We start from the raw sequence: 72089 nt of genomic DNA, 5'->3' as shown, positions 1-72089 counted from the left end.
TCAAAACATCAGGCCAACCACGTTGGGGATTTGAGGAAGTTCTTCTTAAGACTTCGCAGGTACAACCTCAAGCTTAACCCTGCCAAATGCGCATTTGGAGTTCCATCCGGAAAGTTGCTGGGATTCATAGTCAGTCGACGAGGCATCGAGCTAGATCCGTCAAAGATTAAAGCCATCCAAGAACTGCCACCTCCAAAAAACAAAACTGAAGTAATGAGTTTGTTGGGGAGGTTAAATTATATCAGCAGGTTTATTGCTCAGCTCACAACAACCTGTGAGCCAATTTTCAAATTGTTAAAAAAGGATGCTGCAGTCAAATGGACCGATGAGTGTCAGGAAGCGTTCGATAAAATAAAAGGGTACTTATCAAACCCACCCGTGTTGGTCCCGCCAGAGCCAGGAAGACCTTTGATTCTTTACTTGACGGTTTTGGAAAATTCATTTGGTTGTGTATTGGGGCAGCATGACCTCACTGGCAGAAAAGAACAGGCCATCTACTACCTTAGCAAGAAGTTCACAGCTTATGAGGTTAAGTATACTCATCTGGAAAAGACATGTTGCGCCCTAACATGGGTAGCTCAAAAATTGAAACACTATTTGTCATCCTACACTACTTACCTCATTTCTCGTTTGGATCCCTTGAAATACATTTTTCAAAAGCCTATGCCAACGGGAAGACTTGCAAAGTGGCAGATATTGCTCACGGAATTCGACATCATCTATGTGACTAGAACTGCAATGAAGGCTCAAGCACTGGCCGATCATTTAGCCGAAAACCCGGTCGATGAGGAATATGAGCCGTTGAAGACTTATTTTCCTGATGAAGAAACAATGCATATCGACGAGGTGGAACAAATTGAAAAACCTGGCTGGAAACTTTTCTTTGATGGAGCCGCCAACATGAAAGGAGTCGGAATAGGAGCTGTAATCATTTCTGAAACAGGGCATCACTATCCTGTTACGGCTCAATTGCGATTTTATTGCACCAATAATATGGCTGAATATGAAGCTTGCATTTTGGGGTTAAGGCTAGCTGCAGACATGGGTATCCGAGAAATCTTAGTCATGGGAGATTCAGATCTTTTGGTACATCAAATTCAAGGAGAATGGGAAACCCGAGACTTGAAGCTCATACCATACCGACAATGTCTACATGATCTTTGTCAGCGGTTTCAATCAGTGGAATTCCAACATATTCCAAGAATCCATAATGAGGTGGCCGATGCATTGGCTACCCTGGCATCAATGTTGCACCATCCGGACAAAGCTTATGTAGATCCGATACATATTCAAGTCCACGATCAGCACGCTTATTGCAATATGGTTGAAGAAGAATTTGATGGTGAACCATGGTTCCACGACATCAAGGAGTATATCAGAATGGGGATATATCCCGCACAAGCCACAGGAGATCAAAAGAGGACCATTAGGCGATTAGCAAATGGATTCTTCTTAAGCGGAGGAGTTTTGTATAAAAGAACACCAGATCTTGGATTATTAAGATGCATAGATGCCAGACAAGCTACAGCTGTCATGTCTGAAGTACATTCAGGAGTTTGCGGACCCCACATGAGTGGATATGTGTTGGCAAAGAAAATCCTCCGAGCTGGTTACTATTGGCTTACCATGGAGCGAGATTGTATCAGTTTTGTGCGCAAGTGTCATCAATGCCAAATACACGGAGATTTGATTCATTCTCCACCATCCGAGTTGCACACAATGTCGGCACCATGGCCCTTCGTTGCCTGGGGCATGGATGTGATTGGGCCAATTGAGCCGGCCGCATCCAATGGGCACAAGTTCATTCTGGTAGCTATTGATTATTTTACCAAATGGGTTGAGGCCAAAACATTCAAATCAGTGACCAAAAAAGCTGTGGTCGATTTTGTCCACTCAAATATCATATGTCGATTCGGAATCCCGAAGGTGATCATCACAGATAACGGTGCTAATCTTAACAGCAACTTAATGAAGGAAGTATGTCAACAGTTTAAGATTACACATCGCAACTCTACCCCATATCGTCCCAAGGCGAATGGAGCAGTAGAAGCAGCCAACAAAAACATAAAGAAGATACTTCGGAAAATGGTAGAAGGATCAAGACAATGGCATGAAAAACTACCATTTGCGTTATTAGGATATCGCACTACTGTTCGCACTTCAGTAGGAGCAACTCCTTATTTGTTGGTATATGGCACCGAAGCAGTAATTCCTGCAGAAGTTGAGATTCCTTCCCTTCGGATCATCGCCGAAGCAAAGATTGATGATGATGAATGGGTCAAAACCCGTCTAGAACAGTTAAACTTGATTGATGAAAAACGATTGACCGCAGTATGCCATGGTCAATTATATCAAAGAAGAATAGAAAGAGCATACAACAAAAAGGTACGTCCTCGGAAATTTGAAGTAGGACGGCATGTGCTGAAACGTATTCTTCCACATCAAGTTGAAGCAAAGGGCAAATTTGCCCCGAATTGGCAAGGACCATTCATTGTGACCAGAGTATTATCAAATGGTGCACTATGCTTAACAGACATTGAAGGCAAATGCATAGATATGGCAATCAATTCTGACGCAGTAAAGAGATATTATGCATAACTTTCTGAGTGTTTGTATTTAGCATTATTTCAAGATTGGAATGACAAAGGCAATTTATTCTGCTATCCAAACACTATACCATTTGCTTCCCCCTTTGAGCCATACTTGTTTCTTTCTTACCCTCTCTTGGAATCAATGAAAATCAAGTAATTTTTTTTAAAAAAATAAAAAAATCATCACTATTATTTGGTGAACTACGTTTGACCTGATTCCTCAAAGAAGGATACGTAGGCGCTTCACGGCTCGGTCATAGGGTGCACAATATACATAAAATGTGCACAAAAAGAAACATCAAGCGACCCCAATCAAGGAACTGGGGCAAGAATTGTATTGGGAATAAGAAAAGATTCCAAGAGTTGTAATTTTAAACACATACCAAAATTGTTTAAGTTTTTCCATTTCTAACCCCATACCAAAAAGACCTTTCGACCAATCTTAGAAAAAGGCTAAGTCAAGCAAATGAAGATGGTTCATAACATTCTGGTACAAACAAGAAAAGAAAGTAAAAACGAGAGAGTCTTATAGGTGAAAACCCAAACGGGCACCATAAGGCGACGGAAGTTGAGAGAAAAGTAAAAATGAGAGAGTCTTATTGGTGAAAACCTTTGTAGGCACCATAAGGTGAAAGGGAAGTGAGAAATGAACAAATGAGGAAGGTTTATCGGTGAAAACTCTTTGAGACGTTACAAGCCCAACAGGCCTGTGAAATGAAAAATGAAGTTGGATTATGGAAATTTTGGGGGAAAACGAAAATAAAACAATTGAGAGGAGATTGATTAAAAGACTGGGTTGATTAATCTGAAATGCATACCCTGATCATTGGTGCCAGTAACTCCAATCAGATAAGTTTTCATTCTTGCTCCAACAGTCATCCAAAATTGGATTTTTCTTTTTAATCTTACTTTTCTAAAAAGCTTTGAAATAAGTTTTATTCCAAACAAATAAGAAGGAATGTCAAGGTATACTACCAAGATTCAAGGTTACATGATGCAAAATACGGCCACAAAAAGTGGAAGATAAAGGATATGGGTGTAAGAAAGGTGAAATCAAAAGTGGATCAGCAAAGTCAGAAGGGACATATGATTACAGTTAAAAGGGTTCGAAGGAAAACATACAGAGGGGAATCCTATAGTCAAGGATCAATGACAAAGACAAAACAGTCTTTTCAACCATTCTAAGGCAATAAAGAGAAACGAAGAGAAGCATCACCATCGGCAAGAATACCCCAGTCAACCACCCTGCTTTAAACTAACGAAGTTTTCTTTGATTTAAAACAGGGGCAAATACAATATTTGTGTCAGGAAATACCTGATAAAGAAATTAAAGAAGTCAGGCGTCCACCTGGAGAATGAGGATGAGAAATTAAAGAAGTCAGGCGTCCACCTGGAGAATGAGGATGAATAATTAAAGAAGTCAGGCGTCCACCTGGAGAATGAGGATAAAGAAATTAAAGAAGTCAGGCGTCCACCTGGAGAATGAGGATGAATAATTAAAGAAGTCAGGCGTCCACCTGGAGAATGAGGATAAAGAAAGAAGAAGTCAGGCGTCCACCTGGAGAATAAGGATGAAGAAAAGAAGAAGTCAGGCGTCCACCTGGAGAATGAGGATGAAGAATTAAAGAAGTCAGGCGTCCACCTGGAGAATGAGGATAAAGAAATTGAAGAAATCAGGCGTCCACCTAGAGAATGAGGATAAAGAAATTAAAAAAGTCAGGCGTCCACCTGGAGAATGAGGATGAAAGAACTAAAGAAGTCAGGCATCCACCTGGAGAATGAGGATAAAGAATTAAAGAAGTCAGGCGTCCACCTGGAGAACGAGGACAAAGAAAAGAAGAAGTCAGGTGTCCACCTGGAGAACGAGGACAAAGAAGAGAAGAAGTCAGGCGTCCACCTGGAGAATGAGGATGAAAGAATTAAAGAAGTCAGGCGTCCACCTGGAGAATGAGGATAAAGAAAGAAGAAGTCAGGCGTCCACCTGGAGAATGAGGATGAAGAAAAGAAGAAGTCAGGCGTCCACCTGGAGAATGAGGATGAAGAATTAAAGAAGTCAGGCGTCCACCTGGAGAATGAGGATAAAGAAATTGAAGAAATCAGGCGTCCACCTGGAGAATGAGGATGAAAAATTGAAGAAGTCAGGCGTCCACCTGGAGAATGAGGATGAAGAAAGAAAAGAAACAGTCAAGGCACCCACCTGAAGAACGAGGGAATGAAATTGAAATGTTGAAATCAAAAGCCCGCTCATATGGAAAGGGAGAACACTTAGAATCAATAAAGCAGAGAAGTCCAACAGAAACCCCAGCAAGAAACAACAAGAGTTCCAAAAGGAATACGGAATACGCCAAATGCCCAAGATTCACCAAGATATCAAGACAACAAGAAACGCAAGGGCATGATCTAGATAAGATTTTTATAATTCCTGTACCATAATCTAGTTTAATTTTGTATTTTCTTTAAAGTAAGGTGTAATAAGGAGGTCAGCAAGCAGTAAAAACAGCACAAAGCAGCAGTAACATCACAGTCCCACGGTAGTCCCAGCTACCCAAAAATTCCCGAACTACACTGACCTGATTCCTTTATAGCCAAGGATATGTAGGAAACCTTTGAAGCAGAGGTTCAGTCAAGTCTTTCTAAAAATGCTTCCCACGGAGTATTCGAACGGGCAAAAATCGCTCGTATCCGCTCACTTTATCTTTGCACGAAAACTCTTCGAGTTTCCGCACAAAGAGGGGCAGCTGTGAGCACGTGATTTTTGCCTCACGAAAACTACTCCCAAATAAATCAAAATAAAACTAATTTCTTTTAGTGTGCAATTTTAGAATTTGTGTTGCGTTTATTAATTGTTTGTGTTTTGTCCGTAAAATATTTGCTTTGTTATAATTAAACAAAATTAAAATAAAAATACATGTTTCATGTATATCTAGGATTTAATTATGCATTTAATTAAGTTAATTTAAATAAAATCACAAAAATATGCATTTGTTCTATTTTTTTTTAATGTTCCACTGTGTGATTAATGTTGTCTATGTGTTAATAGTTGTTAAAAGGGTAATTAATATCTTTGTAAGGGTAATTTTGTTTTTATAATTTTAATTAAAATTTTATTAATTAATAATGAAATTAGAAAATAAAAATATAAATGTACAAGTTGTAAAGATTGGACCTGGATTAAAATCCAGGCCCAAATCAATTTACCCCCCCTGTCAGCCCAATCCAAACAGCCTGTCCGGTCCAATTCAAAGCCAGAACCAAACGACGTCGTTTGGTCACCTCTCATCAAGGGCCGTTGGATTAAATCCAACCAACGGCCAAGATCTCATCACCCTAACCCAAGACCCTTACCCGATCCATTGACCCGATTCAGTCCGACCCCAACTTTAAACCAAATGACGTCGTTTGGTTTAATGAATTAATCCTGGCCATCTATTCTCTTTGATCCAACGGTCAATATCCACCCAGCATTCCCCTATATAAACCCATAACCCTTACCCTGGCCCCCCTAACTAAACACCCCCCCTATCCGCTCCTGTTCATCATCGTTCCAAACAGACCCCTAACCCTAGCCGCCCCTATTCCCCTTCGCCTGAAACCCAGCGGCATCAACGCCGCCGGTCACCATCTTGACACCCCAGAACCCCCTGAACACCCTCTATCCGAATATGTTACCCGCTTGGTTCGAATCTCCCTGAAGGTTCTCGAATCTTCATTTGAAGATTCGAGCCAAGTTCAGATCTAAACCTAACAGTCCCAAATCGACACCATAGCTTCCCCTAGTCACCCTGAGTATGGATCTATCGTTTGTTTGGTTCGAATCAGTTCGGAACTTCTCGAATCTTCTTTTGAAGATTCGGACCAAACAAGAACAAACTCAGATCCGTTTCAAACTAACACCAAATGACCCCTAGGCTACCCTCACCCTTGTGTCATGTTTGGTTCTTCTCGAATATGACCAGAAAGGGTTAAATCCCAAATCGAATTTTTAAGAACCCTAAAAATACTAAACTTCCGGATTCTGTTCAGATTAAGTAAAGATTGAGGTTCAATCGACCTTAGTCGAAGTATTTTCAGTGGAAAATACTTCGACTAAGGTCTGTTTGATTTCAAACAAAAATCCAAATCCAAGCTGAGTTCGAGTCGGATTAAAAGATTCAAAGGTATTTTTTCTATTATTTTGTGTATTCTACGTGTGTTATTGTTTGTCTTAATAGCTTGTTAATTTTTCATGATTTTATTTGATTAATTTTGTCACCTTTGTCTCATGCCCGTCTATATGGTCAAATATGAAACTGTTTCAGTTGGTTGTGATTGTTCATAATGTAAGTAATCGACTCGATTAAGTTCGTCGATTAGTTATATTATGAATTCTCACTTATGATAATGCTAATAAAAAACAGTCTGCTTCTATTGTTTTAGACCAATTATGGACAATTGTTGTAGATAATCAGTTTAAATTAATACTCGTCAGTTAAATCACCCTTATTTACATTTATATGAATCTGTCAAAATAAGTGTTGTATATATGTTATTGTCTGAACATTAAAGTTTCAGGGCATTGTCAGCATTGACAATGATCCTGTGTTTGTTTGATTTATTGTTCAAAGTTAAAGCTCAGTTACTGAACTCAGTGTAATATGTTGCTATAATAATTGTTTCTGAATTCAGTATGATTCTATCAATGTTTGATTGAATGTAATTGTGTTAGGAGTTACCCTTTTTAATCAGAATTCAGTCCAAACTTTAGGATTGGTTATAGCTGCTTAAACAGATTGTAAAATCTGTACTGTGAAATTCTGAGTTTAAAGGCAGTAATAACAGAATTACAGTAGGATTTCTGGGGTATTTTTGGGATAAAACAGTGAGGGAAATATGATATAATAGTGGGCTGATAATGGAGTGTTAATGGCTATATTTAAGTAATAAAGGGGGAACAAGGGATAATGGGGCTGCTGAAAATCATGTTAGGATCACATAAAGTATTAAAAAGTAGTTTTAATGGAAACTTTCTAATTTTTAAAAGGGATAAAGGGTCCAGCCACCATGACAAAGGTGCAACCAGCCCTGTATAAATACAGGAGCTGGACAGCTTAAAAGGGGCAGACCTTAAGAGAGACTAGGAGAGGAGAGAATTTTTAAGAGAGTTTTTAAGGAGTTTTTTTTTTTAGAAAACTTGAATACAGTTTCAGACAGAAGGAGAGTTTTAATCAGTTTTCAGAGGGAGGGAAATCAGTTTTCAGAAGAAGATTAGTTTGAGAGAATTTAGGAGAGGAAGAAGAAACAGAAAAGGAACAAAAATAACAGTCATACACACACAGATATACAACAGCAGAAACAAAAAAAAATCAGAAAAATGGGAATTTGAAACTGAAAAGAAATTGAAATCTGAAATATTGTTTCTTCTGTTGAATCTGTTCAACCTTACTTGGTTCCACTGATTCAGTTAACATCTGAAGTGTCTTTTAAAAAAAAAATAACTATACTGTGCATCTGCTTTCTTCGGATCTTATTATTGTTTAAATCTGTGGGAATACTGGTATTTAGCTGAATTGGTTACTGCTGCTACTGCTGAAATTTATTCCTTCCACCTTCATTTTCAGGTACATGTCTTTTAAATTTTAAGTTGGAAAGAGATTCAACATGACTCATCAATGAAGTTTGAATTGAAATTCTGTTTTCTATTTGTCCAAGTTCATCAATTTAAATTTCATTTTTATTTTATGTTAGTTAATTAGTAGTGAATTCAATTTGATAGCTATGAGCTAATTGTCTTACTTTGAAAGTTCGTATAAAGATTTGTAATAATATTAGCTCATTATCTCATTAGTTTAATCATATTAAATTGTCGAAGTAGGGAATATGGCATGAATGTTGGTCATTATTTAAATTTTGTTGTTGGTTAAGTAAGAAGTGATGTAGAAGTGCCAAGAAAACTACAGTAGTGATATTTATTGTTAAATAAGGTTAAGATGGTGTTGTTGGTATATTTTTAATAAGATAATAGATGTGTGTATAAAAGTTGGCGAAAGGTGATATGATGTAGCTTATTACAATGTTAAAACGTCATGAATGTTTACGATATACAGTTAAGTTGCATGTAAGGTAATTTTATTGAATTAACTTGTATAATAATTCAGCCATTATAACTCGATGCCTATCTACCTTCATAAGACAAATTGATCAAATAATTAGGCCTATTAGATTAAAAGCGAGTATATGAGAATGAAAAGAGATGTACAAGCATAAATTGCCACGCTTTACATCAATGATAATTAGAAATAAATTTGCATTAAGTAAATAATGAAAATTCTCGGAAAATATTTCCTTCCTTTATGAATCATTTATTTTCAGTTTCATATGCAATTTATTCTTGGGCATATATATATATGTCATATTTGTTTAAAAATAGTATTAATCATATTTTTATTATGTTCTTTGAATTTGAATAGTTGGAATGAATATAACTTATATTCGGAAATCATAATCGACGAACAACCTTTAATAGATTGCGAATTCTTTTCAAAGAATTTATAGGCCTCTAAATAGGAGTTTCTCATGATTTTCACATAAAAGAAATACATGAATATAATAAACAAATTGTGGAAAATCCCTAAACTATTACGAATATTTTGTGCGATTAGGGATACGTTCGCGTACCCTGATTATATTTTTAGAAGTAAAAATTCGGATTATGCGTACGCGCAATTTCGAACGGATATTTAATAAAAAGGATTTTTTTCAAAGGCGTTAAATCAATTTCATAAAAACCCGAGATGTACGGTTCACTATTCAAGAAAAACAAATATTCTTGATTCGACACAATTTCGAAAAACGATTGTTTAAAAGTTATCGTGTACACGTACGCGTGACACAATTCCGCATTTGTAAAATTTAAAACACGAATATACGTACGCGTAATTCGATTCAAAGAAGGGTCCTCAATAAGCGGTAGTAAAAACATGTAACATCAATGTATTTAATAAAATCAAGATAATTAAGCCAATAATAAAAACAGTTAAGCGACCGTGCTAGAACCACGGAATTCGGAAATGCCTAACACCTTCTTCCGGATTAACAGAATTCCTTACTCAGGATTTCTGGTTCGTAGAATAATAAACAGAGTCATATTCTCCTCGATTCAGGGATTATAATTGGTGACTTGGGACGCCTTAAAATTCCCAGGTGGCGACTCTAAAACAGATAAACAAATCCCGTTTCGACTGTCCTTCAATTGGAGAAAACTCCTCGCGCACCCCGCGGGGCGCGGCTAAAAGGAGGTGCGACAGTCCTGTTGGTTCCATTTTTTGTATGTGTTTATATCTATTTATTTGTTTAGTTTAGTTCTATTGACTTTTCATTTCTTTTGTCGATTGATTCTATCCGTCTTCAATGACCCTTTATTTGGTCGATATTTTTCTGGTCATGGTTAATGAATGTGATAAAACTATATAATCGATTTGAATGAGTGTCGCCGATTAGTTAAGTTTTGTTATGAATCCCTGTTTTCTATCAATACGATTCGAATCACCTGTGTGCATGTTCGATTCTTATTTGCTATTATTGTATGTGTTGTAATTCGTGTAGTCGATTGAATAAGTGTCATCGATTAGTTTTACATACTTCAATTCTGATTAAATAACCTGATAACGATGTGATTCGTGCTACTTCAATTCTGATTGAATCATTGTTTGAATTTGATTGTGAATTGGTTATAGCTGTAGTACTTTAGTGATTAGTTAAAAATCAGTTGTTAGGTTTGTAACTTAGAAAACAGATCGATTGAAGTTTAGGGCATGGCAGTAATACACAGGGGTTAAGGGGGTATTTTGGGGATTGAAAAGTTCAGAAATTGGCTAGTTTAAGTGGGCTGACAGTAGGGTACTAAAATACCATTAAACTAATACAATTGTTTAGTGCTAATGGGGAACAAGACATAATGATGGGGGAAAGGTTTAAAGAAAATGGATTAAGAAATAGGTGCTCATACCTATTTGAATTTAAATAAAGAAAAGACAAGTGTAGTGGGGAACAAAACATATACTAGTGGAATTAAAAGGAGATGATGGGCAGAATCACTGGGAAAATTCTGCCCAAAGTGCTTTTGAAAGTTGAGGGGCAGGGTCAGTGTTTGGTTATAAATAGAGTCACTTAGGACAGATTTGGGAGTCTGAGTTTTTACACGGGATTAATTCTGAAAAGATCTGGAGAGAGACATTGAGAGGACTTTTTGGGCAGTAAGGGTTTAGAGTCAAAAACAAATAGAAAAGTCCAAAGATAGACACACACTTCCTGACCTTGAAAAAGATTGAGAAAACCTACTGTTGCATTAGTGCTCCTGAAGTCAGATTAGAATTCCAGTTGATGAGTTGCATGTTTCTAGCTTGATTCTTGATTGTGAGAGTTTCAAAGGTTTCCAGGTTGGCTATCTAGTGATTTTGGGTTTATTCAGGCTTGGTTTTGAGTCAGTTCTGGTAATTCTGTTTGGTTTTACACACTTCTGGATTTCTGGTTCATCACTTGGGTCTGTTCGTTGTTCTATATTACTGGGCATTGTACTGCTGCATTGTTGCTCGTATTACTGCTGCTGCTGATCTTTCTTCTACTTTATTTCTGTTCCAATTCCAGGTACATTTCCTTGATTTGCTTCCATGTAACTCCAAGTTGAAATTGAAATGAAAATTGCTACCAGATCTCTGCACTTTGGATGCTATCTGATATAGTTTAAGTTGTTTAAATTATTACTTGTTGCTAGTTGATTAAGAGGGTATTGACTTAAGCAATGGACTGGGTTGTAATAATGTGGACCGTTAAGTGGGATTGCCCTAGGTTAATCTGAATTATATGTTGCAACTGACTATCAGTCAGCGTAAGGATCTCATGTTTGTTAATTGGTTAGATTGATGAGTGTGGAATGAAATTAGCTGTAGCTAACTTAGTTTGTATGTTTAGAATAGGGTTCTCGAACTGTAGTAATGTGAGCTGAAATTATCCTTCAGTTTTGGCTAGTTTAATTTTGTTCCTGATAATTTGATTATTAAACTCAGAAGGCAGTTGAAATAGGAAATCACTTCGAGTCCTTGAATTCTCATGTGTACTGACAGTAAACTTGCATGAAACTCTAAATCATTTGAGCATTGATTTAACATTCTCAATATATGTTTTCTTCCACCTCAATAGTATCCAATAGCTCGTCAAAAGATAAATAGAAATAATATGAGCTTTAGGCTGAAATCAAAAAGGTTAGTTGTTTCATCAATCTGAATAGGTGAATCACGTTTTTCCTTTGTTGTAAATGGTGAAGTACGAGTAACTTGAAGCTGTCCATGAATACTTGAAATTCATTTTGAATGGGCGACCAAGGCTTAACAGCCTATCTCGGATGGACTGGGCTCTGATGCATTTCTGGCGGCCCAAGTTTAGTTTTAATTAAACACCCGCGTAAACCTAGGCTCAGGCCTAAGACTGGCTTGCTCTCGTGTGTGCCTGGATTTTGGTCCATTTAAACGGGCTATGCTTCAGGCTCAAGCTGGTTGACAGTTCAAGTAGCGTGAATCCATTGACCTCAAATATAGTCGTTATTAATTAGGATTTCTTTTCTTTATCGTTAGAGACAAAAAAAATTAATAGGAAAATGTATTCACTTTAGGATTGCCCTTTTAAAATAAACGAGATGAGTCTCGCTTAGTAAAACGCATAATGGCGGGGCCCTCTTTAAATGTATATATTAAATGCTTAGATTCCGGGACGGGCCGTTTAGCGAATTTCCTTGCCTCATCCAAAATAACAACGCGTTAGTCTCTTTAGGCGCGTACTTTTAATAATTTACTTTCTTAAACTCGGGTGCACATTTATGTGACCCAAATCCAAATCTCAACGAAGTTGAAATATGTCGATAATCACGGGTACATTGATTGTAACGTGGTTCGAGATGCATTTCCATGACGTTGCAATTCTTTTCTTAAATAATGAAATGAGACGAGCCTCAACAAACAAAATACATAAGCTGCGGGGCCCTCTATAAGTGTTTGTAAAAATTCCTTAGACTTTGGGATGGGCCGTTTAGCAAAAAGTTCACGGCCTTCCCCAAAATGATGATACGCTAGTCGCTTTAGGCGTGCCTTTAATAATTTACTTTCTTAAACTTGGGTGTACATTTATGTGACCCAAATCCAAATCTCAACGGAGTTGTGTGGATAATCACGGGTACATTGATGTGACGTGGTTCGAGATATGTTTTCACGACGTTGCAATTCTCTGATAAAATAATAATGATAATAATAAAAGCGGTTAAAAGTTAAAATTTGCACATAGGTTCATAATTGTATAAAAATCAGATAATTAAACTGAATATGACAGTTGAGCGACCGTGCTAGAACCACGGAACTCGGGAATGCCTAACACCTTCTCCCGGGTTAACAGAATTCCTTATCCGGATTTCTGGTGCGCAGACTGTTAAACAGAGTTAATCTTTTCCTCGATTCGGGATTCAACCGGTGACTTGGGACACCATAAATCTCCCAAGTGGCGACTCTAAATTAAATAATAAATCTCGTTTTGATTGTCCTTTAATTGGAAAAACACCCTTTACGTCCCCTCACGGGGGTGTAGGTGAAAAGGAGGTGTGACAATTCTTTATCTTTCAACCCCCCTTAGCATGCTTCCCCTCCCATTAATATCTGCTTAGCTTCTATCACTTGTTATTTCTGTTAGCATATTGTTTAGTTGCATAGGTTTATGTATGTGTCTTGTCCTATCCTCGTCACAACTTCACCAATGTTAGGCTCGGCACTTACTAGTACATAGGGTCGGTTGTACTGATACTGCACTCTGCACTTTCTATGCAGATTTCGGTACTGGACCGTATTGATCTGAATTGGGTTGCTGCCTTCAGTCCAACAGGTGACCCAAGGTAGATCTGTCGGCGTTCGCAGACCTTGGAGTCCCTTTCCAATTATTATAGTTTACTATTTTTTTTTAATTCAAAGACAGCTGTATTTCCTTTCAGCCAGTATTTGTAGTGACTCTTAGAAGTCTGTGAATTATGATACCAGTTTCTGGGTAGTCGTGTATAAGTACTTGGGCTATTATGAGATTTTGTACTCCTTTAATCTATTTGGGTTTAATTATTGTTGTTTACTGGATTGGTTAGCGGTTAGCATAGTAAATCTCTATCTTGGCCTGCTTAGCATCTGAAAAGTTAGGCGCCATCACAGCACTAGGTAGAAAATCTGGGTCGTGACAAGTTGGTATTAGAGCACTAGGTTGCCTAGGTCTCATAATTCACGGACAAGCTTACTAGAGTCTGATGGATCGGTACGGAGACGTCTGTACTTATTCCCCAAGAGCTATAGAGTTTTAGGAACAAATTCACTTCTACTCTTCTCTGTCATGCGATTTTATCTCTCAATGCTAATTGAACTCTCTACTCTTGTTCTTTCGTATATGGCGAGAAAACACACCACTTCTTTAGCCGAGTAGCAGCCAGAGCTCCTAGTGGCAGCTCTTATGAGGGGTAGAGGATGAGGCCGAGGTAGGGGAAGGGCTCATCCAAGAGCTCGGGCAGCAGCACCAGTGGCGGATCCTCAGGTAGAGTTTGATTATGAGGCTCCATCCTAGACCGTTCAAGCAAGGCCAGCCCAGGTTCCTGAGGGGTTCATCGCTACCCCGGTACTTCAGGATGCTCTAGTCCATCTAGTGGGCCTTATGGAGAGTGTTGCCCAGGTCAGCACGTTTCCTGTAGCACTAACCGTCTCTCAGGTTGGGGGAGCAGCCTAGACTCCTGCTACTCACACCTTGGAGCAGATGGCTCCCCGGTTTCAGACTCCAGGAGCTCAGCCTGTTGGGGTAGTTTCGCCGAGTGTTGCAGCACAGACTGGCGATCGATCAACTATGTCTTCTGAGGCTTTGTGGATATTGGATAGGTTTACTAAGCTTTTTACCCCCTCAGAATGGCGGTACATCTTCAGAGGATCCCCAGGACTATTTAGACAGTTGTCACGAGGTATTACAGAACATGGGGATAGTGGAGACCAATGGGGTCGACTTTGTTGCCTTTCGTTTGTCAGGTTCCACCAAGAAAGGGTAGAGGGATTTTTGTTTAGCTAGACCAGTCGGGTCGCCTGCTTTGACTTGGGACCAGTTCTCTCAGCTATTTCTCGAGAAGTTCCTTCATGTTACTGTGAAAGAGGACTATTGCAGGCAGTTCGAGTGTCTCCAGTAGGGTATTATGTCTGTTACTCAGTACGAGCCCCACTTTATTGATTTGACCCGTTATGCTCTTCTTATACTTCCTACCAGAAAAGAGAGGGTGAGAAGGTTTATTGAGGGACTTTCTCAACCTATCAGATTGTAGATAGTTAAGGAGACAAGGAGCGAGATTTCTTTCCAAGATGCAGCCAATGTGGCCAGACGAGTTGAGTTGGTTTTAGCCTAGGGTAGTGTTCAGGGGTCTGACAAGAGGCCTCGTCACTCTGGTGGATTCAGTGGGGCCTCATCTAGAGGTCGGGGTACTTTTGGCAGAGGCCATCCTCCCAAGACATTTCATTCAGCACTTCAGGTTTCTCACGGTGCTTTAGGTGGTCGTGGCTCTCATATGTAGTATTCCGATCAGCTATCCTACAATGCACCACCAGCTACTATCAGTGCACCCTCACTCCAAAGTTTTCAAGGTGGTTGTTCAGGCTGACAGAGTCAGTTTTAGGGTCAGTAGTCTCAGCAGCCGAGGTCTTGTTATACCTATAGCGATCTGAGGCACATTGCTAGGAATTGCCCTCGAGCATCGAGTAGTTCTCAGCATCAAGGTTTTCGTGCCATGGTCCCGGCACTGGGTGTTCCACCGCCCGCTCAGCCAGCTAGAAGTAGGGGTTAGACAGCTTGAGGTGGAGGTATTATAGGTGGAGGTCGGGCCGTTAGAGGTGGAGGCCAGCCAGACAGGGCCCGTTGTCGAGATGTAGTTCAGAGTGGTAGGCCCCAGCCTCGATTCTATGCTTTTGCAGTCAGGCTTGAGGATGAGTCATCTGGCGCATTTATCACATATTCAATCCGGGATCTACTTATTCATATGTATCATCCTATTTTTCTTTATATTTGGTTGTGCCACGTGATTCTTTGAGTGTCCATATATGTGTGTCTACACATGTGGGGGATTCTATTATTGTAGATCATGTCTATCATTCGTATGTGGTTATTATTGGGGGTCTTGAGACTCATGTAGATCTCCTACTTCTTGATATGGTTGATTTTGATGTCATCTTGGGGATGGATTGGTTGTCACCTTATCATGCTATATTGGACTGTCACGCCAAGACAGTGACCTTAGCCTTGCTGGGGTTTCCTCGATTAGAGGGGAGAGGAACTCCTGGTCATTCTACCAATAGGATTATCTCTTATATGAAGACTTGGTGTATGGTCGAGAAAGGGTTTTTGGCTTATTTGGCTTATGTTCGTGATTCTAGTACGGAGGTTCCTTCCATGGATTTTGTACCAGTTGTTCGGGAGTTTCCTGAGTTATTTCCTGCAAACCTATCGGGGATGCCACCCGATAGGGATATTGACTTCTGTATTAATCTGGTTCCGGGCACTCAGCCCATTTTTATTCCGCCATACCATATGACCCCTCTAGAGTTGAAAGAATTGAAGAAGCAATTGCAAGATTTGCTTCATAAGGGCTTTATTAGACTTAGTGTCTCACCTTGGGGTGCGCTGGTGTTGTCTGTAAAGAAGAAGGATGGGTCGATGAGGATGTGCATAAACTATCGGCAGTTGAACAAAGTCACTATCAAGAACAAGTATTCGTTGCCGAGGATTGATGACTTATTTGATCAGCTTCAGGGTGCCAAGGTGTTTTCAAAGATTGATTTGAGGTCTGCTACCATCAGTTAAGGATTAGGGCATCCGATGTCCCTAAGATAGCTTTTCAGAATCGGTATGGGCATTATGAGTTCCTAGTGATGTCATTTGGGCTAACAAATGCCCTGGCAGTATTTATGGATTTGATGAACCGGGTATTTAAGCCATACCTGGATTCCTTTGTGAATATGTTTATTGATGCTATCTTGATCTACTCCCACAGTCAAGAGGAGCACGAGCAGCATCTTTGGATTATTTTTAAGACTTTGAGAGACAGGTAGTTATATGCTAAGTTTTCGAAATGTGAGTTTTGGTTGAGTTCAGTTGTTTTCTTGGGTCACATTGTATCAGCAGAGGGTATTCAGGTGGATCCTAAGAAAATTGAGGCCGTTCAGAATTGGCCTAGACCTACTTCAGCCATAGAGATCTGTAGTTTCTTGGGTTTGGCGGGTTATTACCGTCGTTTTGTGAAGGGATTTTCATCTATAATAGCCTTGTTGACCTAGAAGGGTGCCCCCTTCAGATGGTTGGATGAGTATGAGGCAATCTTTCAGAAGCTCAAGATAGCTTTGACTATGGCGCCAGTGTTGGTATTGCCCACGATATCAAGGCTTTACACAATATATTGTGATGCATCTCGTTTTGGACTTGGTGCGGTATTAATGTAGGGTGGCAAGGTTATTGTATATGCTTCGCGGTAGCTGAAGATTCACGAGAAAAATTATCCAGTTCGTGACTTGGAGCTAGTAGCCATTGTTCATGCACTGAAGATCTGGAGGCATTATCTATATGGCGTGTCGTGTGAGGTGTTCACGGATCATAAGAGTTTACAGTAATTATTCAAGCAAAAGGAACTCAATTTGAGGTAGAGGAGGTGGCTGGAGCTATTGAAAGATTATGATATCACCATCTTGTATCATCCCGGGAAGGCCAATGTGGTGGCCAATGCTTTGAGTAGGAAGTCATCTAGTATGGGCAGTCTTGCGTACATTCCAGTTGGTGAGAGACCGCTTGCATTGGATGTTCAGGCATTGGCCAAATAGTTCATGAGGTTGGATCCGTGTTTTAGCTTGCATAGTCGCTCGGTCTTCCTTATTTGAGCGTGTCAGAGATTGGCAGTATGATGACCCTCATTTGCTTGTCCGTAGGGACACAGTGCGATACGGTGATGCCAAGCAAGTTACGGTTGGAGATGATGGGGTGTTGGGGATGCAGAGTCATGTTTGTGTGCCTAATGTGGATAGACTTCGTGAGTTGATTCTAGAGGAGGCCCACGGTTCCCGGCATTCTATTCATCCGGTGCCGCTAAGATGTATCAGGACTTGCGGCAGCATTATTGGTGGAGGAGGATGAAGAAGGATATTGTTGCATACGTAGCTCGGTGTTTAAATTGTCAGCAAGTAAAGTACGAGCATCAGAGACCTGGTGGTTTGCTTAAGAAGATAGAGATTCCTAAGTGGAAGTGGGATCATATCACTATAGATTTCGTTGTCGAACTCCCACGGACTCAGAGGAAGTTCGACGCAGTTTGGGTTATTGTGGATAAGCTGACTAAGTTGGCACATTTCATCCATGTGGCAGTTTCCTATTTTTGGGAGTGATTGGCAGAGATTTATATCCGTGAGATCGTCTATCTTCATGGTGTTCCCATGTCTATCATTTCTGATCGAGGTACGCAGTTCACCTTGCATTTTTGGAGGGTAGTTCAGCGTAAGTTGGGTACGAGGGTCGAGTTGAGCACCGCATTTCATCCTCAGACGGACGAATAGTCCGAGCGTACTATTCAGATCTTGAAGGATATGCTATGCGCTTGTGTTATTGACTTTGGAGGCTCTTAGGATCAGTTCTTGTCATTAGCGGAATTTGCCTACAACAACAGCTATCAGTCGAGCATCCAGATGGCTCCCTATGAGGCATTATATGGTAGACAGTGTCGGTCACCGGTTGGATGGTTTGTTCCAGGGGAGGCTCGGTTATTGGGTACATATTTAGTATAGGATGTCTTGGATAAGGTTAAGATCATTCAGGATAGACATCGTACAGCGCAGTCCAGGCCAAAGAGTTATGTCGACCGTAAGGTTCATGATTTAGCATTCATGGTCGAAGAGAGAGTATTTCTTCGGGTGTCGTCCATGAAGGGAGTAATGAGATTTGGGAAGAAGGGTAAGTTAAGCCCTAGGTTCATCGGGCCTTTTGAGATCCTTGATCGAGTGGGAGAGGTGGCCTACAGACTTGCGTTGCCACCAGGCTTATCAGCGGTACATCTAGTGTTTCATGTGTCCATGCTTCGGAAGTATCATGGCAATCCATCCCACGTTTTAGACTTCAGCACTGTCCAGTTGCACAAGGATTTGACATACGAGGAGGAGCCGATAGCTATTCTAGACCGGCAGGTTCGTCAGTTGAGATGAAAGAGTTATCCTTCGGTTCAAGTGTAGTGGAGAGGTCAGCCTGTCGAGGTAACTACCTAGGAGTCCGAGTCCGATATGTGTAGCAGATATCCCCACATATTCATCGGCTCAGGTACTTTTCTATGTTCATGCGAGGACGAACGGTGGTTTTAGAGGTGGAAAATGTGATGACCCAAATTTTAGAACTCGATTCCATGTTCCGAGGTCGGAAAACCCTCATTTTATTCCTCCTCAATTTGGTGCGCAGCTCGAGCGCGTTTCTGGAAAGCCTTTATGTAAAAATTTGAGAAATATAATAATTTTTGCCTTAAAAAGTTGATTTAGTTGACTTTGGTCAACATTTTGATTAAACGGACCCGAGATCGTATCTTGATAGTCCATGTGGGTCCGTAGTAAAATACGGGACCTATTCGTATGCACGAAATCGAATTCCGAGGTCCCTAACCCGAGAAATGAATTTTTGATGAAAATTGTAAGACTGAAAATCTAATGATTTAAAGAATTTGATTAATGTTTGATCTCATTGGTATCGGGTCCGTATTTTAGTTAAGGATCTCGGTATAGGTTTAATAATATTTAAGTCATGTCTGCAAAATTTGTTGAGAAACAGAGTTGGTTTGATGTGATTCGGACCTTTGGTTGAGAAAATAAAAGTTTTGAAACTTTCTTGAAAATTTCATGCAATTTGGTGCTAAATTCATAGTTCTAGAGGTTATTTTGGCGATTTGATCGCACGAGCAAGTCCGTATGATATTTTTAGACTTTTCTACATGTTTGGTTTGGATCCCCGAGGGCTCGGGTGAGTTTCGGATAGGCCACGGAGCAATTTAGAACTTAGAAATTTTTGTTGGTATAGCTGAACCTGTTGCAAGCCTCAGACTCGCAAATATGAGGTCAAGGTTCGCATTTGCGACTACTGTTAAGGTTGCATTTGCGAGCTTCTCATCACAAATGCGAGAGAAGCTGGGCCAGCCTATGTTCGCAAATGCGAACAAACCTTCGCATTTGCGAAGTGTGTCTGGGGAAGGGGTCTTCGCATTTGCGACCAATTGGTTCGCATTTGCGATAGAAGCAGAAATGCGACAGGTTCGCATTTGTGAGCTTCGTAATTGCGAAGCTCATGTCGCAAATGCGATATCTGCAGCTGTGTAAAAGGAACTTAAATCGGATTTTTCAACCATTCTTCAAATTTTCAAAATAAGAAACCCTCTGGGTGATTTTCTAAAGATCAATTCTTCCCCAAATCATAGGTAAGTGATTCCTAACTTATTTCTTTCAATCTTTCACTTTATTTTACAAGATTTCAAACTAAAATCTAATGTTTTCATGGTGGAATTGAAGATTTTGGGTAGAAATTAGGGATTTCAAAATTTGAGGATTTAGACCTCAAATTGAGGTCGAATGCCAAAACTAATGATACATTTGGGCTCGGGGATGAATGGGTGACTGAGTTTTGGTCTGAACCTCGAGTTTTGATCGGGTTCAGGGTCGATTTTTGACTTTTTGGGTAAAATGTTGGAAAACTTATAATTATGCATTGAAATTGATTTCATTAGCGATAATTGATGTTATTAAGTTAATTATGACTAGATACGAGTGGTTCGGAGGTAGAAACTAGAGGAAATGCGGCGATTGAGCCTTTTTGGCCGTGGAAGCGAGGTAAGTGTTGTGGCTAACCTAGCTTGATGGACTAGATATTATTTGCTTATTTGTTATGTGTTTGGGTGTTGAGCATAACGTATAGGTGAGGTGACGAGTATCTATACGTTGTTGTCGAGTCATAGCATGTGAAACGAGTCTTATTCTTGTAAATGTTGTATCCTTGATCATATTATTCATGTTTAGATTATCTATTCAAGGTGTTGAGCCATTTCCTATCATGTTCTACTGAATTTGGTTTTGATTGAGTATTGACTCAAAATTTGGATTGGTATTATGGAACTAGGTGTTGAAGTAAGACTTGGTGTTGTCATTACTATCTCTTTATTATTGTCGTCTACGAAGGGTGATGCCATGCACGTTTCTATTATCGATTATCTGGTAAGGTTGAGAGTAAAAACATGAAGGGTGATGTTGTGCATTTTTTGTTTGTTGTGTTTACTTATTATTACCAGTTCAAGGTGTACTAGTTGTTTAAATTCCTATATTGCTGTGATTCTTTATCTTGCAACCCCCCTTAGCATGCTTCCTCTCCCGTTAATATCTGCTTAGCTTTTATCACTTGTTATTTCTGTTAGCATATTGTTTAATTGCACAGGTTTATGTATGTGTCCTTGTCACTACTTCGACGAGGTTAGGCTCCGCACTTACCGATACATGGGTTCGGTTGTACTGATATTGCACTCTATACTTTTTGTACAGATTTCGGTACTGGACCGTGTTGATCTGAGTTGGGTTGCTGCCTTCAGTCCAACAGGAGACCCAAGGTAGATCTGCCGGCGTTCGCAGACCCTGGAGTCCCCTTCCAGTTATTCTAGTTTACTGTTTTCTTTTAATTCAAAGACAGTTGTATTTTCTTTCAGCCAGTATTTGTAGTGACTCTTAGAAGTCCGTGAATTGTGATATCAGTTTCTGGGTAGTCATGTATAAGTACTTGGGCTATTATGAGATTTTGTACTCCTTTAATCTGTTTGGGTTTAATTGATGTTGTTTATTGGATTGGTTAGCGGTTAGCGTATTAAATCTCTATCTATTAGTTTGCCTAGCATTTGAAAAGTTAAGCGCCATCACGACTCGTGACAGAAATGATTTTGAAAAATCAGTTCTACCCATTTAGTTTCTTCACGACAAAAACTCAAGCAAATAGTAAGAAGTGAATGGAAGTATTGATAAAGTGATTAGAGAAGAATGACAAATTGGCAAAGTTGGCATAAAAATATTTTTGAAAATAAATCTAGTAATTGAATTGATTTTTTTCTACACCTTGACAATAGAGACAAATATTTAGGCAAGCTTTTCTCCTTCGGGGCGACGATTGAACAAGACTTTTTGAAAGCCAACGGTTGATACTATTTTTGAAAGAACACTTAGTTGTTAATAAGAATAAACACAACTTTTCAGAAACGCCACTTAAATCAAAACATTTTTGTCCTATTTAAATTGCTAATATATTATATATTCTTAAATATTTTTAGAAGTAGAATATTTAAGTAAATGAGAAGGGCATTTTAGTAATTCAACTTTTAACTTTAGGGGTTCATGCTTCTAATATATATATAAATAAAAGAATATTAAGGCTTTTTTACCATGAATATTATATATTTTCTAAGAAAATACCATAGATTAACCTATTTTTACTATTAATTTAAAAAAATGGGCCCTTAAAAACTTTAGGGGCCTAAAGCCCTTTCTTCAATTGCTTGACCCTTATATATATATATATAAAAGAATTCTTATACTTTTTTACCATGAATATTATATATTTTCTAAGAAAATACCATAGATTAACCTATTTTTACTATTAATTTAAATACGAAAAGGGCCAAAAATACCCATAACCTATTGAAAATGGTTTAAATTTGCCCTCCTTCCATCTATTAGGCCATAATTTCCCTTAACGTTAACTTTTGGATTGAAAATACCACTCTCTTAACAGAATTATGAGATGACAAGCAAGGCTCTGTTTTCGTCAACTATTCGAAGGGAGGAGCTCTTGTTCTTGACGGGAGTGAGCTGATGCGCTTGGGTCAACAAATTTTCTACAAAAAATCTACAAATAAACTACAAATCAGTTTAAGTATGTATAAAGCAATATTGTTTTAATGGTATCTACAAATTACTATATTTATACTACAATTAAACTGCAATCTATATTGAAAAAAAATGTTGACTACAAAATTTTCTCCTAATCTACAAATTTTCTACAAAAAATCTACAAAGAAACTACAAATCAGTTTACGTATGTATAAAGCAGTATTGTTTTGAAGGGTATCTACAAAATTACTACATTTATAGTACAATTACACTACAATCTATGTTGAAAAAAATGTTGACTACAAAATTTTCTCTTTATCTACAAAATTTCTACAAATAAACTACAAATCAGTTTAAGTATTGTATAAAGTTGTATTGTTTTTAAGGGTATCTACAAAATTACTACATTTATACTACAATTAAACTACAATCTTATGTGGAAAAAAATGTTGACAACAAAATTTGCTCTTCATCTACAAAATTTCTACAAAAAACTATAAATAAACTACAATTGCACCCACACTGTCACACTTATATTGAGTCAGATGTTTGTTAACCTAAGTTTTTTTCTAGTTTGGTCAAGAACTTGTGTGTCAATGTCGGATAAGTGTGACACTTGAAGAATCTCTACCTTTAAAGAACCTCTAAATTGCCTAAAAAGACAATTTATTTAATATTGAAATAATATAGACAAAATGGAGCCGGAGGTTACAGAAGATTCATATGGCTACCCCACAAATTTACAATTGAGAATTGTTGAGTTGATTGATCGATTGAGGAAGTCTTTTGTGTCATACATCTACTCTCGATTTCGTAGTTGTTAAAATTCAGAACAATATCTGACAATTACCAGAAATTACAATAACCGAAACAATGGGTTTCATATTGAATCTCTTTGGCTAAAAATCTGATTATACTCAATGGGTCTCATCTCTGTATTTTTTGAGAAGAAGAAGGAATGGAGAAGAGAAAGAAATGGGAGGGGGAAAACGACGCTGGTCAGATCTTAGGAATTAAAGGGAGAGAGAAACGTGGGATATATGGATACCTTTAATTAAGGAGTAAAAACTGCCCATTAATTAGACCCTTAATTAAGTATGGTATAGGATTGGTAATTTGGTATACGGGTTTGTAATTAAATCAAACCTTAAACATTGAGGGTAATAAGGTTTCCTATGTGGTATAGGAAGGTAAAAATCCCACTTATTTATTGGTCCAAGTGGCAATTAGACCAACCCATTAAAAAATCCATCCGGGTTAACCCAAAACAACTACAAACCATTTGATTTTCTCACAGATTGTCCAAAGATTTTCAGCACTGTAAGTTTCAACTAGGATAATGGAAAGCTTGAAGTTCAATCCTCACAGAGGTACTCAAATAATGTTTTAAGTTCCAATCAACTTTAGCCAAGCAATTAACACAATTGATCTCAATAGAGAAATCCACCAGTAGAGGATTGAACAATGCCTAGTACGAGCTCCTCGAACCAACAACTTTACTCGATTCTCAGCTTCAAATCAATAGGTTTTTTCGAATGATTTCCAAAAATCCTTAAATCAATAATACAATTTTTTATCAACCCCAGATTCGTTCTTGAGAACCTAGGAAGGAATTCGAAAATTTCAACCAACCCACTTAAAATTCAGTATAAACTTCTCAAAAACTGTAAAAAAGGTGTTTTGAAACCAGAAACAACTCAAAATCCCAAATTCAAAACACCCAATTGATCCCTTAACAAATTTTCGGGGTTAAAATTCAACTCAAGCTTTCAGATCGTTCAACAATGGCAATCCAAAATTTTCTGGCACAAATTCAATTCCAACTACAAGTATTAGCAGAAATCAAATTAAAATGATTTCGCATCCTTAATAATGAACAAACTTCAAAAAAATTACACAAATTTATAATTTGTTCATTCCCCGTTTCTTCAATGTTTTGCTTTTTACGACTGAGTGGATTCAGAAGGCGATATCGTCCTTGTTTGACGCTGCGATTTTTGGTTCAAACTAGCGCAAATAAGCTTCATTCTCGTCTAAGCTTCTTCATCCTATAAAAATGGGAGATTCTTCGAAACTCAGTTCCAATAATTGCCTAACTCATCGGTAAACAAATAAATCCTAATGGGTGGGTTATTTATGAGTCAGATTTTTTATGGGTTGGTCTAATAGCCACTTGGACCAATAAATAAGTGCCATAACCCACATATTTCATCTCATAATTCTGTTAAAAGAGGGGTATTTTCTATCCAAAAGTTAACGTTAAGGGCAATTATGGCCTAATAGATGGAAGGAGGGTAAATTTAAACCATTTTCAATATGTTGGGGGTATTGTTTGCCCTTTTCCGATTTAAAAAAAATGGGCCCTTAAAAACTTAGGGGCCTAAAGTCCTTGCTTCAATTGCTTGGCCCTTCAACCGATATCACGATTAAAAGTTTTAGAGTTAGTAGTTAATGCTTTATTAATAGAACCTTTAAGCAATAACAAAAAAACCCTACCTATAGTAATAATTTTAAAACTCATCGGAAAATATTGTCCAAGGGAGTTACCGTTCTCATTCAAAAGGTAGAAGGGGTATTGGTTTCCAACCCTCAATGATTAAGGGGGTAAAGTGAAATTTATTCTAAAAAAAATTATGAAATATTGGTATCCTATAACAACATATAATAGGAAGAAATTTTTACATTCCTATGTCATATAGGAAACTATATTACCCTCAATGTTTAAGGTTTGATATAATTACATTTAGTATACCTAATTATCAATTCTATACCATAAGGTTTTTTAACTGTACATTAATTGTACCTTATATCACTCCTACATTTATGGTACCGTATATTCCTCCAAATCCGCCCCCCCCCCGCATCCAAATCCCCACACCCCACGTTTCTCTCTCCCAACCCCACACCCTCACCCACGTATCACCACACAGCCAGAAACTAGAAAAACCAGAAAAACAATTGAAACCCTCTGCTAAATCCAGAAAAACAATTGAAACCTTCAACCATTAACGTCCAAAATCAAGATTTTTTCTTCTACAACCAGTCAAATCTTCAAAGTTTCATACACAACAATAACTTTTGATGGTTATGTTTTCGGGTTCCTTCAGTAATATAAGAGGAAAGGAAAAGAGAGCAGCAATTCTACCATTGACATCCATTAAAAAGCTTTGAAGCTTTGAATTCAAATTTGGGTTTTCAAAAATCATTATTTGTTTGGATTGGGTGCTGTTGTAAATAATTGAGAATATGGTTTGGAGTTTATATCTCAATTTTGAGGGGTTTTGATGAAGATTAGACTTGACTTTGGCTGAATTTCAGATTGAAATTCGAAGAAGAAGAAGACGTATATTGCATAAATTATAGAAAAATTGTAGACTGTTGTTTATTTATTTTTCTTGAAGAAAAATTGCAAAAATATTTTTTTGGATTCCATATTTAGCATAGCAGTTTCGTAATGAGTAACAAGAGCATATAGGAGAATCACATATTTGTAGCATAATCGGGATTTTCGACATAATTGCGTTTTTTGCAAAAGATTTGTAGAAGTTTTAGTCGTTTTTGATTTATGAAAACAGAAAACAAAGCATCTACAATCAGAATACAAATAATCTATAATTTATCGATAAAATACCTACAAACTGAGTACGTTGAATTTTAATATCCCAATTCTCATTCAATTGTAGCATAATTGGGATTTTCGACATAATTGCATTTTTTGCAGAAGATTTATAGAAGTTTTAGTCGTTTTTGATTTGTGAAACAGAAAACAAAGCATCTACAATCAGAATACAAATAATCTATAATTTATCTACAAAATATCTACAAACTGGGTACATTGAATTTTAATATCCCAATTCCCATTCAATTGTAGCATAATTGGGATTTTTGACATAATTGTGTTTTTTCAAAAGATTTGTAGAAGTTTTAGTCAGTTTTTTATTTGTGAAAACAGAAAATAAAGCATCTACAATCAGAATACAAATAATCTACAATTTATCTACAAAATATCTACAAACTGGGTACATTAAATTTTAATATCCCAATTCCCATTCAATTGTAGCATAATTGGGATTTTTGACATAATTGCGTTTTTTCAGAAGATTTGTAGAAGTTTTAGTCATTTTTTATTTGTGAAAACAGAAAATAAAGCATCTACAATCAGAATACAAATAATCTACAATTTATCTACAAAATATCTACAAACTGGGTACATATTTGAACTTGAAATGCTTCCCCTGAAATGCATGTTTCACATTTTTGATACATATTTTTGTCCAAAACAATACTAAATCATCCACTTAAATACAATTTTTATACAATGTTGTTCAACTTTCATACAATAGGTAAATTAATAAAAGAAAAATAAATAAACAAATGTCTACAATTTATCTACAATTTCTGCAATATACATCTTCTTCTTCGAGTTTCAATCTGAAATTCAGTCAAAACCAAGTCTAATCTTCACCAAAACCCCTCAAAATTGAGATATAAACTCCAAACCATATTCCCAATTATTTTCAACAATACCAAATCCAAACAAATAATGATTTTTGAAAACCCAAATTTGAATCAAAGCTTCAAAGCTTTTTAATGGTTGTCAATGGTGGAATTACTGCTCTCTTTTCATTTGCTTTGTATTTTCGCCATAATTGCTTTTGTTGCAGAAGAATTGTAGAAGATTTTTTTGATTTTGATTTGTGAAATCAGAGAAAATGTTGAAACATAGTTTATCGCAAAAAATAGAGTACGAAAATTTTGTAAGGAAGTCGACGATAGTGATTACTGTGCGTGATCTGCGTTGGAAGATCTAGAAAATATTTAATTCCCCTTTTTTAGCGCGCCTAAATAAGGAATCCTATAGCTATAATGATTCTTTATTTAATGCATTGTATATATTATGTAGAAATACTATTAGCATGAAGGGTAATATACAAACTATGACCATATTTGGTAATATAGTTTCTTATATGGTATAAGAATGAAAATTTCCCTAGTAGGAATTGGTAATTTTTTTAGCCTTATATTAGGTTTGGCAATGATAGCCCTAAACAATTGGCATTATATAGCCAAGTCTTAAAAAAACTACCCTCTTTTATATTCTCTCTTAAAAAAAACTACACGCTTATTTTGGCTTCCCTCCCCCTTTCTCTCCTTGTATTTCTTCTTCTAACTCTTTTCTTTTGCTCTCATAATTTAGCAAAAAATTCTTGCAAATTATGCAAAAAAAAATCAATTGGATGAAAAGGTAAGGTTGATCTCACATCAGAGAAAATCAAAAGCAAAAACTAAGAGAGAAAAACTATATTTCAACTTTGTTTTTCTTTTCTCTTCTTTTATTTTTGTTGGATTGAATGAGTGAGTGTGATTGAAATTGGTGAAAAATATCTAAACGAGGCTATATACAAAATTTGAGCAAGATTCGCGAAAACTAAGAGAGAAAAAATATATTTCAACTTTGTTTTTCTTCTCTCTTCCTTTTTTTAGTTGGATTGAATGAGTGAGTGTGATTGAAATTGGTTGAAAATATATAAACGAGGCTATATACAAAATTTGAGCAAGATTAGAAGTGATTTAGACTGGTTTCGGGTAAAAATCAAACCTAAAAATCCAATTGCGACATGTGTATTTCACATTGTATATCGTGTACATTAGTGTATATCACACACAAGTTTTTAAGGATGTCTGTGTATATCACTTTGTATATCATGTATACAACATAAATTTTTTATGGACGCCCGTGTATATCACATTGTATATCGTATATATAACACAACTTTCATGGATATACACAGATATAATATACATGAGATATCACTGATGTACATAAAGATATACACGGGTTACAATAGGGGATCCCCATGTAGAGTCGTCTTGAACTTGAGTTTGCAATCTGAAATGTGTTATACAAAGAAGGAAAATAAACTTTTAATAAATTTTTTTGATACACACATTATTATTATGTTATACACTGTGATATATAAATAATATAATTATTATTATTGATCAAAAAAGGAAAATAAATTTTTGATATAGCATGTTTAAGCAAGTTCTAAAATATAAAAATAATAAATATAATTGTGGAGTAAATAATATTTTTGTATATAAAGAAAATTAATTTTTGATATACACAAAGAAGAAAAATAAACTTATGATATCTATTTTGGTATACACATGTCCAATGTGCTATACAAATAACACAATATTTTTATTGTGATATACATTGATATAAAGGCAATAATAACTATATATATAATTTTATATATATGATATACAAAGAATAATATTATTTATATTCAAATAATGAAAATAAAATTTTAATATATATGTTGATATAGAAAAAGAAGAAGAAAAAAGTTGTAATATACATATATTATTGTAATATACATTTATTGGCTATTTGATGCCAATATTTATAACTAGAACTATTTTCTGTCAATTATATAGATATATTGTTATACCATGCCAAAACCCCATGACTAATCCCTACGTCCTGTAATGGTGTAAGATTTCCGGAGTCAAATGAATATTCTTTCGTTGCAATTTTTTCGTACATATTTTATTTATTTTGAATTATTAATTATTACTCCTTAATTATAGTACTTTTTACTAATTTTAAATATATAAATTTTATTTTGAAAATTTTAAAAAAATTGTATTCAAATACACAGTCAAAATTAAGAAGGTTGAATATTTTATTTTTTTTCCTGAATGTATATATAAAAAATTCAATTACAACTACAGCTATAACCCTAAATGAGACGTACAGTTGGTCGTTTTGAACTGGTAAAGAATTGTCCCTCTGCTTTCCGTCTCATATTATTCTCTTAAGGTGTCAATACGAAACCCTAAAACTTCTACATAATTGTATAATTTCATTTCCGAGTTTTGAACTTTCTTTAAATAATTGGAAAACTGATATATATATTTTCTCATCTTATTTAGTGTCTGGGTATAGCTTTGTAGCTGCATTTAATGTAGCAATTTAAGGGTCTAAAATTGTTGTTTGAGATTTCCTGAAGCGATTTTAGTGTTGTGAATGCAGATAATTTTGTTAGAGGAAATTATAATGGAAACCGATTCAGAAGTAAAAGAAAGCTCCTTAATTTTGATTAAGCAAGGTGCCGAGGCTGTAAGTTACCAGCTTCTGTTCTATTTGTTTTTTTTTATGAGCTATATTATCATTTAATTGCTGAAATAATGGTTATTAGATTTTGAGTAGTATCAACAGTAGAATATTCTTTTTTTATTAATGAGAAATCCCCCAAGACAATGGTGCACGGTTCAAAACTTAGTGGATAAAAGTACCTGCCCCTTTACCTCCTCCACTTAAATACCAAGCTTTTGTCTGCGACAAGAATTTGAACCGTTGAAGTGAAGTGTGCCTAACCTACACATCACGGACTGTGCTCTTACCACTTAACAATTGTCCTAAGGCACATCAATAGTAGAATATAGTAGTCTGAAGGCACTGATTTGAGCTGTTTATTTTTGTTGTTTACTATGTGAATCTTCTAACAATACCTTATGCATCTTTTCTGCTTTTCGCTCTTTTTCTTCAGAGAGTCTTTGAGACATCTTTTGTGGGAAAGAGGTGTATAGTTAAGGAACGGTTCTCGAAAAAGTACAGGCATCCGATTTTGGACACAAAGCTCACTCTCAAACGATTAAATGCGGTTAGTTGAACCAGAAATTATCAATTCCTTATTTCATGAATTTTGACCAGTATAGTTGCATGACTTTAAGATGTGTTAATGCTGGAACAGGAGGCCCGATGTATGTCTAAAGCTAGGAAGCTAGGGGTTTTAACTCCAGTTCTTTATGCTGTTGATGCTATATCGCATTCGCTGACATTTGAATATGTGGAAGGCGCTTCGGTCAAGGACGTACTTCTCGATTTTGGATTACATGGTATAGTTGAAGAAAGAATGAATGACATTGCGATTCAGATTGGTCGTGCAATTAGCAAACTCCATGATGGTGGCCTTGTTCATGGTGATTTGACCACATCAAACATGTTAATCTGCAAGGATACCAATCGATTGGTAGGTGTTTGTAAAGGTCTAATCTGAGTCTTTGTTGATCTATTGGGTACTGTATACTACATGTGAAGCTCTGTTACAGTTTGTTTCCCTTTTTGTTTTTTCTATATTTCTTGGAATCATATGTATCTGAATATATAGGAATAGATAAGAAGTATTCATATAGCATGACCTAAGTAGTTTGGAATTGAGACGTAGTTCACATATTGATTATTCATGGATTGGTTGGTTCTTAACTTTTATCTTGCTAAACCAGTGGTAATCAGTAGCACTGTGTTTCAACAGGTATTGATTGATTTTGGTCTGAGCTTTACATCAACCCTTCCAGAAGATAAAGCAGTAGATTTATATGTACTTGAACGAGCGTTGCTTTCTATGCACTCTTCATGTGGAAATGTGGTAAGTACGGTCAGTTTTTCCCCTTTTTTTACCAAACCGAGGGTTTAAGTGTTCGTTTTGCTTTCCTCTTTCTTTCACATGGCTGATAAACATGACCCTCCCTACTCCCAAACCCGCCCCGCCCCACATGCACACGCAAAAGCAATATCGAAATAGATTTCCACCCATAAACAGCATCTTATGCTGGTGGATGTAATCTTGTAACGGTATGCATTTTGTAGATGGAAAAGATACTTGCTGCGTACAGGAAATCCTCCAAACAATGGTGTTCAACATTAAATAAGCTTGCCCAAGGTGTGTACTCTACAATTTGGTAGTTAAGTTCCCTTGGATCTTCTAGAGTTAGCAATAGTTTGATGTTTACATTTGTTGCTATACTGACTTCTTGTCTTTTTAAATTACAACTTTTAGTGCGACAAAGAGGTAGAAAGCGTACCATGGTTGGATGAGCTGTCTCAACAATCTACTCCATACATAGGTAGGATGAATTGTTGTGGATAGTATTAATGGAATATGTTTAGCATACACTGGTGTACTTGTTATATATTTCTCAATTAAAGCCTCTATTATTTATGCATTAGCTTTCTTTCATTTAATCTTCTTGGCAGAGAGGACCTGAGGTTGATATACAAGCTTTACAAAAGTGTTCTAAGACGTAAAGTTGTGAACAAGAGCTGCTTATGATATATATCCTGGCTTAGATTATCAATCGACATGATCTTTCTGATACTTTTTCCATGTCTTTTGCTTGATGTTTGAGCTAAAAAGCTCTATATAAACCAGTCTTATTGAAGTTTCATAGATTAACTAAAATACTTAAAGATTGGGTGCAGCATTAAAACTTCAAATACTTTTTCCAGTTGAAGTTACCTCCTAATTGTTGTTCAATAGCAGCTTATCTTTCAAAGATCTACAGTGACCTCTTCGCTGTAGTTCTATAGTTGTTTAATTGCAATTTGTTCGATGGACTGTTGCGTACTTTACCATCTTTATATTGATTCTACAGCTACTCCGAGCATTGCTGGGCGGCAAAACAAATATGCTGCTCGATATTGACAGGAATATGAAAGACAATTATGTTATGGTTGAGCGGTGTGATGCAGCTTTGGTGATGAAATATTTGGATGTATCCTGTTATTACTATTTATATGCATGAAGAGGGCTCTTTTTTTAAGTGTACCTTTCAATTATAACGGTGATTAAATTCAGTTTAAACTGGTGCAAATTTCACTATAATAGCAACTTGTTTTAGATAATGAGCTTAGCTATATTGACTTCTATTTTGTAATATTAACGTATTTTATAGTTTTGACGGATTAACTCTTCTGAGTTGCGCACTATCGTGTTTTAATTTATATATACATAATAACATATCAAGAAATTGTACTCACAAACAAGTTGCTATTTAGTTGATTTAGCTTACTTGGATTTTGGTCAAATTCAATTTATTCTGCCAACTTATACGCAGTTTACTAACATAAAACTTGCCTATGAACATGATAAAGGGTAGTTTGGTGCATTAAGCTTGCTATATGCAGGTATCTCGGTACACTAAGTTTGCGTTATATATGAGATCTGGGAAAGGGTTAGGTCATATTTGTTATGTAGGCGGTCTTACCTTATATTTTTGTGAGAGGCAGTCACGGATCAGCATCTATGTACAGTACCACATTTTAGTTGATATATAGAGAAATCTTAGGTCGTGTCTTAAAAAAAATATTTTAGTTGGTGTTTCCTATATTAGCTTGATCCAAAATATATTGGAATTCACTTGCTCCTATATGATGGAATAACAGAACTGATAAATATTACTAATAATTAGCTATTCTCAGAATTACATGCCATAATCATTCTCTTCAATTCACACGAAACTGCTGAAACATATTTGATTAGATCTTCTCCTTTTAAATAAAACACAATAATTTTGATTTTCAAACACAAATCAGGAACCTAAAATGACTATTTTCCGAAATTTTATTGCTCTTGAAACAATTCTTTTCTTTTTCTATGGGGCAGATATTTGACTCTTCAGGCAAGTTCCAAAACTGGCCTAGGTAATTTCCCCATATCTAGTAATTCCTAAACGAAGTTCTAGGTTTTGGGTGCTCTAATGGCGCTGGAATTAGATGGATCAATACCTTCAATCTTTCCCTGGAACGTTTCCAATTCACATGTAAAGTACATACTAGTACATACTATGTTGAACTAGTAATTATGATACTCCATTTGTTATGTGATAAAGAAAATTTTAACCATATTACTATGTTGAACTATTACATGAAGTGCCTTCATTGGGAATAATCTAGGTCACAGTTTGGAACCTTGCTCTGCTTGAGAAAACTGTTGCCTCAATACCCTTCTCATAACTTTATTTGTTGCTGTTCTTGGAAGTAAAGGGAGAGGAACAATACTGGAAACCTGCACATTTTGTGTTTAGGTTAGATAATTTTACCTAACAATATTTACATTCTTTCAAAGCTTATGCTGTACCTTGAACAGAGGATTCAACTTTCTCTGCAAAGCTGTGTTGAAAGAAATCATCAACTTGTCCAAGTTTCGTTCCAAGTTATCTGAATCCTTGAATACGACAGCAATTACCAACTTCTCAGGCCCACCTCCAGTAGGTGGTACTCCAACTGCTGCTGTTTCTAGTATATTTTCGTCTGCTGCATTGCATATGCGCTCAATCTCAAGTGAACTCACCTGACAAAACAGAATACCAGAACTTTTAGGAAAGGAAACATTGCAGTCCAGAAAAATGCTTGGCAACTCAAACGTCTATTCATATGCATAGTTTACTGGATCCTAACTCCTAACACTAAAAGTACTTTTTCGGATTCAATTTCGAGGCTAAATGCAGACCTTTATACCCCCTAAGTTCATTGTATCATCTGCACGACCATGTGCATGGTAATATCCTTTAGAAGTACGTTCAAACACATCCCCGTGCCTTCTTAGAACCTGTGATATAATAGTGTCACACAAGATTTTGATAGTAAAACTGTAATAGCTAGTCTATGGGATAATAATTTGCATTACCTTTCCATTCAAAACAGGCATTCCTTTGAAGTAGATCTCATTGTGGTCCGCATTCAGTAATGTGCTTGAAGCTCCAAACATGAGAGGACCAAGGGCCAATTCACCAGTCCCAGGAACATCTGATGGCTACACAAAGGTAAAAGTACTAGTGTTAAAGTGTCCCATAGTAGTAGAAGGAATGGACTATCGTCATCCTTATATGGTCTTGTGGAATATTCACCTCATGAGCTAGCTTATGGGGTTGAGTCACGCTCAAGATCCATTTTCTTAACATGGTAGCAAAATCTGACCTATTTCTATTCTTGGTTTACCCCAAATTTTAGGCCCTATGTATTGTCTACGCATGAGATGTCTAGTCTGAGCATAGGGGGAGGGGAGGATGTTAAGGTTCCCACATTGGTTGAGGGAGGGGGCTGTTATCTCCTTATATGGTCTTCGGCAATCCTCACATTATGAGCTAGCTTTTTGGGTTGAGTTAGGTCTAAGTTCCATTTTCTTAACATTCAGATTAAAATACCACAAAAACAAGCAACAAGGGGTTGTGAATATTTTAAGATGTGGCCAAAAAGAAAGCAGGAATCTGAATATTTTCTTTATGAGGATCCAAACAGAAGTAGCATGTTGCAGCTGCAGGCGAACTGATGACATTTGGTAAACACTCAACATTCACTAGCTTAAAAGGAACTTTCTATGCAAGCATAAAATGCACCGCATGATATTAATTCCAGTCCTGCTCTAGCAAATACTATTGAAGTTGCAGATATAAAGGTTGCGAAGTGCTTACTATAGGAAGACCATCGTCCCCAAGAATATGAAGACTACATCCCATGACTGCTGTGCTGAAAGCGGCTAAAGACTGAGGCTGCAACAATGACCCAGAAACAAAGGAGCCACCAATCTCTGTACCGCCGCAATACTCAATTATTGGTTTATATTCAGCTCTTCCCATCAGCCATAGATATTCATCCACGCTCGATGCCTCACCAGTGGAGCCAAAGCAACTACCATCATGTATGAACTTCATTAAGCCCAAGAAAGGGAAAGGAAAAATAGACTTGAGCAGAATTCATTTAATGCACATATGTACAGGAAACAAACATATTTGTCTTCAAGTTATATCAGTATTCTGAAACTTGAAGTAATGAACCAACCATATGCAAGCTTGGCCACCAATTTCAGTCAATTAAGAGATAACGAAAGAGAAATAAAACAAGGAAGAAGATGCAAATAAAGCCTCCTGGCGAAGCAAAAACATATGAGAGGGTCACTTAGAAACTACCGGATGGTCGACCAATCAAAGCCATCAGGAGAATTCTTCGCTTTCCAAGTCCTCACTATACTTGGGATCACCCCGAGCATAGTTACTTTAGCGTCCTGGTTGGGTTGGAAGAGGATTTTTCATGAGCATGGATAACAAAAGATATTCAAAATTTAAACAACATAGATTTGAGATGAATCAACTAAATTATTTAAAAAGTATCTATCAGATATTGCAATGCCGATTAGTTTACTGATACTGGGGCGGTGAGAACCCGCAGGCTTAGCAATAATTTTATTAAATTTTAAGACTGTAAATGCAACTTAAGTGTTTCCTCTTTCCACTCATGATTTTTTCCCCTCATCAATTAAAGCTAGGAGCAGTGCAACTTAGCCTGTTTCTTTTTTTTGATAGTCCACTCAAAATCAATCGCAAGGCTAATGCACATAGGAAGAGCGAAATCTCAAAGAAATAGATACCTTTTTTTATCTTTCTTTACTTCAAGCAACAAAATATATCAGGTTAAACGAAAACAAAGTAACATGTTGTCAGCTAACACAAGAATTATCTTATTTGAATAGAATTGTGATACAAAGTGATTTTAATCGAGTCATTCAACAAGAAATAGGAGAAAAAAATGTGTAACAACGAAAGAAATTAACCTGAACAAACTTAGCAAAGCCAGAATCAAGGGGAGATCCATTATACAAGGCAATGGACGCCCCATTCAATAGTGAAGCATAAACAAGCCAAGGTCCCATCATCCACCCAAGATTAGTGGGCCAAGCAACCACGTCACCTTTTTTTATATCCATATGGCACCATCCGTCAGCAGCCGACTTGAAAGGTGAGAGGAGACTCCATGGAATTGCCTTTGGCTCTCCTGGACCATTTAGAGTTTTAGTCGAGACCACTTATTCAATTGCTTTCCATTACCAATTCAATGAATTCTTTAGAATCAAGTGATAAACATAAAGGGGATTTTGTTCCCATTTCAGTTTGACGGTTGACTTGACTACCCAGTTATTCATTATTGTTTAGAAAGAGGGTATCTATATGTGTGTAACAAAACAATTTATGTGCGTTCTTCAACCCTTAATTTATTATGAAAAAGAATCTTCTACTCACCTCCCTCCTAACCTTCGCAAAACAAAAAAGGGAAGTGTCACTACCAAAATTTAACAAAAAAAAAAAAGATTGACAATCTTTCCAGTGGAAACCCAAGAATTACACTAAACTGGTATCCAACATCATGTAAAACTTTTGTGTCCATTCCAGTGTACAATATTTCCTATTTACTGTGTTGTTCACGTGACAGGCCCGAACTTAATGATGCTACAGTGGTTACACGTGACCCTTAAGTGAAGCCACTGTGATTACACGTGAACTTCCTTGCTTTCCTTCTTCAAAAATAATATTATGATCTTAACAACTACTTCTCAATCTCACCACCTTCCTCATTACTGTACCACCTAAAACCACAGTAGGCAAGGGCAAGTAACTTTCCTAACACTAAGTTTAGTCACTATTGCCTCCCACAATCTTCCAGCTTGCTCTAGATTTATCCTTACCCAAGAATCTCAATCCTGTCCTCACATAGTAATATCCCCAGCTTTACGATTTTGGAGGGTGTCACTCAGTTCAAAACAAAATTAAAATGCATATTGGCATGAAATAATTGGACACAAGTTTAACTTTTACTATACCTGTTGTGCCAGATGAGAACAGAATGTTTGTAAATGCAGTAATAGGTTGTTCTACTGCAACAAACTCGAGACCCCTGCAATGCGGGAAATTAAACCATTATTCCCAGCATCGGAACATTTCCAACAATTAGCACTCAATGGGAAATGGAGGTCACATTTTGTAAATGAAGATATAGTCAGAGATGACAACAGTAGACTTATTCTTTTTCATAATTTACCAAAGAAGGTGTGTGTGTGTGTGGGGGGGGGGGGGGGGAGGTAGGCTCTGAGCCCTACCCGTTTGTTGGAAGCAAGTAAAACCAAAGTTAGAACAAGCAGGGAGACATTTTCCGATACCTCCATAATACAAGCTAAGGATGGATAAGCTCACCCAGCTATGTTTTGAGGTTATGTAAACAAATTGTTAATTACCTAAATAAGTCATGTGGGAGAAGATTCCCCTCCCTAACACTAGAAGACAAAAATGTGGTTGCAACTCATCTTAGGCAGCACATGTATAATGAAGTATGACAGGTATATGAGAAGAATTAAGTATTATGTGGATTCCCCTCCACATGTATTATGAGAAGAAGAAATAGATGCAACATACCAAGCTCTGAGCCAATTCATTGATAACAATTAAGTATGACAGGTATAAAGAACACACATTTTACTGTCCGTTTCATCAATTAAACATGTAGAAGAGAAAGAATTAAATGACAAGAATATCTGTGAAAGGAGTTCTTACCTGGAATCTTTCACTCTTTCTAAAAAGTCAGGCCAAGAGATGTCTCCATCACGTAATTGTATGCTTAAGCTGGAGGCTCTATTGGGAATGACAATTGCTGTCGGTGAACGAGCATCAACAACTCGACTGCAGTTTCAACAAGTGAGTCAAGAAAGAAATGAAATGAAAAAACGGAAATGCAAAATTTACTAGTGGCACTAGCAATTAGGCATGAACCTGGATGCAGTTCAGAAGGCCTTTGAGGAACACAGAAGAAATGAAAAAAATTAAAATGTACATCAGAAAGAGAAGAGAGAGATGACCTGTACAAGGGTATCTTTTTATCTCCACGGAAAATAAAATCCTGGATACATGGTTGATAGATAACAAAATTAAACAAGTGAAGTACTCAAAAAAAAAAAAAAAAAAAAAAAGAAACTGGAAGCTAATGGGCAAAATTGCATATGCAAAAAGGAGTAATAAGAATGAGATTATATTTATTTGAACCAAAATTCAACATTTATCGGAGTTTTGTCAAATGTAAGGAATAAAAATCTAAAATAAGTTTAATTTCATCATAGAGGGGTCCATAAGAAGCAGTGATCAAATAAGAAAGACAGAAAATAGTTTGTGTACTGGATACGTCTGTAGAATGTTAACCCAACTAGATTTGTGGAAGCCTATGTAAAATACTGGATCTCTCCGGAAATCTCCAAATGCCTTTAATAGAGACAAAAAGACACAACGTTCATGAGTATGAAGAGTTTACTTCTCCATGTTCGAACTATTTTGTTTCATTTGAAGGATTCAAATATGAAGCCATAACAAATCTGCTGGACGCTAATATTTGAAACATTCTTACATTTTTTATATTTGAAATTCATATACCAGCTTTCAGTCTCAATGTGGTCCAGTCATTCCTCGGACCCGCACATTGCGAGAGCTCAATGCACCGGACTGCCCTTATTTTGACTCTCAAATAGAATTTCTTTCGTCATGTTAATACATTGACTTTGGGTGCTTAATAGACTCTTCACCAAATTTCTCCAAGTTTTTTCAGAAATAATAAAATATCATGAATAATCTTTCATTAGGTGACTACTTCATAAATCTTCTAGATCTCTTGGACATAAATTGATTATATCCAATACTGACATATCTAAATATTTTAAGAAGATATCAAGCCGTAATCTTACAACCAGTCTCTTGTCCCACTAATTTGGTCTCCCATATAATCTTCATACATTCCCTGATTGATGTAAAATAGAAACTCATAATAAAAAGGGCAACCCGGTGCACTAAGCTCCCGCTAAGCGCGGGGTCCGGGGAAGGGCCGTACCACAAGGGTCTATTGTACCCAGCCCTACCCTGCATTTCTGCAAGAGGCTGTTTTCACGGCTCGAACTTGTGACCTCCTGGTCACATGGCAGTAACTTTACTAGTTACGCAAAGGCTCCCCTTCGTAAAATAGAAACTCATAATATTTTTTCGAATTCACATGTATCTACTTTTTAGTGCATATATAGTAACACTTTATTAATCAAATTTTCCTCAATTCGTTGCTGAATTTGGTTATTATCCGACAAATTGTTGAATGACGAACTATAAAACCATCTAGTACTATCAGAATTTTGGATTTAGTACTATGTTATCAGGTACATCACAGCCAATGCACCAGTGTGGTCCTGTCCATGCAACCACAACTTTTCAGAATGTGGAAATGCTAGCATGAAAAGAACAAGAAATTTGCATTGGTCCAAAGAAACTCTATATCAGACTCAACTGGAATTAGGTTTGTCCAATGACCTTAAAGAGAACATATATGATACAACACCCACAGAAAGAATAATATCCTCAGATTAGATAAGTACAGCACCTGCGTAAAAATTGCTTTTGCTTTTGATAAGATGAGCCTTGTCGAAATTTCACTTGGAGCAAAACTATCAGCAATTGACACAACTACATAACCAGCAAGAACAATAGCCAAGTAGATCACCACAGAATTAACATCCATCGGCATATCTATAGCTATGGCAGATCCTTTCTCCAAACCCAGGGTTTCAAGAGCATATGCAACTGCCCTGTATGAAAGGTTACAACTGTGAGAAATTGATGTTTCTCAGATTTCAAAGTCAAGCAAACTTGGAGAAATGCAAACCACAAGATGCAACTTGGACTGCAAAAGCTGTAAGCTGTATGAAAATTCACATTATAGAAACTGCAAAGTCGGGTAAAGTTGGAGTAACATGTCCATCACAACGTCATGCAACTTGGTGAGCATTTCTAGTGTCAACCATAAAGTATTCCCCAGAAGCAGACGACGGGTCGTTAACAAACTATATGTTACACATTTGAGTAACGTAATCATCAAACCACAATTTTTGGGCACCCTAAGCATGTTTCAAATTAAGTACCAAAGAATTTCTAGACAAATGCACTTGCAGGAAAAGGGGGGGAGGCATCCCGCATTTACGCAGGGTCTGGGGAAGGGCCGCACCCAAGGGGTGTAATGTAAACAATCTAACCTAATGCAAGCAATAGTGGCTACTTCCACGGCTCGAATCCGTGACCTATAAGTCACACAGAGACAAATTTACCATTGCTCCAAGATTCCCCTTCAGACAAATGCACTTGTAGGCAAAAGCAAAATATATGCGAACAACTCGGTTCACATGCTAATTTACAGTTTACTTCATAGAATAGTAGCAAATTGCTAGACTTAATGCTACATGCACAATACAACTGAGAGTTCCATCCCACGTTCACATGAAGAGAACGACGCAGAAAGTACTCCTACATGAAACCACCGGGAATAGAACAATAAAGAGATATGAAACAGGTTAGATGGATTCAATTAGTAAATTAGTGATTCACTGCTACTTCATCCCCCCACCTCTCTTTTTGACTTAGTTACTACTTAGAGAATTGAACAAACAGGACCTCCATGAACTTAAAGTTAAATCATATTGCTTTCAAATTTTTAAAATTGCTGGCTAGTGGTATTTTCATGTAGTTCACTAGTTTCTTAATCTATAACTTATATTTGAAAAAGATGTTATCATTTCACAATATCAGATAAAACCTGATCTAGATAACTCTCGTAAACAGAACATCAGTTTGTAGAGAAAATAATTAACAACACCAATGTATCTTACCAAACTGATTCACATAACTCCTTCAAGGTCATTTTTTCAACAGGTGCTTCGTCATTTCCTTCACTTCGCCACACTATGGCTACATCACTTAAAGTCCTCTTTCTAAAACTGAGGCAATTCTTCGCTGGGTTCACTCGCGCTCCAGGAAGCCACTGACCACCTGGATGAGATGGACTCTCACGTAAAATACATTCAGGAGGAACTGAAAATGAAATATTCATTTCCTCCAATATGGTTTTCCAATATACCTAGCAAATGAAGTGATTGAGCAGGAAATGAGAGAGTCAACAAAGGCATGATTCCTTATTAGCATCAAAAGCACAACACAGAAGATCAGGAATTCATCCTCAAAGTACTTTCAACCTACCTCTGACTCGGAGACTGAAAATCTTTGAAAATCAGAGAAGCTAGAAATTGGGTCTTCATAATTTGATCCCAAGAACTCCTTTCCATGCCACTCCAGAAGTTGACCAATATTCGTCAAACCTGCATTTTTTCTGTTCCAACAAATGTGAAATAAAGTTGACAATAAGAAGAAAACTCTAACAAAATTCTAACAAATTTAAGTTCCGTGAATTCTATAACACACGTCATGTATTGTTTTCTCCATACAGTGCACGCAATAATGCAAAAAACTACTGCAGTTGATTTAGGCTAAAAAACTTATCCCCCCCCCCCCAAAAAAAAAAAAAAAAAAGCAAAAGGGGGATCACCATTCAGATAAATAAGTAGTAGTAGAAAATTGGCATGATTGACATCCGCTAAACCATTTGACAAGCAAACCCACAAAACTATGCCGCGTGATAGTAGACTCATCCATTAGTCCCAAATTACATTAGCTATCAGTTAGATGTCTTTGCTTTCAAATTATTGAACGTAACTCCACACGTGCAAGTAAGTTACTAAGATTTTTCACATGTACATTAGCAGATTCCGCCTATGTGAGCTTCAAAAGCATAGTCAATCACAAATCCAGATAAAGCACGATGGTCACGAAGTTGATATCAGTGTAAAAATAGTCAAATTATGACGAATCCTTTGAATTCTAAAACTTGGAACATTGTCAGTGCCTCCAGGGGCGGCCCGACGTATTTTGGGGCCTAAAGCCAAACTTTAATGAGGAGCCTTAATGTTTTCAATTTTTTTTAATTATTTGAAGTCAATTTTTCTAGCTTTTTTAGATGCAAAGTTACTAATAATTTTCTTATAATCAGTTTCTCCTAATAAGTCTTTCTCAATTGACAATATAGCTAACCCATTTAATCTCTCTTGAGACATTGTTGATCTTAGGTAAGATTTTATCAATTTTAATTTTGAAAAGCTTTTTTCCGCTGAAGCAACGGTAACGGGAATTGTTAACATTATTCTATAAGCAATATAGGCATTTGGAAAAGAATCAAGTCTCTTTATTTGATTGAGTATATCGATTAAACTATTATCTTCTACTTGTACTATTTCCCTTAATACTTTCAACTCAGAAAATAAATCTAAATCATCAATATCGGATTGATTATTATGCTTTAAGAAAAGTCCAAGATTAAGACAATGTGTTTTTAAATTTCCATCATCTAGTGATCTTAGTTTTTTACCACTAAATAGAAAACCAAATATATTTTCATACGCTTCAAATTGTTCAAATCTATTTTGAAGTGAAAAAATAGTCTTGTCTACTATGTATAAAAAGTAATCAACTCTAAAGGACTCTTCAAGAGACTTTGAGATTCCATTATCATCATTCTCATCAAATTGTTTCTTCCTAGATATCACACGTTTTTTCGAAATTCGAGTTCGATATTCATTTAAATGCAATTTCCTTGGCAGAAATCATAGCAGTTGCAAATCCTTTTTCTCTATATTTGTTAAAAGAAGAAATCAAACCTTTTAATTGATCTATGGAAACATCAATATGCATGTCTTTTGACTGCATATTTTTACTAACTGAATTAACAACAAATAATATATCATACCAAATAGTCATACCCAATAAAAATACAAAATTTTCGAGTTCATATGTTACTAAGCAATTAGCTTCACTTTTAGTTTTTGGATCATCACTAATTTCTACTAATTTCAATAAAGCATCTCTTATTTGTGGAGTTTGAAATCTTATTGCTTTAATGCTTTCAATACGACTTTCCCAACGAGTTTGTGACAATGATTTAAGAGTTAGACTGGGTACATTATCCTTTAATACTTTCCATCGCTTAGTAGAAGATGAAAATAGTGAATATATACGTTGTACCACTCCAAAAAATGATATAGCTTTTGTACAAGAATTAGCCATATCACAAAGTAACAAATTCAGATTGTGACAACCACATGGTGTCTAAAATGATCTAGGATTTACATCAAGAAGTCTTTTTTGCACTCCTTGATGTTTTCCCTTCATATTTGACCCATTATCATATCCTTGCCCTCTTAAGCTATCAATATCAAGTCCAATATTTTTTATTTCATCTATAATAACTTCAAAAGGACCTTTCTCACTAGTATCATCTACTTTTAAAAATTCTAAAAAATATTCATTAATTTTTATTGGAGTTGCTGAAATATCCATTCTCCGCAGTATAAAAGACATTTGTTCTTGATGACTTGTATCCGGAGTGCAATCAAGTATGATCGAGAAATATTTGACTTCTATAATTTTATTCTTAATTTCACTTGCCAATAAGTTTATCAATTCATTTCGTATTCTATGACCAAGGTAATGACTATGAATTTCATCATGCTTAATTCGTCGAATATGTTCCTACATGACAGGGTCAAATTTTGCAATCATTTCAATTAAACTTAAAAAATTTCCATTATTCTCTTGATATATCTTTTCATTTTTTCCTTTAAATGCCAAATTATTTTTTCCAAGAGTTTTGATCACAGCAATAATTCTTGATAATACATTTTTCCAATGCTCATTATCTCTATTGATTTGTTCTTGAACATCTTTATCGATTGTTTTATCTTTTTGCAGTCTTATTTCTAAATCAAGCTATGCAGCCATGTTAATAATATGTTCATTTGTTGTTTCATGGGTTTTGAGCTTAGTACTAATATTTCTCCAATCATTACTACCTTCACTAGCTAGTTTACTGTTACAAGTTCCGGACCTCGAACTAAACAACTTACAACAAAAACAAAATACTTTATCTAAGTCTTTAGAATAAACTAACCATCTTCTATCATGTCTTTCACCGTTTGCCAATTTTTGAATATAATGTGTAGTAGAAAAATGTTTTGAAAAATTATCATTCGGAAAATTTGTGTCAATTATTATAATCGGTCCCTTTTCTACTAATAGATCTCTCAACTTTGTATCTACATTAGTCCATTGACTAGGATCATATATATTTATAGGAGTTGAATTATCTATTTCATTTATAACCTCTTGATTTTTTGAGGATCTATTTCCGACTTGTCACTTACTTGTTCTTTTTCTACTTGAATATTATTAATTTTAGAATTATCTAACTCAACCGAATTACTAACTTGCTTATCTGGAGACCACTCTCCCAAACTTTTTGATTCAAGATCTTTATTATTCAATAAAAATTTATCAAGTGCACCTTTTTGAGATTGTATTAGATTTTGAATTCTTCTTCTTTTCTTGAGTTTTTCATAACCGGATTCATACTTTCTATTTGACATACTTATCTTCTAATAAATAATCTAAAAATGCACTAAATAGCAAAATATTAAATTTTAGATGAAAAAATAATAAAAAGATAGAATGATAGAACCTGGTTCAAGAACGGATAACTTGATATCAAATTAAATTTCTGCTCGAGTATGCTTGTTGTAAGACTTGAATTATGATAATAGAACGAACAAAAAACACTCCACTATTTTTTGAATCAATACACTGAACTCTGAAACTCCACAATAATCTTTGGCTATTGCAAAATAGAGGCTTGAATTGAAGAACAAAGTATAAAAATATAATATGGAATAGTGCACACGTTTTTGTTTTCACTTTGCTTGAGAAAGTTGTGACTTGTGATAGAAAAGTTAAAACTTTAAAGGAAAAGTTGTACTTGTTTATGTACTACAACCAATAAAAATATATTCCTACCTAATTGATTATTTTCCAAGATATCCTCCTTAAAGAGGGACTCTTTCCATTCCCGAAAGGACTCTTTCTATTCCCAAAAAGTTAGTAACGTTGGTTCTTACCATGCAATTGTACTTTCAGATTTTATTTTATTTTGAAAATAAATTACCATGAGTAATAGAAGTGGGCCCCTCCCACTGGCATTCACAATCTCAAATTTATGTTCTCTTTTTGTGCAAACTTTGCACGTTAGTTTTTTTTTTTTTTTATATATAGAACTTAGGTATAATAAAAAAAATGGGTGGGGCCTAAAGCGATTGCTTTACCTGCTTTATGGATGGGCCACCTGAGTGCCTCTAAAGCATATGACTAATTTAGCCAATCCCAAACCAGTTCGCAATTGAAGCTTAAGGCATCTCCAACCTTTACCCCATTTTTGGTCCCCAAAATGGGGATTTCCCCATTTTGGGGACAACTTACTCCAACCATTCCCCCATTTTTTTTCTCAAATTTTTTATATTCTTCTCTCTCTTCTATATTATATTATTATCTTTCATTTCAATTTCATTTTTTAATTTCCATTAAACAAATTCCATCTTTTATTTTTATTAATTTGTAATTTCCATAATTAAAACAATTCCATAAAATTTTAAATAATATAATTTGTAAGCAATTATTATAGATTAACTAATACTTCAAATAAAAGTGAAATCATTATGGTACAAGATTAATTAAATACATATTACATAACGATAAAATTCATTCGAAATACTAGATAAATATTCAACCTCAACCTCTAGTATTCTCCCATAAATGATCTATTAATGCATTACGAAGTGCAAAATGAGCATCTTTGTCCTTAATTCTTCTATGTCGAAATAAAAATTCTTGAAATCGTTGATTTTCATCTACTGCTATTTCTACATAAAAATAATAAATGCACGAAAATTAATTTATCAAAATTACACACCGAAGTTAAGATATAATATTAATATTATAAATACATTACATAAACATAATGAGATATATATAAAGAGATAAATTAAAAGATTAAATAATAAAATAATAATAAAAAAGTGATGAATAGTAATGGGGAGATGAATAATGTACCCATATTTGAGGGAACACTATTCATCCCCATTTTGGGGACAAAAATGGGGGAGGGTTGAGCTAAATTCCCCCAAATTTGGAGATGGCCTTAGTGTACTCAACAGATATTTACCGACCAATGTAAAAAAATAGTCTAATTATGACCATTCATTTAACAATTAGATCAAAACAGAGGGATAGTTGATTGAGTGACTTGATAAACTGATAGAATCCATTTTTCCCGTCTTTAACCCAAAAAATGATCAAATAAAAGAAAGAGAAGAGGGACTAACGAGTCGGGTAACCAAGCAGGCGGGTCAGGGCCAAAATCCTTGTAACATCCATAGTACATCATCTGGTGTAAAGAGAAAGGGAGTTTCGGGGTGAGAATTTCTTTGGAAATATGGTGCCATGTTTGGGGAGTGGTAGCACCGTAATTACGAACAATTCGGGTGAGTTTTTCGTGTATTTCTCCGGCGAGTTCAGAGGCTATTCCTAGAGCTTCAACGTCGGCGACGGTGACGGAATCTAAGCCTTTGTAATTCTGATGTGCCATAATCCTACACAGTCCACAGCCACTGCTGTAAATTTTTTGCTACACAGTGGTAAAAAGTGATTGATTACACAAAAATTAGAGAGAAATTAGCATATAGTATGTGTGTAGGCAATGATTTATCAAACACGTTGGAGTTGGGTGACTTGTTGGGTATTAGATGAAGATAAACTGTCACTATCTACCTGTCAACCTTTGATTAATTTGACTGATTTGGCAACTTGTTGATGGCTGCCAAATATGCCCATTTTTTTAGTTATCTTGTTAGAATGAGTTTCTATTTTGTTAGTACTTTGGTTCATTTTACCTGATTCTAAAATATTAATTTAGTTTATATACTCCATCTGTTTTAATTCGTGTATCCAACTTTTCTGTGTATCCCATGCTAATTAGTATAAATTTTTTAAAAGGATTGAAATATTTTTAGAATAAGCATGCAATGAGTTACATGGCTGGCACGTCTTAAAGTTTGTGCCTTGTGTTTAAGAAATTGTCGCCTCCTTTATTTTTTACAAATGCATATGTATCAAGAAGTTGTTTCATAATGAAAAGTAGTATTTTATAGAAGCTGTACAGAACTTAATCATATCAATATATGTCTTCTTTAGGGTGGCTAGTAAATTATTGTCAATTTATGGTGTACACGATGTAAAAGTAGTTGTGAATTGTGGTAAAAGATACACAAGTAATTATTAAAATTAGTAAATTTGATTCATGTATATAAATCACAACTACATGTACACCGTTTATCTGATTCAGAATTATGAATCCTACCATCTGTGAATTTGATAAAAGAATATTGGTTGAATTGTGTAAATATATCTTAATACAAAATATAACACAACAATCGCGTGTCAGATGTTGGTAGTGATATATTGTCATACTTCATGAAAAATTTAACACTTCTATAAATTAGAGAATGATCGATACAAATTACTTTTTCAACCAGAATTTGAATATGAATTTCTTAAGCTTTCAAATAAAAAATTTTATATTGAAGAAAATATAAAAACTGATAAAATTATACTTAACAATATTTATAAAACTGAAAAAGAATCGTTGATTTTTCAAATTGTGAATCATGTGTTGAGATCTAGAACCAATTGATCAAGTTTGTGAGTAGAAATGAGAGATTGAGCTGAACAAAATTAACTCATTTTTCATTGAAATCAACTAACCGACTATCTATGTACAGTAGCTATATATATATATATGTACAGTCAACTTAACTCTAACTAACTTCTATTAACCGCCTCTATTAACTTAGCTGATGACAGATGTCACCTAAAGACTTTAACTACCTAACAGAATGAGCTAAAGAAGCTACTTGATAGTTATAACTCATATCGATCCTTCAACACACTCTCTCAAGCTGATGGTTGAAATACATCTTTCAACCCCAGCTTGGATAGTAGATAATCATGTTGTGGCTTTCACATACTCTTAGTCAGTAGATCAGTTTTTTTTTTGTAGAAATATGATGTGTCTTTACCATTCCTTGAATAATTTTCTCTCTAACAAAGTGACAATCTAAGTCAATGTGTTTTGTGTGTTCATAGAATATGGGATTGACTGCAATCTAGATTGCAGCTTTGCTGTCACAGTATAGATCAATAGGCAATTGAATCTCCACTCCTAGTTCTTTGTATAGACATGTTAGCTAGGTTAGTTCAGCCACTATTGAAGCCATGCTTCTGAACTCTGCTTCTGCAGAACTCCTTGCCACAATGTCTTGCTTCTTTGACTTCCAAGAAATTAAGGCATTTCCAAACTTCACCAGATAGCGTGTAACAAACTTTCTAGTCTGCAAGCAGCCTCCCCAATCTGAGTCACAATAGGCTTTTATTTTCCTAGAGCTTTCAGAGGGCATCAACAATCCCAAACTAGATGCATTCTTGATGTACCTTACTACTCTTAGTGCAGCTTCCATATGAGATTGGGCTTATGCATAAACTGGCTAAGAACCTGAACATCAAAGGCAATGTTTGTCCTGGTCATTGTCAGATACAGAAGTCTCCCTACTAGCCTTTGATATTGGCTAGCATCAGATAGCAGGTGATCTGTATCTGTATTGTCTTTGTCTGTTCTTTGATTGTTGATGAAGTTGTCATAGTCTGTACAGGTGAGTTTCTGATTATGCTCTAATAGAGCACTAGCAGGTTTAGCCCCTCCGAGTCCCAGCTCAGCAATTAGCTTTAGGATGCCCAAGAAGAACTTGAGCTCACAAAGATCCTTCATCTTGAACTTGAGTTACATATCACATCTAGTCTGCATAATAAGTTGAGGACAACTCCCTGTAATCAAAAGGTCATCAACATACACTAAGACAAGCACTAGCATGTTCTACACTTTCTTAGTGAACAAAGAGTAATCAAAATGGCTTTGGGTGAAACCAAGCTGCAGCAAAGCATCAATCAGCTTCTTGTTTCGCTGCCTTGGTGCATGTTTGAGGCCATATAATGATTTGTGTAACCTACAAACCTTGTATGACCCTCCCTGAGTAGAAAAACCTCGTGCCATGTCGATATACACTTCTTCTAACAAATCCCCTTGAAGGAAGGCGTTGTGAACATCCATTTGAATAATGTGCCAATGCTTAGCTGCTGCAACTACTATAACTAACCTGAATGTGACCATCTTGGCCATAGGAGAGAAAGTTTCTGTATAGTCCAACCCTTCTTGCTAGTTATAATATTTAGCCACTAGCCTTGCTTTATATCTTTCTACAGCTCTTGGGGCTGTGTATTTAACCTTGAAAACCCATTTGCATCCAATGGGAACTTTACCAACTGGCAAGTCAACAATGCTCCAAGTCTTGTTCTCCTATAGTGCTGTAATCTCTGACTTCATAACAGCAATCCATTTAGGATTTTGAACTACTTCATTATAAGATTGTGGTTCAGTAATAGATGAGTAGGCACTTAGTGCAGAGCTATAGGCAGAAAAGATGTTGGCATAGATTACATAGTCTGATATGGGATAACAACAGTTGGACTTCCCATGAGTTGGTAGCACATAATCCTTCGTCCATAGTGATGGTTTGGATAATCTTTAAGATTTTTTGCTAGGTTCAGGTACTTCATTATGTAACACTGGTGCTGAAGCCTCAGTGGGATGCTCTGAATTTGATGGTATACTGGTGTCTGAAGTAGCTGATAAGTTTGAAACCTCAGTAGATATTAAGGGATCAGCAGGTGGTTCAATAGGTAGCTCTGTATGAGGTGAGTGAGAGGAATTTTGAAGGGATACTGGTATATTGCTTTTAGAGTAATATCAAGGGAGAACTCTAAAATAGGGAATACTGATGATATAGGAGAGGTGGTGTGTTTGAAGGGAAAAACATCCTCCCTGAACACCACATTTCTACTGACTATAAACTCCTTAAGGCTAATGTATACATCTTATAGCCCGTTTGAACCACTGAATACCCAATGAAAACTGCAGGAACAACTCTAGGAGCAAATTTATCAGTTCTCCTTACTTCTAACACATAGCCTAGGCATCCAAACACTCTCAAATGAGTGAGAGAAGAAAGAGCACCATGTAGTACTTCATATGGTGCTTTACCTTTGAGTATTGAAGCAGATAGCCTGTTTCTAAGATAAATTGCAATAATAACACACTCTCCCCGTAATCTGAGTGGAATTGAAGCTTGGAATCTGAGTGTTCTTGCCACATTGAGTATATGCTTGTGCCTTCTCTCAGCCACTCCATTCTGTTATAGAGTGTAAACACAAGAGCTTTTATGAGTGATGCCTAGTGACTTAAGCAGTTCTGTCATTTGAGTATTAAAGAATTCACATCTATTGTCTGTTCTTAGAAATTTAACAACGGAGGAATGAATAGTTTTAACCATTGAGAAGAAGTTCCTAAGAACAACAATTACTTCAGTTTTTTTGAGGGTAACAGATAAATCCAGGTGAATCTGGAATGATCATCAACTATGGTTAAAAAATACCTATTTTCATCATAAGTAGGAACCCAGTAAGGACCGCACATATCAGCATGAATAATGTCAAAGCTGGAATGAGCAATTGAAGTACTTAAAGGAAACGGTAATCTTATTTGCTTAGCAACATGACAAACGGTACAATGTTTTGTAGTATCATCAAATTTCATAGACTGAAATTCACTTACTTTCTTCAGTATATCCAAAGTTACATGACCTAGCCTCATATACCATAGGGAAACATTTATTCTAGTATACTCATTGGTATTTACATTAAGAGATCTTGGAACAGAATTTGAGTTTGTTGTAGTAGATGCACCACCAATTGCTTGTATTATACTCTCAGAAGTCAACACATACAATTCACTATCTTCTTTACTAATCTCCTTCACCTGTTTACTGAAGAGATCCTGAAATATACAAAAGTTAGGAAAGAATATAGCTACACACTTCAGATCCTTTGTAATCTTTGAGACAGATAACACATTGTATTTGAACTCAAGTATATGCATCACATTAGTTATTTTGTGTCCAAAAAATATGTATGTGGAGCCTAGGTGTCTTACAGTGGCTAAATCTCCTGTAGGTAGATACATTTTCCCTACTTTAGACTGTCCCAAGTGTTTTAAATTAAACCGCATATATATCTTATGCACCATATGATTAGAAGATCCAGTGTTAATTATCCACTTAGGCTTATCTTCGAGAAAGATTGTATTGTGTGACATACCTGCTGTCATGGTTGAGCCACTATTCTCACTTCATTTTCCAAGCATCTGCATAATTTGGTTGTATTGCTCCTGTGTAAATTGAGGAATTCCACTTAGTGCAACCTGAGCAAGCTGGTTGTTAGTGAGATTGGCTACTTGTGAAGATGCTAATGGACTACCATAGGTTAGGACAGTGTTGGTTGAAGTGGGGTATGTCCCTCCAACAAAATTGTTAGAGAACTGATTCTCTCCAGTATAAGCAGTTGAGTTTGCTGAAGAATACTTCTTTTTGGATTTGAAATCTAAGGAATAACCATTAAGCTTATAGCAAGTTTCCCTAGTGTGGCTTTTGAAAATGCAATAATCAGAATACAGCTGGTTCTTCTTTTGCTTGAAATTATTAGTAGAATATGAACCTCCTTTGTTATTGAACAACAATTGATTATGGTTCAGAGGGCCAGGGGAATAAGAGGCAGGACTAGAAGAGTAAGTAGCAGGACCGGATTTATTAGCAAACTGAGATGAATTAGGGTGACCCTTACTGGTGAACAAAGTTGTTCCTTCATGAATTTCTGCTTCATTTGAGGAATGATTAACCAAAGACCTTTTACTTTCTTCTGAAATGATCATAGAATATGCTTTGTTTATAAAGGAAATAAGAGACATATTCAAGATCTGGTTGCTCGACTGTGCATAGAACTCATTCAGTCTCAATTAAAAACTGTAGCAGCCTTTGATACTCAAAATGTTCTACATATCTCTTTGATTCTACATAGCTACAATCAGGACAAGGCACAAGAGCATCAAATTCAGCCCAAAACTCCTTCAATTTAGATAAATAGGAGGACATTGATTAGATGCCTTGTGACACAATAGCAATCTGCTTATGCAAGTACAAGACTCTCGAGTTGTTCACCTTTTCAAAGCTTTCTCTAAGGTCACTTCACATCTTGTGAGCACTTGTGGCATATATCATTCCACTTAATAACTCAGTGTTCACAGAGTTCATTATCCATGAAAGTACAATATCATTATATTTTTTCCACAAATCATAAATAGAAGGATCAAATTTCTCCTTAGAATATCGTCCATCTACAAAACCTAATTTGCTCTTACCCAGTAGACTAATACGCATAGAACTACTCCACAGAGCATAGTTTTCATGTCCAATTAGCTTGATTGAGATTAGAGAGCTACCTGGAGTATCTGACAGTTGGAGAAATAGTGGATGATATTGATCTACAATTGTAACACCCACACGACTTAGATCTGCAACTAGAGTTGTACTGTTGGATAGAATTTGGGTTGTATCAGTAGTAGTATCTTTAATTCTTGTGCCTGTGCTAGTACCAATAGCTCTGATCACCATTGAAGATAAAAAATCGAGAGCTTAGGTGAGAGTGCAACACAGAAAAGTAGAAATACCTAATTGCTCAAAAACGACTCAACCTAAGATGAGGTGAATCGAAGAAATTATATAGATAACCAAAGTTCTAAATACAAAAATCAATTGCGAGTAATTTGAGTGAATCGATGTCTTCATCGGCTCTGGATACCATGTTAAGATCTAGAACCAATTGATCAAGTTTGTGAGCAGAAATGAGAGGTTGAGCTGAACAGAAAATGAACTCATTTCATTCATTGAAATCAACCAACCGCCTGTTTGTGTTCAGTAGCTATGTATATATATGTACAATCAACTTAACTCTAACTAGCTTCTACTAACTACCTAACAGAATGAGCTAAAGAAGTTGTTTGAAAGCTATGACTCATACTCGTTCCTTTAACATCATGTTTATTATATTTGACTCATCCACAATTTTTCTTAATATTCCTAATATTAGTTCCAAAAGCATTAGTTACTTTAGTTTATTTTGCTTTAAAATTGATTAAATTGACTCAATTTTTTTTATAAAAAAAATATGATAAATAAATTATGACGAACATAGAAAGAACAGTCTTACTGGAATAAAAAATATATATAAGAATAGTCACGTATTAATAGTAACCAATGAAAATGTGCAGTCAACCTGACGTTTAGCTTTCATGGAAAGCCATAAAACACTACCAACTTTTTGGGTAAAATATATGAATTTAACTTGATTCGGAGGAACAAATATTCATTTTCTCAAGCCTATATCGTACCATCTTCTCTTATTTTCTATTTAGAGATTTTTATTTCCTCGTTAACTGTGGGCAACAATTCTAGTGGGCGTTTGGACATAAGGATTGTAAAATTCCAAAAAAAAACGAAAAAAAAATCAAGTGAAAATGACATTTGAAAATTAGAGTTGTGTTGGACATGAATATAATTTTGGATTGTTTTTGAAGTTTTGTGAGTGATCTGAGTTAAAATTTTGAAAAATAACTTTTTAAGTTTTTCAAATTTTCGAAAAATTCCAAAATACATCTTCAAGTGAAAATTGAAAATTTTATGACCAAACGCTGATTTCGAAAAGAAGTGAAAAATTTCTTTATGTCCAAACGGGCTCCTAGAATTTGACACTCAAAATTAAGAGAACGTTATTATAGAAAGGAAAAGAAAATAAATAGAAAAAGCAATGAATTAAAATTATTACCACTATTTCTTTTTCAAATTGAATGCTACTGTCCATTATTCATTATGCATGAAAAGAGAAGTTTTATTTTGTGTCTTATACAATTGACACTAGTTGTATGAGGCTTTTTTTGTCTCATAAATTTGTGGACCCCAATCTTTTACTTATAATCCACAGAAATCTAGATCCACAAAACTGTAAGACAAAAAAATTATCTCATATAACTAGTATCAATTGTATGAGACACAAATAAAATTTTCGTGCATGAAACATTCAGACGCTAAAGTAGAGTGCACGCACAAGATTTTACAGACTTCCTCTGTTTGGATTTAGGTGTAAATTTGGCTCCACTAATCTTTAGGTGTAAATTTGGCCCCACTAATCTATGCATTATTAAAGGAATCTAATCTTCCCATTTCTATATTAATTAAAAAAAAACTTGTCTCATTTCGTTACACTTCTGAATGTTATTCACTCATGTGAAACACGTCTAATGCAAGAAATAGAGCAATAAATTAGAAAGGGAGAGTACAATATATTGCAGAGACAGCTAAGTAATCAGAGGCGGATCTACCATGTGAAACATGGTTCACGTGAACCCGTGATCCTCGGGTTAAAGTATGGATATGGTGTACATAATTTGAAAAAAATAGATATATATACTTGATGGAACCCATGGTCAAAAGAGACTAAGTGGTGCACTAGTTTTGGTCTCTTATTTCCAATAGCCTAAGGTCAGGGGATCAAATCCCTTACCAACTTTTTGGTTTAATATTTTTTTTTAAAAAGTAACAGTGAACTCATCCTTCAAACATCCTGGATCCGCCTCTGGCTAAGTTCATGATCCACAATCATAGAGTCTTATTAATTACTGGAGACCAAAATATGTAATGCCCAGAGGCGGATGTAGTGTTCTTCCGACGGGTTCAATTGAATCCATAATTTTCAATGCGGAGTAAAATTAATATGTAAAAATTTATTAAAATTGCAAAAAAGTATATACGAACCCATAACTTTAAAAATATAACGTGTTCAATGCTAAAAACCTTAAAAATTGAACTCATATAGTTTAACTTCTGGATCCGCCTCTAATAATGTCATACATTACATTGCAACTAAGTAGCATATATACAACTTTGCAAAGATGTAGTCCAAAAAACTAGGCCAAGATTCAAGTTCAACTTCAAATAGGTTCTTATAGTCCCTATTATGTTTTAAAAAAATAAGCTTCTAACTCAACTTCTGAATCAATAACTGTGACTCAACCATTAGTTTAACAATCAAATCTATTTGGGCGACGGAAATTAGATTTGTAGGTAATCCACCATTGTTGAACAAGCTTAAATAAGTGAGTTTACTGGAGATTCAGACTGGTTTTGAACAAAATTACAATTGAAACTTATAGAAGTTCATTGTAGGTACATTTTGTATATATGTGTATAATTAAAGGTAAAACGTTTTTTCTTGGAAGAGAAGGATGTTGAACTCTGCATGAACGTGATATGTGCTTTATAGGCAACAGATTTCTCCAAACTTCTCTTCCTTAGAGAAGCATTTTACCTTTAATTCTTTTGATTAGTATTTCCATACTTTTGTCACTCAAATCATTGTCTGAATCCGAAGAAATATCACCAATCCCATTAAGCTTTTACGGATCAGACTTGGAAGAAAGTTGAGAATAAAACTTCCTTTCATCTTTGTCATCACAGAGTCTTATGATCCCCGTTTTATGGGAACTGCCATGAGCAACGGACAACTTTCCATTACCATCAACCTTGTCACTCTCAATTAAACTTCTTTTATTCTTGGAAAATTGATGGGTTTTCAATGTCTTAGCCTTATGCTTCTTATGTTTTGATGATCTAACAAACTTATTGTGAAGAACCAGATAGAGAATCTGTTCCATAGGATACATTTCATATGAACTTGTCAGCAAATGGACGAACGACCACGGAGAGAAACACAACAGAGACCTGGTGACTTGGTCCCTTAGGGTTCTCTGACAGAAGTACAGGTCAAGTGCACAGCTGGAACGTAGCAGAAGAAAGTGACCATCCGGCAACTGTTACAGAAGAGGAACACAACCAGGACCTGGTCCGTTGGTGTGTCCTGACAGAAGTACAAAGTCCACTATCCAGCTGGAACGCAACTGCCCAGAAGTGGCTGTGCAGACAGTGCAACAGTTACTTCTCACTAGGAAGAAGTACACCAAGAGTTGGCATCACTATATATTGTGATATCTTTTGTGATAAAACAACTTGGTGCAATACACACCATCACTTGTGCATTCAGTGATATTCTCTCAAGAAGAAAAGGCATTCATCCGGCATTGAAATCACTGGTGTGTCAAGAACAAGAAGATAACTCCACTAAGGATCAGTTTCTAAACAAGTCTTATGTACATCTATAGTTGAGTTGTAATCTTGTTAATTGTTCTACATTATAATTCCTAGTTTGCTTTCTCAGAAGCGTTGTCTTAGGAACAAACCAAATTTGTAAACTTTAGAGTTTATGTTGTGACTAGGAATAGTCATAAGTTAAATCCTCTGTAACTAGAAAAGTTAGAGAGTGGCTTGTGGTGATTGCATCATAAGTTAGTTTGAAGTCTTTGCAATAGGGTGTTTACAAAGTGGCTTGTAATATGTAGATTACAAGTTAGTTGAGTTAAAAGCCTACAAGAGTAGGTCGTGATTTTTTGATCCCCTTGTGTGGGATCTTTCCACATAGAAAATCTCTTGCTTTCTTTACATTCAGTCTTTACTGCATTCTACGTATAAGTCTCATAGAGGACCAGGTACTCTACAGTTTGGTGGACTCATATAAGCTATCAATTGGTATCAGACCGGGTTCCTCCTATCAAGCTAACACCTAAGAAGGATCCTAAATGGCTGCTCCACCAAACTTTGAATAAGGACAATCAACCTATAGACCTCCCAGATTCAATGGTCAATACTACGGCTGGTGGAAGACTCGGATGCATGATTTCATGATGGCTAAAGATTCAGAGTTGTGGGACATCATTTGTTATGGTCCTCATGTTCCCATGAAGAAACTTGAAGAAACATGACCATTGGTGCCCAAAGGGAGAAGAGAGTACAACGACATTGACAGAAAAGATGTAGAAAAGAACTATCGTGCCAAGAAAATCTTGATGTGTGGCATAGGACCTGATGAGTACAATAGAGTATCAGCTTGTGATACTGCCAAAGAAATATGGGAAGCCTTACAAACTGCAGACGAAGGAACCACTCAGGTCAAACAATCCAAAATAGACATGCTCACCACTGAATATGAACTCTTCAGGATGAAGGATGATGAGTCCATACAAGATATGCCCACCAGATTTACCTCCATCATAAATGAGCTTCACTCACTTGGAGATGTCATTCCTAGAAACAAGCTTGTAAGGAAAATTCTCAGTATTCTACTTGGGTCTTGGGAAAGTAAGGTAAATGCCATCACTGAAGCTAAAGATCTATAGACTTTGACCATGGATGAGTTGATTGGTAATCTAAAAACATACGAGATGAAAAGAAATAAAGACAATGAAAGAAGAGATCCTAAGAAGGAAAAGAACCTAGTGCTTCAGGCTGAAAGGAGTGATTTAAGTGATGAAGATAGTGACATGGCCTATCTTACTAAGAGATTTCAAAAAATGGTTCGAAGAAATGGTGGCATACCAAAGTGGGGCAGTTCAAGTAAAACAAGGAACATTGATCTCTGTCACGGATGTGGAAAGTTAGGGCATTTCATCAAAGACTGCTCACTCGCGAAACAGGAGCAGTACAAGCAAAATCCTGACAAAGCAGGAAAAAGGAACCTGGTTCCAGAAAAAAGATTCAATCGAAAAAGTGCTGCAGACAATATCGTTAAGCAGGCTCTTGCTTCTTGGGGAGACTCCTCAAGTGAATCCGAAAGGTAATTGGATACAGAAAACAGTTCCATGATGGTAGTGGAAACTGAAGCAACGAAGTACGATTTACTGTTCGCGCTGATGGCTCAGTCAGATGATGATGATGAAGAAGATGAAAACGATGAGGTAAACTTCAGGGATGTTCAGAGAAATCTGAAATCCTATTCTTCTAAGAAGCTAAGATCCTTATCAAATTTCCTAATTGATTCTTATTATAGTCTCGCACATGATAAGGAGATCCTGACCATAGAACTAGAAGAGGCCGAACAATCTAGAGATGATCTAGTGGTCTGTGTAGTGGACTTAAAAGAGACCATAGCTAATCTTGAACAAGAGAAAGGCCCTGAATGAAAAAATAACTAGTGTGGAAAATGAGAGAGACGATCTGATGGTAGTAGTTGTTGATCTAAAAGAAACAATACTAGGTCTTAGCAATGAGAAACACACTTTAGAAGGAAAAGTTGCATCTACTAAAAAGGAAAAGGATGACCTACTAATGATATGCACTGATCTAGAGGAAACCATTGAGGGACTCACTAGAGAACATAGGAATGTAAGTCTTGGGAAAGGGAAGAAAGTAGCTAGTGAGTCGCACATCTTGCTCGAAAAGGAGTTAACTGTTGTAAAAACCAGACTCTACAGTGAACTCGAGAGGAATCAGCAACTCCAAACTGAGTTGGAGAAAGTAAGAAATGATCTTGAGAAATCCCTGAAGTGGACCTGGTCCTCAGATACCGTCACTGCCATGTATCTCAAAAATAGTGGGAACAAGCAAGGCAATAGGTTCCAAAGGGAGAAAACTCCACACACAGCAAGTATGTCACTGTACCTGATAACTGGCTATGTGCCCATTGTGGAAAAAACAGGCATTTTAAAGAAAATTGCCAAGCCAGGGTTCAGTCTTCTCAAAAGAACAAAGCGTTTACTTATAGAGTGACTACTAGCAAAGGACCAGGTATCACTCGCAAAAAGCAGATACTGCCTACGTGGACTAGGAAATCCCTCATTCATCCTTTTTATAGTAACAAGGGACCCAAACTAGTTTAGGTTCCTAAATCTAACCCTTGATGTGAATGTGCAGGGAGTAGTGAGAGGAAGCAGGCTGCGATGGACTATGGACAGTGGATGCCTAAAGCATGCAACTGAAAACATCATGAATTGCTTCTCACTGAAAGCCCTGTAGGAAGGGAATGTATCCTTGAGAAGAAAGTAAATGGTACATTCTTAGTGAATGAAAAGGCAGAAAGGTTCCTTTGGCACTCGAGTGCTAACGAGCACTATGTGAATGGCCTAAAAAGGGTGCAGTCACCAATCTAATAACTCTCCAAGTAGTCTCAGTGAACGAGGGTAACAAGAACAGTCACTCCTGCTAGTCATTAATCTCTACAAGCTGGTGGTATGAGATGAGTGAAGTCGCAACCACGACATGAAGAATTGGTATATGCAAACTTTTCACCTCCAAGACCTGGTCAGTGGTCTGCCAAACTCAAGCGTCACCTGGACATGAGTTCACAAAAATGATGAAGGAGGGGGAGAAGGGATCACACACAATTACACCAAGGACTCCACAGCAACATGGCGTAGCTGAAGGAAAGAACGAAACTGGAAAATGCAAGCGTGGATTGCGCTCATCGCCTATGGAATCACCAAGAAATTCTGGGCAAAAGGAATGAATACTTCTCTCTACTTTGAGAACAGGTGTCGAACTAGGTCCCTCCCAAATCAAAAAAAAAACTCACCAGGAACTACCAATTGGAATAAAATGTCTTGTTCCTGACAACAGGAAGGATCAGCTTGGGAAGAGCAATGCAAAAAGGCGAGTGAAGGAATCCTTCTGGGGAACAACCCACAAAACAAAGCCATAAGGTTTCCAACAAATGAAGCACTAAATGGCAGGAGATGCTCATGGGGTATTCAACAAGACACTTTCCCTTGCCAAGAAAGAAATCGTGAGGACTAATATGATGAACCAATCCTGTCTCTGGGAAATATCTAAGGCTTCAAATCAGGAGGATGATAAAGTAAGAAAGATGAAAGAAACTGGCAAAAGACAACACAACATCATCCTCCATATCTCACAAAGAACCGGGTACGTCACTTGCTACCACTGAAGCTGAAGGAATAAGTAAAGATGCGTCTCATGGCACTACACAAGCAGCAGAATACAAAGTGTGAGGAAATCAAATTAACCTCCATATTTCTCTCTTCAACCAACTTCTGTCTCAAATTGGAAAACCAAAGTGCACCTGTCATGATGCATACCTCATCTTTCGGGAGATAATGAAGCAAAATAAAATGACCTTATCAACACCTGGAGAGAAATTGCAAACACATTGAAGGGTGAGATCTTCTTCTGAGGGCCAATATGGAGAAGGGATTGATTGGTGGAAAATATTGTAGAACAGAAGACCAAACTCCAGATATCTGCATCAAAGCCTCAAGTAGAGAATATTTCGGATAAATCAAGGTGAAGACGGGGACACAAGAAACTAATGAAGAACCTGATCCTCCATCTATTGACTATGTAAGACACCGTCAGGTAAAGGTAGCTAAAGTGTTTTCTGACCAAGCCTAACTCACATCAATACCGTTGTAGGTAAACACGTATGACGATCATAGAAGTTAAAGGTATAGTTATGAACTGCAAGAGGGGAGCTACAAAAACTTTGTTCAAAAGATTGCTCTGGCATCAGGTTCCTGCATCTCAGGTTAGTAGTAATGTGCTTAATTTTGCATGCCATTTCTAAACAAAAAGAATATAAATATTTTGTAATTCAGATGCCACTTCATCCTACTTTTCAATGTCTGTGTGTCATGTCTTGTCCGTCAAATCCTTTCATCCCTCTGCACGGTAACACTTTCCCACAAACCTACCGCCGTTTTCAGAACTATTCAGAACCTGTTTTGCTCTCCACTCATCATTAGTTCTTCTTCCAATAAAACTTTCTTTCTCTCTCACGACAAGTCATGAACCTTCATCTCCCGTGTATAGCTAGGATCCTCTTCCCATCTATCTCTTTCTGTCTCTACTCGTCTACTAAGTACTCATCTAATGACAATCGAACAATCTTCTCATTCCCTCGCCATTAACACTGTTCTCACGTCTTCATTATCCTTGAAATCATTCCTTGAGCATCATTATTTCACACCTTCTACCACTTTACACACTTCTGGTTCCTCCTCCACCCCTATAGTTTTTCCATTTCTAATAAACCATGTTTACCACTATTTTGAGAATCCTATGTCTAGTCAATCCTATGATCTCATTAAAGACCACACAGGAGGTCTTACTCCTCGAGTATCAGAAGCCCCTAAGGATGATCCTGACCTGAACACCTCCATGTTGGACTCAGTGACTCTCAAGGAGTCACCAGAAAAGGAAGCAGCCCATAACATTATGGCTATTTCTGCTAAGAGTCTGATGAATGAAGGAGCATATCTCTCTTCTGAGTATCAGGGGGAAGACATGCCATTCTTAGGAGATGTAAGAACCAAAACACTCCTCGAGTCCTTGGCTCATAAGATATTCTTAGAAAAACCTTCTGATGAACCTAATTTACTTTCATGCAAACTCACTCCTACACCTCTTGTTCATTCCAAGCTCTTGGAGTCTTCTTCAAAATCACCCAGCACCAAGTCCCTACAGCAAGAGAATTTTGAATCCTCATTGCAGAAAAGTAAAAGGAGTGTCACGACAAGGATAAAGAGGAAAATGAATCCAAAGGAATTAATCAAGAGTGTGTTAGTAAACCAGATAGACAAGATGCTTTTAGGGAACCTGATTCCTTAGTGTAACAGTCTATGACGATTAAGGAAACTGTTGAGGAACAGAAAGGGTCATCTGTGAAGTACAACAACAAGTCTAAACGGAGTAAAGCAGAGCTAGCCGTGTCTGAGGACAATACTGTGAGGGTAGCAAGTTAGAAAGGAAAGTCTGCCGAAGGGACTAGCAAACAAAAAGGGGAAACTGTTAAGGAACTTGGTTCAACAAGATCCTTGACCTGTGATGGTGTTCTGTGGCAGCAGAGATTAAGAACTCAAAAAGTGTTGTGGGGACGAACATTTGATCCAGCAATTTTGGAGATGGCAGGCATGAGACAAATTCTGGAGATTGTGAAATTTCAACAATGGGAACACCTGTTTGAAGGGAGCATGCCTCTGGTGTACGAAGATGCAGTGCAAACCTTCTACGCATCTCTCTTTACTGTTGAGGGGGATTACATATGTGCGCTTGTAAATGGGGTGGATATCGTACTCGACGCTTCAACATTGGGAAAAATTCTCAGTATTCCATGTGAAGGTGTGTCCTCAGTTAAGGACATTTGTGGAATAAACTTTTGGAGATCCATCATGAAAGAGCAAGCTATTCAACAGGGGGAACAGTTCCATAATAAGGTATTGCTTCCTGAGTACCAGCTTTTCTTTGAACTGGTTAATAAAGTACTTTTACCCCGCTCTGAGAAACGTTCCATTGCTACAAAATCAGATTTGGTCCTGATGGAAGAGCTTGATGAGTTTGTGCCAATCAATTTGCCTGCAATCATGATAGATCATATGCAGAAGGTGGAAAATTTTAAGGGTGGCAATCATGGGTTACCTTATGGCTTTCTCCTCACTCAAGTATTCAGATTCTATAAGGTTCCCTTGGAAAGTGGGTACACGTAAGTAGACCTTCTCTAAGACCACTCTAGAAGAATGAGAATGTATAGAAAAAGTTGGTGGAAGCATCTCGACCATTTTTTAGTTGATAAACGCTCAAAATACAGCCTCTGAGAAAATAAGAAGGCTGAGGGCTCGAAATGCCATACTGGAAACTCAACTTAGCCAAGCAACTAAGAGACTTGATTCTGTACATGAGGAGGTTGCCCGACTGAGAAAGGAAAACGAGAGACTTCGGTCTCAACTACTTGAAGAACAATTGGCTGCAAATGCTAGACTGGACCTGGTTCTCAAAACCATTGTTGTCTCTTCCTCCAAGCCTCCTTCCTTTAGTGCTCCCTAGGATCCTCCCTAGTGTCAAGCTATTTTTGCTCCAACTTCCTGTGGCTGCTGTTTTACTTGTGTTTACTTGTTTTTGTGATGACATGTTGAACTTATCCATTACTGCTCATGTATTGCTCAGTCCAATGTAAATATTAATAAAACAACTCCCCTTTCTTTGGGTGTACAATATTGTGCTCCTCTGGCTTCTCTTAGCTGTGTTAGACTTCTTTATGCTTATTACCTGCTTGTGCTCTTCGACACACTTATTCTTTTTAATGATGCCAAAAGGGGAAAAAGAAGCGGATATTGTTGAGGGGATATGCCTGTGATAATGTTGCTGAGGGGGTAATATATGCCTGTAATATATAAAAAATCAAGTCTGAGATTGAGGGGGAACTAAAAATGACAAGGAGGGAGATCTAAGATTAAGGGCGAACTGCTATCTCATCTGGTTAATTCTGATCCAAACAACTACTTTCCATGCCTAAGTTTGTCATCATCAAAAAGGGGAAAAGTGATGGGTTTTCAATGTCTTAGCCTTATGCTTCCTATGTTTTGATGATCTAACAAACTTATTGTGAAGAACCAGATAGAGAATCTGTTCCACAAGATACATTTTATATGAACTTGTCAGCAAATGGACGAACGACCATAGAAAGAAACACAACAGGGACTTGGTGACCTGGTCCCTTAGGGTTTTCTGACTGAAGTACAGGTCAAGTGCACAGCTGGAATGTAGCAGAAGAAAGTGACCATTGAGCAACTGTTACAGAAGAGGAACACAACCAAGACCTGTCTGCTGGTGTGTCCTGATAGAAGTACAAAGTCCACTATCTAGCTAGAACACAACTGCCCAGAAATGTCTATGCAGACAGTGCAACAGTCACTTCTCACTGGGAAGAAGTACACCAAGAGTTGACATCACTATATATTGTGATATCTTTTGTGATAAAACAACCTGGAGCAAGACATACCATTACTTGTGCATTCAGTGATATTCTCTCAAAAAGAAAAAGCATCCATCCGGCATTGAAGTCACTGGTATGTCAAAAACAAGAAGATAACTCCACTAAGGATCGGTTTCTAAACAAGTCTTATGTACATCCATAGTTGAGTTGTAATCTTGTTAATTGTTCTACATTGTAATTCCTAGTTTTCTTTCTCAGAAGCGTTGTCTTAGGAAAAAACCAAATTCATAAACTTTAGAGTTTATGTTGTGACTAGGAATAGTCATAAGTTAAAACCTCTGTAACTAGGAGAGTTAGAGAGTGGCTTGTGGTGGTTGCATCATAAGTTTTTTTGAAGTCTTTGCAATAGGGTGTTTGCAAAGTGGCTTGTAATAGGTAGATTACAAGTTAGTTGAGTTAAAAGCCTACAAGAGTAGGTCGTGGTTTTTTGATGTGATGACCCAAAAGGTCATCACTTGCTTTAAATTAAATTCTGTTTTTCTAAAGCCTTGAAAACCTCATTTAGAGTCACCTCGATTTGCGTACATAGTTCGAACGCATAGACGGAAAGCTTAAATGTAAAAATTTGTGAAAAATGATAAGTTTTGACTGTAAAATAAATAAATTTGACTTCGGTCAATATTTTGGGTAAACGGACCCGGACCCGTGATTTGACGGTCCCGAAGGGTCCGTAGGAAAATATGGGACTTGGAAGTATGCCCGGAATCGAATTCCAAGGTCCCAAACCCAAGAAATGAATTTTTAAAGGAAATTATTTTCTGAAATTGTTTAAGGAAAATTGAAATGAAATTTGCTTAGAACATGATGGTATCGGGCCCGTATTTTGGTTTTGGCTCCCTGTACATGTCTTATATATGATTTAAGATGTTTCTGTTGAATTTGGTGAAAAACGGATGTCATATGACGTGATTCAGACTTAAATCGCAACGTTGATGTTTAAAGAAATTTTTAGAAAATTTCATTGATCTCGAGATTTAATTTGATGTTCATGATTTTATTTTGACAATTCGATTGCACGAATAAGTCCGTAGGATATTTTTGAGGATTTTGTGTATATTTTGTTTGGAGCCCCGAGGGCTCGGGTGAGTTTCGGATAGGTTCCGGGATGCCTTAGGCCTAAAAACACAGTTGTTGCAGGTTCAGAGAAGTTGCAGGTCTCTGAACCCGCCAGTGCGGTCCGCACAAAAACGTGTGCAACCGCGGAAGGGGGCAAGTGCAGTCCGCGGTCGGCTTTGTGCGGTGCGCGGTTGAGGCTTGTGCGGCCGCAATCCATTTCGTGCGGTCCGCATAGGGCACTGGACCGCAGTACCCTCAGGAAGGCCTGTGCGGCCACAGTCCATTTTGTGCGGTCTGCACAAAGGGTCTGAGATGGGTATAATAGACGGGATTTTCAGTCATTTTTTATTTTTCAAAACCCCAAAAACAAAAGAGGCAATTTTTCAAACAACCTTTCTTCTCCAAATCTATTGTAAATCATTTTAAACTAGTTTTCTTCAATCATTAACATCTTTTAACATGATTTCAACTTCAAATCAATGATTTTCATGGGGAAAATTGGGTGTTTTGGGTAGAACCTAGGTTTTTTCAAAAATTGGGAATTTGGACCTCGATTTAAGGTCCGATTTCAAAACAAATTATATATTTGAGTTCGTGGGTGAATGGGTAATCGGGTTTTGGTTCGAACCTCGGGTTTTGATCACGTGGGCCCGGGGGCAATTTTGACTTTTTGGGTAAAAACTTTGAAAAACTCATTTTCATGCATCCAAATTGATTCATTTAGCGTTTATTGATGTGATTAAGTAACTTGTGGCTAGATACGAGCGAATTGGCGAAGGAATCAAAGGGTAAAGCTATAATTGAAACTTGAGTTGTGGTTGAAGCATCGAGGTAAGTGTTCGGTCTAACCTTAGATTGAGGGATTAGGAGTTGAGTCCTATTTACTAATTGCTTCTTGTTGAGTACGACGTATAGGCATGGTGATGGGTATCTATACGTTGGTGTCGAGCATGACTGTGAGTCGTAAATTGATACTTGTTGTATTCTTAAATGATTCTACGAATGCTATAGTGGGTGAATTCTTGATAATGAGTAAAGACTTAAGTTATTTTCATGGAAGATACTTATGATTGAGAAATGGTGATAATTGAGATGAGTAGGAGTTGAGTTAAGATTGGTTATAGCTGATTCTCCCTTGCCGGGATGTATATACTTGTACTGTTGAATTCCCTTGCCTGGATAGTGTCGTCTATTGTTGACCCCTTGCCGGGACTGTTATTATGATCAGTCTTGACTGTATATTTGGAACGGGTTGCACGCTGCACCATTATTATATATATTTATGGATCGGGTTGCACGCCACAACATATATTATGTTGGATCGGGTTGCACGCCGCAACAGATATTATATTGGATCGGGTTGCACGCTGCAACGATTATATATGTGGATCGGGTCGCACACCGCAATAATATTAAATGATAAGGGATCGGGTTGCGCGCCGCAACAGTATTGTTATTGTATTGTTGTAGCTATTGAATTGTCCTTCCATATCTTATTAAGTTGTTGTTGGATTTGATATGTTCCCCGAAGCATGTACCCCCTCCCATCTAAACTGCTTATTCCTATTTATTTTCTGCCATATGTTATATAACTACAAAGGTTTATCTGGAGTCCGGTCCTAGCCTCGTCACTACCTCGTCGGGGTTAGGCCAGACACTTACTAGCACATGGGGTCGGTTGTGCTGATACTACACTCTGCACTCTGTGCAAATATCGGAGCAGCACTTGGTCAGCAGCAGTAGGGGAGCCAGCCTTCAGTCCACTGAGACTCCGAGGTAGTCCTGCAGGCGTCCGCAGGCCCAGCGTCTCTTCTATCTATTACTATGTTCTGTTATAATTTGTATCCGAGACAGACTATGCTTCTTTCCTTCAGAAATTCGTATGTAGTAGTCACAGACGGTCCGTGAATGTTGTGACACCAGTTTCTGGGTAGAGGCATATGTTGATTTCCGTATCATTTTGGTTTATTTTGTCCTAGTCTTCCGCTTAATCTCATATTCCGCTGTTATTTAAATGTTTATCACTTGTTAATATAAGTTGTAAAAAGGATTAAAACAAAAGAGTTAAAGATTTCTAATTTCATAGCTTGCCTAGCTTCTTTGATAGGCGCTTTCACGACTCCCGATGGTGGGAAAATCCAGGTCGTGATAAGTTGGTATTAGAGCTCTAGGTTACATAGATCTCACAATTCACGGACAAGCTCAGTAGAGTCTGAGGGATCGGTACGGAGACATCTGAATTTATCCCTAGAGACTATAGAGTTAGGAAAACTTCACATTTGTTCTTCCTGTCGTGCAGTTTTGTTTCTCAATGCTAATTGAATTTTTACTATGTTTTTTTGCAGATGGCGAGAACACGCACTTCCTCATCTACCGCTCAGGAGCCCGAACCCCCAATAGCAGCTCCCACGAGGGGCAGAGGGCGAGGCCGAGGTAGGGGCAGAGCTCAGCCCCGAGCAGCAGCACCAGTGACGGAGCCTCAGGTTGATTTTGATGAGGAGGTTCCGGCCCCAGCAGTTCCGGTGGGCCCAGCTCAGGTCCCAGAGGGGTTTATTGTTACCCTAGTTCTTCAGGATGCTCTGGTCCGATTAGTGGGTCTCATGGAGAGTGTCACCTGAGCAGGCTTGCTTCCTGTAGCACCAGCCGTCTTTCAGGCTGGAAGAGGGGCCTAGACTCCTGCTACCCGCACTCCGGAGCAGGTAGCTCCCCAGATTCAGACTCCAGCGGTTCAGCCAGTTGGAGCAGTTCAGCCGGGTGTGGTAGCTCAGACCGACGATGGAGCAGCTATGTCTGCCGATGCTTTGTAGAGGCTGGATAGGTTCACTAAGCTCTTCACTTCTACTTTCAGCGGTGCATCTACTAAGGATCCCCACGATTATCTAGACAGCTGCCATGAGGTTCTCAGGAACATGGGTATTATTGAGACCAATGGGGTCAATTTTGCTACATTTTGCTTGTCTGGATCCGCCAAGACTTGGTGGAGAGATTATTGCTTGGCTAGGCCAGCTGGATCGCTATATTTGACTTGGGAGCAGTTTACAGTGTTGTTTCTGGAGAAGTTTGTCCCCATTACTCAGAGAGAGGCCTACTGGAGGAAGTTGGAGCGTCTCCAGCAGGGTTCCATGACGGTTACCCAGTATCGACTTGGCTCGCCATGCGCTTGTCATCCTTCCTACCGAGAAAGAGAGGGTGAGGAGGTTTATTGATGGTCTTATTCAGCCGATTCGTCTTCAGATGGCTAGGGAGGCTGGGAGTGAGATTGCTTTTCAGGAGGCGGCCAATATAGCCAGGAGAGTGGAGATGGTTTTGTTGTAGGGAGGTGGTCATGGGTCGGATAACAGGCCCCGTCATTCAGGTAGATTCAGTGGTTCCTCGTCTGGAGGCAGAGATTCATATGGTAGAGGCCATCCTCCTAGGCCCTTTCAGTCAGCTTTTCAGGTTTCTCATGGTGCTTCAGGTAGCCATGGTCCGCAGATGCAGTATTCTGATCAGCAGTCCTACAGTGTACCACCAGCTCCTATCAGTGCACCGCCGCTCCAGAGTTTTCCGGGTGGTTATTCGGGTCGCTAGGGTCAGTCTTAGTTTCCTCAACCACAACACTCAGGTGGATGTTTTGAGTGTGGTGAGTATGGTCATATTAGGAGGACTCGTCCGAGGTTAGTGGGTACTCAGTCGTAGTAGCAGGGTTCCCGCGCTATGGTTCAGGCACCAGGTGTTCCACAGGCCGCCCAGCCAGCTAGAGGTGGGGGTAGAGGTGCTAGAGGTGGAGCTCAGGCTGCTAGAGGTGGAGGCCAGCTAGCTACAAGCCGTCCCAGAGATATAGTTCAGGGTGGTGGGGCCCAACCCCGAAGTTATGCTCTTCCAGCTAGGCCCCAGGCTGAGGCTTCAGATGCAGTTATCATAGGTACGGTTCTGGTTTGTGATAGAGATTCTTCAGTGTTGTTTGATCCAGGGTCTACATACTCATATATGTCATCTTATTTTGCACCGTATTTGATCATGCCTAGTGATTCATTGAGTGTTCCTGTTTATGTATCTACACTGGTGGGTGATTCTATTATGGTCGATCGAGTCCATCGTTCTTGTGTTGTGGTGATTGGGGGTCTTGAGACTCGTGTAGATTTGTTGCTTTTAAACATGGTCGATTTTGATGTTATATTGGGGATAGACTGGTTATCACCTTACCACACTATCTTGGACTGTCATTCCAAGACTGTGATCTTAGCTTTACCGGGTATGCCTCGTTTAGAGTGGAGAGGGACTCCTGGTCATTCTACCCGCAGTGTTATCTCGTATGTGAAGGCTCAGCGTATGGTCAAGAAGGGGTGTTTGGCCTATTTGGCATATGTTCGCGATTTCAGTGCTGAAGTTTCATCTGTTGATTCTGTGCCCGTTGTTCGTGAGTTCCTTGAGGTATTCCCTTCAGACCTATCGGGTATGCCACCCGACAGGGATATTGACTTTTGCATTGATTTGGCTCCGGGCACTCAGCCCATTTCTATCTCGTCGTATCGTATGGCCCCGCCTGAGTTGAAAGAGTTGAAGGAGCAGTTGCAAGACTTGCTTGAGAAGGGTTTCATTAGGCCGAGTGTTTCGCCTTGGGGTGCGCCGGTGTTGTTTGTTAAGAAGAAGGACGGATCGATGAGAGTGTGTATTGATTACCGGCAGTTGAACAAGGTTACGATCAAGAATAAGTATCCATTACCGAGGTTTGATGATTTTTTTATCAGCTTTAGGGTGCCAAGGTATTTTCATAGATTGACTTGAGATCTGGCTACCATCAGCTGAGGATTAGACCACCCAATGTCCCTAAGACAGCTTTCCGCACTCGATACGGACATTATGAGTTCTTGGTTATGTCATTCGGGTCGACAAATGCCCCAGCAGCTTTTATGGATTTGATGAACCGAGTGTTTAGGCCTTATTTGGATTCGTTCGTGATAGTCTTCATTGATGATATTTTGATATATTCCCGCAGCCGGGAGGAGCACGAGCGGCATCTCAGTGTGGTTCTTCATACTCTGAGGGATAGTCAGCTATATGCTAAGTTCTCGAAGTGTGAGTTCTGGCTGAGTTCAGTTACATTCCTGGGTCATGTTGTATCAGCATAGGGTATTCAGGTGGATCCGAAGAAGATTGAGATAGTCAAGAACTGGCCTAGGCCAGCATCAGCTACAGAGATTCAGAGTTTCTTGGGATTGGCAGGCTACTATTGTCGGTTCGTGGAGGGGTTTTCATCCATTGCAGCCCCGATGACCAGGTTGACCCAAAATGGTGCCCAATTCAGATGGTCGAACGAGTGTAAGGCGAGCTTTTAGAAGCTCAAAACAACTCTGACTATGGCACCAGTGTTGGTTTTGCCCACAGATTCAGGGCCTTATATAGTCTATTGTGATGCATCTTGTATTGGACTTGGTGCAGTGTTGATGCAGGATGACAAGGTTACTGCTTATGCTTTGCGACAGTTGAAGATTCATGAGAAGAACTATCTAGTTTATGATTTAGAGTTGGCAGCCATTATTCACGCATTGAAGATTTTGAGGCATTATCTACATGGCGTGGCATGTGAAGTGTTTACGGATCATAAGAGTCTTCAGTATTTGTTCAAGCAAAAGGAGTTGAATTTGAGACAGAGGAGGTGGTTGGAGTTGTTAAAAGATTATGATATCACTATCTTATATCACCGGAGAAAGGCCAATGTGGTGGCCGATGCGTTGAGTAGGAAGTCAGCCAGTATGGGCAGTCTTGCTTATATTCCGGTCGGTGAGATACCGCTTGCTTTGGATATTCAGGCTTTGGCCAATCAGTTCGTGAGGTTGGATGTCTTTGAGCCCAGCCGTGTGCTAGCTTGCACAGTTGCTCGTTCTTCGTTATTGGAGCGTATCCGTGATCGGCAGTATGATGATCCCCATTTGCGTGTCCTCAGAGACACGGTGCAGCACGGAGGTGCCAAGCAGGTTGCCTTAGATGATGATGGAGTTTTGAGATTGCAGGGTCGAGTTTGTGTGCCTAATGTGGATGGGCTTCGAGAGTTGATTTTAGAGGACGCCCATAGCTCCAGGTACTCTATTCATCCGGGCGCCACGAAGATGTATCAGGATTTGCGGCAGCATTATTGGTGGCGTAGAATGAAGAAGGATATTGTTACATATGTGGCTCGGTGTTTGAATTGTCAGCAGGTTAAGTATGAGCATCAGAGGCCAGGTGGATTGTTTCAGAGGATTGAGCTTCCCGAGTGGAAGTGGGAGCGGGTTACTATGGATTTCGTTGTTGGACTCCCGCAGACTCGGAAGAAGTTCGACGCAGTATGGGTCATTGTTGATAGGCTGACCAAGTCAGCGCATTTCATTCCTGTGGCAGTCTACTATTCATACGAGATGTTAGCTGAGATCTATATCCGGGAGATTGTTCGTCTTCATGGTGTTCCTGTGTCTATTATTTCGGATTGAGGTACGTAGTTTACCTCGCGTTTCTGGAGAGCAGTTTAGCGAGAGTTGGGCACTTAGGTTGAGTTAAGTATAACATTTCATCCTCAGATGGACGGGCAGTCCGAGAGGACTATTCAGATTTTGGAAGATATACTCTGAGCCCGTGTCATCAATTTTGGAGGTTCGTGGGATAAATTCTTGCCTTTAGCAGAGTTTTCCTACAACAATAGCTACCAGTCGAGCATCCAGATGGCTCCTTATGAGGCTTTATATGGTAGGCGGTGTCGATCTCCGGATAGATGGTTTGAGCCAAAAGAGGCTCGGTTGTTGGGTACGGATCTGGTCCAGGAGGCCTTGGGCAAGGTCAGGATTATTCAAGATAGACTTCGTACAACTCAGTCCAGGCAAAAGAGTTATGCAGATCGCAAGGTTCGAGATGTGGCTTTATGGTCGGTGAGCGGGTGTTACTCCGAGTGTTGCCTATGAAAGGCGTGATGAGATTTGGGAAGAAGGGCAAGCTTAGCCCTAGGTTCATTGGTCCGTTTGAGATTCTTGATCGAGTGGGAGAGGTGGCTTATAGACTTGCATTGCCGCCGAGCTTATCAGTCGTGCATCCAGTGTTTCATGTGTCTATGCTTCGGAAGTATCGCGACGATCCATCCCACGTGTTAAATTTCAGCAATGTCTAGTTGGACAAGGACTTGTCTTATAAGGAAGAGCCGGTAGCTATTCTAGACCGGTAGGTTCATCAGTTGAGGTCGAAGAGTTTTCCTTCTATTCGTGTTCAGTGGAGAAGTCAGCCTCCTGAGGCATCGATCTGGGAGTCCGAGTCCGATATGCGGAGCCGTTATCCCCATCTTTTCCCCGATTCAGGTACTTCCTTCTTCAGTCCGTTCGAGGACGAACAGTTGTTTTAGAGGTGGAGAATGTGATGACCTTTTCACTTGCTTTAAATTAAATTTTGTGTTTCCGAGGCCTTGAAAACCTCATTTAGA

At 37.6% G+C, this 72089-nt stretch overlaps 3 protein-coding genes across 7 annotated transcripts; 1 reads left to right on the top strand and 2 right to left on the bottom strand.

Moving 5' to 3' along the window:
* Positions 1-29258: 29258 nt before the first annotated feature.
* On the top strand, positions 29259-32312 carry LOC107775596 (uncharacterized). 4 transcript variants are annotated; one of them, XM_016595346.2, is made up of 8 exons: positions 29259-29323; positions 29583-29669; positions 30100-30213; positions 30304-30582; positions 30865-30978; positions 31200-31272; positions 31390-31456; positions 31985-32312. In XM_016595346.2, the coding sequence occupies exons 1-7, from the start codon at positions 29294-29296 to the stop codon at positions 31425-31427; spliced, it is 735 nt and encodes a 244-aa protein (XP_016450832.2). In that variant the 5' UTR covers positions 29259-29293; the 3' UTR covers positions 31428-31456; positions 31985-32312. The 4 variants fall into 4 exon arrangements, with proteins under 4 accessions (XP_016450832.2, XP_016450833.2, XP_016450835.2 ...); XM_016595347.2 differs by lacking the exon at positions 31985-32312 and adding an exon at positions 31587-31724; XM_016595349.2 differs by having other exon boundaries at positions 29286-29369.
* Positions 32313-33103: 791 nt separating this feature from the next.
* Positions 33104-46758, bottom strand: LOC107775594 (hexanoyl-CoA synthase). 2 transcript variants are annotated; one of them, XM_016595343.2, is made up of 14 exons: positions 46270-46758; positions 41210-41339; positions 40843-41090; positions 39564-39768; positions 38011-38051; positions 37709-37834; positions 36982-37055; positions 35938-36158; positions 35297-35391; positions 34802-35018; positions 34018-34143; positions 33841-33939; positions 33469-33681; positions 33104-33396 (listed from the first exon to the last, which is right to left on the bottom strand). In XM_016595343.2, the coding sequence occupies exons 1-14, from the start codon at positions 46530-46532 to the stop codon at positions 33286-33288; spliced, it is 2169 nt and encodes a 722-aa protein (XP_016450829.2). In that variant the 5' UTR covers positions 46533-46758; the 3' UTR covers positions 33104-33285. The 2 variants fall into 2 exon arrangements, with proteins under 2 accessions (XP_016450829.2, XP_016450830.2); XM_016595344.2 differs by lacking the exon at positions 33841-33939.
* Positions 46759-48872: 2114 nt separating this feature from the next.
* On the bottom strand, positions 48873-51074 carry LOC142174603 (uncharacterized). Its single transcript, XM_075240428.1, has 5 exons — positions 51045-51074; positions 50667-50888; positions 49958-50244; positions 49281-49373; positions 48873-49152 (listed from the first exon to the last, which is right to left on the bottom strand). The coding sequence occupies exons 1-5, from the start codon at positions 51072-51074 to the stop codon at positions 48873-48875; spliced, it is 912 nt and encodes a 303-aa protein (XP_075096529.1).
* Positions 51075-72089: the final 21015 nt, after the last annotated feature.

Source organism: Nicotiana tabacum, chromosome 20, assembly GCF_000715075.1.
Source record: "Nicotiana tabacum cultivar K326 chromosome 20, ASM71507v2, whole genome shotgun sequence".
NCBI lineage: Eukaryota > Viridiplantae > Streptophyta > Magnoliopsida > Solanales > Solanaceae > Nicotiana > Nicotiana tabacum.
Note: the sequence above shows the minus strand (reverse complement) of the source record. Positions and strands in the feature narration are given on the sequence as shown.

Excerpts from the sequence above, each read along its gene's own strand:
- LOC142174603 (XM_075240428.1), bottom strand. The coding sequence starts at position 51,074 with ATGTATCTACCTACAGGAGATTTAGCCACT. Across the intron at positions 49,374-49,957 it reads GTTCCTGCAGTTTTCATTGG|TCAGAGATTACAGCACTATA; the intron begins GTATTCAGTGGT and ends GCTGTTATGAAG. Across the intron at positions 49,153-49,280 it reads GATGCAAATGGGTTTTCAAG|GTTAGTTATAGTAGTTGCAG; the intron begins GTTAAATACACA and ends GGTCACATTCAG.
- LOC107775594 (XM_016595343.2), bottom strand. The coding sequence starts at position 46,532 with ATGGCACATCAGAATTACAAAGGCTTAGATTCCGTCACCGTCGCCGAC. Across the intron at positions 37,056-37,708 it reads GAAAGAGTGAAAGATTCCAG|GGGTCTCGAGTTTGTTGCAG; the intron begins GTAAGAACTCCT and ends CCCGCATTGCAG. Across the intron at positions 34,144-34,801 it reads GGGACGATGGTCTTCCTATA|CCATCAGATGTTCCTGGGAC; the intron begins GTAAGCACTTCG and ends ACCTTTGTGTAG.
- LOC107775596 (XM_016595346.2), top strand. The coding sequence starts at position 29,294 with ATGAGACGTACAGTTGGTCGTTTTGAACTG. Across the intron at positions 29,670-30,099 it reads TTAAGCAAGGTGCCGAGGCT|AGAGTCTTTGAGACATCTTT; the intron begins GTAAGTTACCAG and ends CTTTTTCTTCAG. Across the intron at positions 30,979-31,199 it reads ACTCTTCATGTGGAAATGTG|ATGGAAAAGATACTTGCTGC; the intron begins GTAAGTACGGTC and ends TGCATTTTGTAG.